Consider the following 52192-nt stretch of genomic DNA (forward strand, 5'->3'; position numbering starts at 1 on the left):
CCATGTCTCCTTCCTATGATCCTTCAACTTTCTTGGTTCGCATGGGCCATCTTCGACAGTTTCTGCTAAACTGTCCCAAAGAGGCAACATCGGCGATTGTTCTCGGTACCAGCCTTCTCACACCTAGTGTTCCTTTGTTCCTCCATTGTTGCTTTCCTCACCATTCTACAGAGTTCTTCTATTCCAAAAAGAGCAAATGGAGTGTTTGGACCCCTGCGTCTCAAAGGCTCAGGTCTTTTCTTTCTTTCAACCCCATATTTTTTGAATAAAAATAGGCTTAAGTTCTCCAAACTCGAAGTGTGGCGTAAATGGTCCAATGAACGTAAGAGTAAGGCATGGAGCTTTATATTTCATCACATATACTCAATTCGGTCATGTCAATTTGATTTCTCACAAATCTAAAGCATTAAATTACTTTAAGAAATTTATGAGCTTGGCAGAAAATCAATTGAACAAGAAAATAAAAATATTAAGATTCAATCGAGGTCGCAGATATTGTGCTGCAGAGAGAAGACATAAGACCATATTAGAAATGGTTAGGTTTATAATAGCACAAGCTAATTTACCAATCATATTTGGGTTGATGCTTTAATAATTGCTACTCATATACTTAACGACGTACCTTCTAAATCAGTTACTTCCACTCCATATAAGTTATGAAGATGTCAAAAGCTTGATTTAAGTTTTCTTAAACCTTGGGATGTGCTAGCCATTTAACAAATATGAAAAATTAGGTTTTAAAGGCAAAAAGATTATTTTCATAAGATACTCAAAGCATTCAAAATGGAATGTTTATAGATGAACAAGAAAGTGGAAGTATCACTAAATTTGAATCATGAGATATCATATTTTTAGAGATTCAATTTCTTAAAAAGGGCGAAAAAGGTGAAAATTATTCTTTATTTGAAACCTTGGATCGTGTAATGAAATTATTGGAATTAATATACCATCATCTTATCCAAGTGGAAGTAATGTGAGAAGTGGAGAATTAAATTTGAACCAATCTCAATTGCACTCACTTGACTTGACAATGGCATCATTATTTAATCCAAGTGGAAGTATAATAAAGCATGATGAATTACCAAATATACAAATCTCCTATACAATGAACAAGTGGAAAAAACTTTCATCGTCAACGTTTTGACATCGAAGAGAAAGCTTTTATAATTGCTCTACAAGAAAATGATAGGCCAAAAAATGTAAATAAGGCTCTAACAAAAATGGATATAAGCAATGGAAGAATCAATGAAATCAAACTAAGTTTGGGAATTGATTGATCTTCTAAAAGGACGCAAAGCCATCGGGAATAAGTAAGTGCCCAAAACAAAGCATAAAGCTAATGGCTCAATTGAAAGATATAATGCTCGCCTTGTGGCGAAATGGTATAACCAACGGGAATGAATTGATTATGAAGAAACTTTTTCCCCTATAGTGAGAATACTGCAATTTGCCTGCAAGTATGGATTTTGAACTACATCAAATGGATGCAAATACCACTTTTCTCAATGGAGAATTAGAAAAAAAAAATTATTAAAAAAAAAAAACCCCGTTGGTGTGTGTCGACTTTTAAAACCAATATATGGCATTAAGAAATCTTCAAGATAATGATATATACGTTTTCATAATACCATAATAGCATATAATTGTGCAATGATTGATGAAAATCATTATGTATATATTAAAATATTCAAAAGTTAATTTGTGATATTATCATTATATGTGAATGATATACTAATTGTCAAGAGTAATATAGAATTTGTTAATACGATTAAAAATTGGTCATCTTCCAATTTTAAAATGAAAGATATGTGTGGAGTTGTATATATTATTGGAGTTAAGATTTCAAGAGATTGTTCAAAGAAATCATTCTCTTTCACAAGAAACATATACAAATAAAATCCTTGCACGATTTCATATGTAGGAATATAAACCCATAGATACTCTTATTGTAAAAGGTGAAGGATTGTACCGTAAAATATGTCCTAAGACTCCATAAGAATAGGAATGCAGGAAACGTGTTCCATATGCTAGTGCCATTTGAAACTTAATATACGCTATGATGTGTACAAAACTTGACTTTTGTTTTGTAGTTGGAATAGTAAGTAAATACTAATCCAATCCAAGTCAAGCACATTAGATTGCTGTCAAAAGAATCTTAAGGTATCTAAAGGATACTACCGATTATTCGCTAAGTTATCAAGGAAGAGATATGCGCCTTGAAGGTTATGTTGTTGTTAATTAGGAAAAAGATTTAGATAAAAGGAAATCTACTTCTAATTTTGTGTTCTTACTAAATAATGGCAACATATCTTGAAGTAGTTGGAAGCAAACACGTATAGCATTATCTATAATGAAAGCCGAATTCGTGACACTATTAGTAGTTGTATAAGAAAGTGTTTGGCTTAAAAAAAATTTGAATCACTTAGGTGTTAATAAAAATGCCGCAAAGTCATTATTGGTTAATTATGATAGTCAAACAACAATAGCTTACACTAAGGATCCCAAATTTCATTGCAAGACCAAACACATAGATACCAAGTAAAATTTTGTTAAAGACATGGTTGCACAAAGAGATGTAAACGTGTATGCATAGAATAATAGTGAATCTTACAATGAAGCCAATTCTTAGAGATGTTTTCCATGGTCATGTAAAATTTCTAGAATTACGTAAAAGTTGATGTACAAGACATTTGTATTTCCATAAAAGTTTATAATTAATGATATTTTCTATCATTATTAATGTCTATGAGTTTGTTTGACATTTATGCATATTGATGCTTAATGGCATTATATTGAGAGAATATGTCGGAAAGATGAGAGATTAGTCCACTCACACGAGTAATTGCCTCTATTTACTGTATAAACTCTATTTACTGTATAATAAATAGAGATGATACAATTTTAAACTTATTATTTTTGTGATAATTAAGAGTTCAAAATTAAAACAAAGATGCCGCATTAACAAAATGTTAAGATGAGATCATAATATTTATTATGTCCGAAGGTGAAATAACCAACATATTTTATACTTGATCTGTCTTTAATACCAAATGTGAGTTCTGATAGATTCATTAAATAGAGTAGATTTGTGAGCTCAAATTAGATATTATGAATGTCTAATCTATCATATGTATGTATTTCATATTACGTACGCATGAAACGATCAATAAGAATTGGCAAAAGTTTTGATCTCAACTTTTTAAGCTGTGTGAGCTTCGAGGATGAGAGTTCCTAAATTAGGTGCCATCACAATTCTTACTTATTCTAAAAAAAAAAAAAAAAATTATTTAGTATTTGCTTTCTTATAATATTGCCAATGATCATGTATAATGCAATCTAATGTGAGATTTCTAGAAAAGCGAAATGAATTGAAATTGAAAGATTTAAGGTAAAAGGAAGATCCTTTTCTTTTTTTTTTGCGTCACAATTTATTTTTGTATATACAGATGAAGCAATTATGATTATTTTGAATTTAATCATAATTATGAATACAATATATATTTATATATAATATACTTAAAGAGATCAAGAAAGATATAAATGTGATTAATTGATCTAAAGTGCTGTATATTAGATCTACTTTAAGTTATTATGTCTAATTTGAACTGCTATATATTCCCAATAAATATATAGCAACAAGCTCTTAATATATGTTGATTGCACAAATTATTTGTTGATATGAACTTTGCAGAAAAGAAAGAGTTATATTTAGCCTCTCATAAGCAAGTGGGAGATGAATGGTTTTATGGGTGAGCCACCCATGCTAGGCTAACCCAACCATAACTCACAAACGTTAGCTGTTTTTATAGATAATGTAAGTGCCTTTGGAAGTTAATGTTCTTAAGAAAAAAAGGAAGAAAAAGATTGCCTCCTCTCAACACATATAACTTCTCTTTCTAACGAAAGCAAAGAAGAACCCTTTCTCACGAGGCTGCAATTAAGGAGGTTAATTTAAGGAAATAAGTTATATTCTGAAGCGTAATATACCCAGTTCAATCAGTGATTCGTGTGTTGGAACATAGAATTTTATTTCCTACAACTATGGATGTATCTCTCAGAAAAATTCGTCTTTAATTTTGCAGATCTGGCCCTTTAAGGATCTGCAAGAGGTCACTCTTTTTATTTCACTCAAACTGCAGGAAGTGTTTCTAGACTAAAATATGAAGAGTTCAATGAGACGCTGCAATACCCAGAGTACAGAAAGCACCCAAATATCACATGGGGTTTAAAAACTATCTCGGTCTAGAGAAATTATAACATATTATCCGGACCATTGAAGATGATAGTCTCTTGTAAACCCAACATGAATCCCATCAAATCTGACGATTTAGTATCAACTTTGTAAATAGACTAACCTCCCTCGAGACCCACTGAACAGCTTGACATGAGGTGGTTTCATCCACCTGAAGATTGGATTAAACTCGAATCTAATGGTAGCTGTGCACGACAAGGCAAGAGCAGGCAGTGTGCTTAAGGACCGCGCAAATCATTTGCAAACTCGATGCCTCCATGGCAATTCAGCTTAAACATGCCAAGCTTCACTCCTCCCTCTCATACAAGATTACAGCAATCCATCCCGACGAGATTGGGAATGAAAGGTTGTAACATTCTCACCATGAGGCCAGTTCTTATGCAGATCTTGCTAGATGGATTGGCTACCGATCTGTTAGCCACTGTGACTCAAGTATCCGATAAATCAGCCCTCAATCTTCTTTGTTGCAAGGAAAGTCGACTAATGTGCTCACAATGTTTCCTCACTCGGGCCCAAATGGTTGCTAAAAATGAAAGACTTAAGATTTACCAGAGCAACATTGCAATTCAAAATGCTTGGTCATCTTACCCGTCATCAGTTCTTCTGAGGTATATGCCATACGGTGCAATCCCTCACGATCATATTCATGAGAAAGTAAATTTCGTACAAACCCTCTAACTTTATATGGTAGGTTATTAGATCCAAGAAAATGAAAGATCGATAGTCTGTCCTTTGTCAGACATAACAGACGGACATCGCATGTCTGAAGTGGGTGCATAAGTACCATGATCACAAAAGGAACATATCGAAAAACAAACGAAAACAAAAACGATGCGACATTGTTTTCCATAATTGAAAAGCTAGGATCAACATATTATCATAAGACTGGATTTAGTTTCTGAAGATAACGAGTCGACAATGATGATGACATCGACGACAACAGCAAGGATGACGACAATGGCGATGATAACAACAACAACACCAATAGTAATTAGAGCCCTACAGCCATTATCCTAGGGGCCTGAATGACTTGATTAAAAAGTAAGGCCATCCCAATGTCTGAATGGAGAAATAAGTCATTCCCAATACAAACACAAGCACAAAGAAAATTGACAACGTGTCAAACAACAATCCTTCCAGAAGAAACATACTAGAAAGAGGAACCACGAAATATAAATAAGAACTTATGCTACAAAGGCTGAAAAGAATAGGAACCTGAATCGGCACCATAAACAAGCCGCAAGAGTATCCACCAGCACTACTAGTGTACATTAACACACCAGCTGCTTTTTTCGCACTCTATACACTGTTATATAGTAGTCAATCTGGCTCCAGTTATTCATCTGTAACGCAACCATTGGCAGCTGACTGTACGCACTTTATGTACTGCAAAAGTAGCAAGAAATAGTTTATCATTAGAGACGTCAATGAGAGTAAACGAACATATTGTGGTTTGATTATTTTCACTACCTTGTAGAGAACTCCCTGTGCCGCCTTAAGTGGAGGGGGATTCCACTTCTTCCTTCTCTCCTCCATCTCCTGATCTGATAGTTGGACATCAATCCTCCTCTTCTCAACATCAATAGTGATGACATCTCCATTTTCAATGAGGCCAATAGGACCACCCTCCTAGAATTGAGATCGCAAATGTGCATCACTTATTATCACTTCACTGACACTCTACTTTGTAAAGATGAAATCACTCAACTTTATATCCAATTTCAATCAGAATCATCATATTAAAAGCATGAATGAAGCTTTGTCAAGCAAATGGAACATACTAAATTGTCCGCAAGATGTGTGATATAGTGGAATCACAACCCAAATACACAATCATTAAGTGATGTCGAGCAGATATTTTAATAAAGTTGGCAAAGCAATAAGTGTAAGAGCATTTCTGTCTGCAGGATTTCCTGCAAAGTCCATGACAAATACTACATATAATTGTTACAGGTAAATACACTGATAAACAAGACAGAACCCAACTTTCCTATGTGGATGGACGAAATAATTCTAGTCAAGACACATAGGTACTATTGGCGGAAATATAGTATGAATTCTCCAAATTAGACCAGCATTGTAAAAAAGATTCATATGTAATGTGGTCATGAAACTCAAGATGCCTATGTCACCATCCATTTTCTCTTGAGTTTGCATGTTAGTGTGCCTATAGCCTATAGCCTACAACATGTATGAGGAAGTAGCTACAGGACACTACATCTCAATGCAAAATTGTCATGTCCATGTCTATGTAACATAGACTGAGGCATAATGTGAACGCTGACATCCAAACTGCGACTACTTGATGTGTTCTATGAAAAGTCGATTAACCTTTTCTGTCCCATCATTAGAGAGAATTCCAAAAACTTCAAGAAACTTCTTGTCCACAGCAACAGAAAAAAGTATTGCTTTTGCTCTGCTATATGCAAGCTAATCTCAAACTATCTTGTAACTCACATAGTCAGATATTTGGCTAACAGGAGTAGATGAAAGAGCATGAATAGTAGACGCACCTGTGCTTCAGGACATACATGGCCAACAACAAAACCATGTGAGCCTCCTGAGAATCTACCATCAGTTAATAATGCAACTTCCTGCAAGGGTGGAAGCAGACATACTCTAAGTTATGAACAATACCAATGCTTTCTCCACTAAATAAACAAGTAGATTTTCACAAGATGAAAAGAACAAATCAACTTCAAAGAAGACACGGAGTGACTAAGAAAAAAAGGATATATTGGATATGTTTCAGTTGAATGAAGGTAATGTCATTAGTGGAAAGCAATTTGTTTAAACATAATCCTCGACAAAAACACACGACTACAAGTAAAGATATAAATCAACACCTAGTTACCTTTCCAAGACCTGCTCCCATTATTGCACTTGTTGGTGTCAACATTTCAGGCATGCCTGGTCCACCTTTAGGCCCCTCCCCTCTGATAACAACCACTTTTCCCTAGAAATATAAAATTTGGAGATCCCGGTCAAACATATAATGTACCAACAGAAAAGCAAAGTTAATTCAGAAGCTTAGAGGAATCATGAGGCACTTATGGCAGAGAACTGCATCTCAGGCACCAATATCCAAGTAATAATGGGAATTGTGATATCAAGTTCACATTAAAAAGCCAAGCAGCAGTACAAGATGATTTTAAGCAAAAGGCAGGATTTTTTAGATGCAAAGATGTAAAGTTTTGTGGCCATGTAGAGAGAATACAAGAACAGCCATCACTGTTGAGAATAGTGCAGCAAAATTTTACAATCCACAAGGTTTACAAAAGAAGGGCTGTGGAAGTCAAGACATTGAAATTGAAAGTAGAACTGATGCTAAGGACAGCTTTTCAGATGCATTTACAGTATGACAGGCATTAAATCACATAGTTGCTGTGTTGTTTTATATCAATTCTGTTTGCAAGTTTGAGTAATATAGCATTATTTGAAGCAGTACTGGTTTGGGAAAAAATAATTACTGGTTTGCTTGGAGATCACTCTTGTAGAACCTTTCTTTAGTTCATGCGTCAGCCTGCAATGAGAATTATTGCATGGAACCCTCCAGTATCAATGGGGCTTCAACAGTGATGGATGGAGTTTAAAACTAAGTGTTGAGTACTAAACCCAGTAATAGTATGCCTATCCAAAACTTACGACATTGAGATGTGAATTGAAGCTGTGAGAAAGTTGTTACTACATCGCTTATGCGACAGCTGCAGATAAGTTGGAGCCTGAGCCATTTCTGGCAATGAGGAATCAATTTACAGTAATCATGGATTCTGATAGTAATAATTTTTTTGAAGAAAAGTAGCAGTGTGCTGTCCTATATGGTCTGCCTTATGAGAGCTTATGGTCTCTTTCTGGAAGAATCAAGAGGTCATCGGTGCCAAAATAAATTAATGATGGACCTGTCTTGAGGTGTTAAAGATACTTCGAATGAAAAGGAAATTTGCAGCTTTAGTAGGTGAGGCAGCTCCAACTAAGGTGCTTAGACATTTTACAAAGAATTTATAGTTATAGTCAGGGGCCGAAGTCGTGTGGACAAATTAGAGGGAAGATCAGGCCACTGTTCGGAAAAGACTGGACAGGGCTATGTCCAATATAGAATGCTTAATCAAACTAATGAGTGCAGGAGCTCTACATATTCAGGTAGCAAACTCTGATCACTATCCACTGCTTCTCAATATCAAATTTGTTGAGAGACAAAAAACTAAACTGAAAGCTTGGTGTAATGCTTAAACATTCTATCACTCCCCCTCATGCTTAGTCTAGTCTTTTTGCCTAGTACTAGAGCATGGGCATATTTAATTGAGGAGGCAAATAGAGGCTTGAAAAGATATTAACTCAAGACCTCCTTATCTGATACTATGTAAGATTTTGTGGGACCATTGCCAACTGTTTTAAAAACTTAATAGTTGGCAGTGATCCCGCCAAAATCTCACAAAATTAGTTGGGGTGAAAACAGCAAAAGCCCTTCAGATTTGAGCTGGATAATCAATCCTGTTTGGGAGTCATTCATGAAGCCCATAGTCGTAACGAAAGAAGATGACTCTACTTTCTAAACAGCAGTCCTCAAACAAACTGAGAACAAATGGAGCACGGATTTTTTTGAAATTGTCCAAAAATAATTCATTCTTACATTTTAACATGCAGTTGAGAAATGGATTTCTGTCCCCCACTTCTGCACACATTTCATAAGATATTTGTCTCCAGATATGCTCATCTTAACCCACAGGTCAGTTAACAAGTGCTGGAATTTCTGCTAGTTTGTTTTCTCCCTCAGAATGCAGTAAAAATCAAATTTCACTGAGAAATAGGAGCCAAAAACACTTGCCCAGCCATGGTCGAAGAAATGAATTGGGGCAGATTTTTAGGGTAGCAGGCAACAACAATCATTTCCCCTGTACAGCGGTCACTACAGAAGCTCTAGGGAGTGCCATCAACCGAGACATGTGGCTGGCAAATAGTGATGATTCAGCCAATAAGTGGCAGATATACACATTCACAAGAGGTGCAAGTCAACTCTTAGTGAGAATGCACGGATGGCAAAAGATTTTGATTCTAAGATCAGCAAATGAGCTTGAAATGAGTTAGCTAGATCAGATCGAATTTTTGAGTCTCATTAAGGTTCTATAGAAAGTGACTATAGAAAGAGGCCAGACAGGAAAATAAAGCCTGAAGCAACACGAAAATGAATTTCTCACAAAAGACAAAGTTTTGCAGAGTACATCCATTACAAAACAACAAAAATTGTAAATCATCAATTACCATTTCCAGAAACAATTAGTTTTGCAATTTGTGATTCACTTGTCCAGAAGAAAAAATAAACAAAATAGCCAAATTGGAAGTTTGCAGAGAAGACAAATAGCTCATGACAAATAATTATGTTTAGAGATGGCAAAAGCAACCCTAGGTTTCATAGACAGTGATAGAAGATTTTGTCCAGCAACCACTTATAAAGAACAACGAGAAACTCAAGTTTGTTCCTTTACCTTTACATTGGTTATATACTGAAAACATATATAAGGTAATACTGCAAAATCAATTGTAAAACACATCATTTACCTTGAAACTCATAGGATTCTCTGAGATAGCTGCAATCATAGACTCTTCACCTTCAAAAACAAGTGCAGGTCCTGCAGGCCATTCACATTGAAGCATTACTTCTTCCATAGCTATAGATAACAAGCACCGCCAGGGCAGCAGGGAGGGGGGGTGGGGGAGGGGAGAGAGAGAGAGATGCACCATACCGGAAAAGTACAGGCCCTCTTTCCCAGTTATTTTGGCCACAGAACCATCAGGAGCAAGATTTCCATATAATGTTTGAATATGTCCAGTTTTCTTTATCGGGTTGTGGAGGGGCCTTATTATATCCTGATACAATGAATGAAATTTTGAAAAAATTAGATACTTGTTTGGTCCAACATGCATATCTCATATATCTAAGAGTAAATGGAGACTGCACCTGTCCTTCAGCCAATGAAGGAGCAGCCTTTGCATTTTCAGCAAGCGTCTTCCCAGTAACTAGAGAGAAATTCATTTAAATTAGTTCCGAAAAAAGACATGCTCAAGGACACTAATTTGTTGTGCAAACTTCTGAAGAACACACCAGTTATACAATCACCATCTAAAAATCCAAGTTCCAAGAGGTAGCGGATAACTGCAGGTGTTCCTCCAATCTGTGAAAACACAAAAGTTTGTCTGGCTAATGACGAAATATCATGATAATGTAACATACTCAACAGGTGTGAAATGCTCATCTGCCATAAGCAACTCTTGGACAGGTAAAATGTGCAGACAATAAGATGGTAGAAGAACCATTCCATCAAACACACACCTTGTGCACATCCTCCATGACATACTTGCCACTGGGCTTAAGATCAGCAAGAAATGGAACCTCATCGCTAACCTTCTGAAAATCATCAAGAGTCAACTTTAAACCCACAGACCTGCCAAGAATGGACCCATGAGTATATTATTTGTGGTACAATTGTCTTCAGCCAGAGAAGACGCCGCCAAAGCATAGTCACCTTGCAATAGCAATTAAGTGTAACACAGCATTGGTGGACCCACCAAGTGCCATCACGACTACCATCGCATTACGCAGTGATTTCTCGGTGATAATGTCCTGTGGCTTCAAATCCATCTTTAATAGTTCCAGGAGATGCCTCCCAGCTAACCGACACTCAACTAACTTCATTGGGTCTTCGGCAGGTGTGGAAGAGCTTTGCATAGGCAAAAACAAAACTTACATGACATCAGGGCTACTGACTACGCAACAAGAAGCGACCAAGGGAAAGAACCTTCTATACCTTCCAGGAAGAGACATTCCCATAGCTTCAATGGCAGAGGCCATAGTATTAGCGGTGTACATGCCACCACATGCCCCTGCACCGGGGCATGAATTATGGACTATGTTTTTCCTTTGCTCATCACTAATTGATCCACCTACATATTCCCCATAACACTAGGAAAAAGAAATTGCAAAAAAGAAAAGAGTCAGTCCCCAACCGGCATGACTTTTCACTATATCTGAAACAAAAACTAATGCACCTTGTAGATAAGATTATGATCAGGAAGAGCTTATATAAAGTTAGTCGAAACAAATGATTTTCAAAGCCAAGCAAACTAATATCATTCCCAGTAGATATACGATAGGAGAAGCAGAAACTTCCCCAAGAGACAACTATTGACATCTGGTGATGGTTATGGTACAAGCCCATGCAAGGTTTATCCGATTCGAAGGAGGTCATTAAAAAATTTATTACCATGGTTGAGCTCCACTTCAAAAGTTAAATCCAGAGGGAACAGGTGAAATCAGTGTCCAGTATTGAAATTTACTATGTTTTGCTGTGTTTTACATAAGTTATCTGTGTCGCCGATACCATAACCAAATACACTGTAGAAGTGCACCTTCATTTTCAAAGCATGTATCCTCTTAAGCTAACAACATATCGAACTACATAACATGACTTTTTGTACTCCACCATAAATAAATTGTTAAGTAGCTGCATTGCATATGATGATACTCGTTGAAAAAGAAGATCTTGTTAGAATGACAATCAGAAGAGCAAACAGTCTATCTATATGGTATATATAACAAACAATCCATCCCTCAAACATTTGGTACAACTAAAACAGACATATTTAATTTCCCACCTGAAAGGCAGATATAATATCATATGTATGGCCTTGAAAATGACCTGGCTGCAAAAAGTTAGCAAATATATCAGTATATTAAATTTCTTCCACTTCAAAAAGCAAAAGTAAAAAAGTAAAGTCTCTAACTAATTGCAACACACAAAGAACTAGCAACATTGGAAGACCTGAAGGGAGGTAGATATAAGACACGCAGAACATTTGAACATCAAATTTTTTACAGAGATATCAAGCAATACAAAATGGAAACAAAGGCATTTCAAATTCTTATGCTGGATTCTTTGAGTGCTCTTTTTGGTTATTTTCCTTGCACTTCTACTGACTAAACCTAAGCCCCATCTAGCAATACAAAATGGAAAACAAAGGCATTTCAAATTCTTATGCTGGATTCTTTGAGTGCTCTTTTTGGTTATTTTCCTTGCTCTTCTACTGACTAAATCTAAGCCCCATCTATCTACTTCCAACAAGGGTTTCGTTTTACCCTGCATGGATAAAGTTCATCCCTTAATACTGCAAATGACACTGCTTAATACAAGACTCTAGATTAGATGCTCAAGACCTTGACACCCATAAGAAGTCATCAATACACCCGTCAGTCAAACAGAGCAATTAAATCAACAAAAGCAACATATAGGAATCTTTTTCACACACAAAATCGGAAAGATGAAAAGAAATGCGTCAAGTACTGGATGAAATGGGTGTGGTGCCTAGAATTTTTATGCATGTATATGGTAGAGAAAAAGCAAGATAAAACAGCAGAACTAAGTCTCTAACCTTGATGGTTCCACCATAAACCATGATGCTTGGTCGGTTGAGGCGTCCCATTGCCATGATTGTACCAGGCATCTGCAACAGTTATAGAAAGTAGGTCAAACGATAGCACTATGGCATCAAAACAGGCAGGAATGAGGAGTAAATATGCCAACAAAGCCAGTTGCAGCTGCTTGCAAAGAAAAAAAAAATCAAAAAGTGAATATTGGAACCACAAACTCTTCAGGAGACTAAAAGATAATTCCAGACAGGGTTAGTTGGATCATGCTATGTGCATATTAATTAACCTTCCTCAAAGTATATACCAAACAACAGTATATTGAAAATTCAAACTCATTAAGATCTGTAAAGGAGAAGAAAGTAGTTTAACGCCTTAAAAATTGAAGATGATGGCCTTCCCACTTATAAGCTTTGAGGCCATGAATTCCATCAATTTGACAGAAGCTTTCTGATTATATGATACCTTTCAACTATAAGCAGCTTTCAGCCTTTTAAATTCTAATTGCCCCTAATTTTCCTGGACGACTTGACTCATCATTCTTTCGGTAATTACAGAGACTAAGCACAATGTAGAGCACAAGTATCATGTAAAGTAAACACTAAAAGAGAACCAAAGACCCAAGTTACCTTTTCTTCATATAGGGAGGTAAATTCAGATCCCACTGAATTTGTTCTTATACTTAAAAAAAGGATAGCCAAATGAAAAGAAATTAAAAGGATGTTTTGGTACTTTGCCTCTTAGTAGCCACAAAGAACAACGGATATCACAGAGAGAGAAGGTAGACAACTCGGGCTGCAAGATTGGATGACCCTGGAACATTGACTAGAAAGAAACTATAATTATTCAGGCCACTGAGAGGAGGAACAAGACATCCAGACGGAACCCCATATTTTTGCTGAACTTAAAGAAGATAAACAAAACGTAATACATTCATCGGCTATCACAAAATAACGTCCGAAACCAAAATGATCGTCAAAACCACATAGCGTGTTCAAGTATGTGACAGAAAGGAAAAGAAAGGCCAGCATTCGGACATCTTGAGTCAAAATGAGAGACCCAATTTACTCTCTCTCGATCAAGAATTGGCTATAAAAAGGACTCAGAGCCTAAACTCCAAGAAAAGACACTTTTTGCCAGTTAGACAACTTCCCCAGGATTCCACATATCTAATTCAGCAATTAAAGAAACTACATTTCACCTGGAACTAGCAAATGAGCACATTGGAGATAAGAAACACAGAGACAACACCCAAATGCCAATAAACGCCCCACTAAGTGCCCAAGGGCAAACAAAATCCTTATCAGCTTCGAACATCAAAATAGACAACTTCAAGCTAAAACCACCAGACAAGCATCATCACTCATGATAAAAGACAACAAAAGAAACGAATTTAGATGGAAATTAGGACCCACATTCTTATCGCAGCCGGGAATGGAGATGTTCCCATCGTACCACTGGGCAGACATGACGGTCTCGATGCTGTCCGCAATCAGGTCCCTGGACTGGAGGCTGAAGCACATCCCCCGCGTGCCCATCGAGATGGCGTCGCTGACGCCGACCGTGTTGAACCGGAACCCGACCATGCCGGCCTCCCTCACGCCCTCCTTCACGGCCTCGGAGAGGCCGAGCAGGTGCATGTTGCAGGTGTTGCCCTCGTACCAGACGGAGGAGATCCCAACCTGGGGCTTCGAGAGGTCGTCGTCGGAGAGGCCGACGCCGTGGAGGATGGCCTGGGAGCCACCCTGAGACTTGGGCTCGGTGATGCGGGAGCTGTACTTGTTGAGCTTGTTGGCCTGGGCGGGCAGCGGGGGCGACGCCACGGTCGAAGAAGAAGGGGAAGCAGAAGACGATGACGAGGAGGAGGCCTTGAGAGTGAAGGGTCTCGGCGGGAGGTGCCGCGGGCGGTGGTGGGGAGGGAGGGAGAAGGGGCGGAGAGGGGCGGCGCGTGGGGAGGCGAGGAGGCTTGCATGGTGGCGCGGTGGCGGTTGGGGATAGAGGGGGCTTTGGGAGGGTTTAGCCTGGATCAGTGTGAAGTTAGGTTTGTTTTGGATCGTTTGGAAGTGAAAATGTGGATTTATACACGTGTTGTGTTTGGGATTGGCCTAAAATGAAAAATTCCAAATTCAAAGAAATCAAATCGAATCTTGAGTTGCATGCAAATGGAGCAGCACGTGACCCCACTTCGCTCGCGGACAAAGCTCAGTTCTCTGCCCTCATCTCGATTGGTGTTTGGTTAAAATATTTAAAAAAAAATTAAAAATTTAAAAATTTAAAAAAAAAAAATTGAAAAAATGGGTAATATGGGTTTCGAAAATTCTTTTTTGATTGGAAAAACAAAAACCGGACGGGTTATATGATGATTCTACCTAATACATACATCTTTTTCACTCGATCACCCTTTAGTTAGAACATGACTTTGGAGTGATTCACAGTTAAAACATGACTTTGGAGTGATTCATAGTGCATGATAATCTTCCACATGATGGATGTCTTTTATACATAAATTATTTAATAGTCAAAATGCAAATTTTCTAGGCAATGTTACGTTGAAAAGAGGTTATAAACATATCCACTAAAGTCAACAAGTATGAAATTGTCATCAAAGTATTGCGTACCAACTTTTTGGGAAGGTTGTCCTTACTAAAACGACTTCTCTGTCTTAGATAGACCCTATGTTCCCCTTAGAAGGCAGATTGACCAAACCCTAAAGCCTCATTCTCAAAGTAGGAATATCAATTGTGTCATAATTTTATACGATACTCATTTTATTATATATATATATATATATATATATATATATATATATATATATATATATAATATCGATATAAGCTCGTTCACTTGAATGTTTATTTCGATAATTCGTCCTATGTGGCATTTTAAATTATACTTTTAACCGATGTGGCTTTAATTAAAGTCGAATTGGAAAATTCTCCGTTTGATATGGCACTAAATAGCCAAACGACAACCTTTTTGGGGAAGTCTCTCTCTCCTTACTATTTGAAATTTATAGATTCCATTAAGGAACTTACGAAGCTTTCTCTTTCTCTCTCCCTCTCTGGCTCACTTTCCTTTGATCTCGCTCTATCTTCTCTTGCTTTGGCTTGGAAGCATAGTATAGTGACTTCGACGACACCAACGGTGCTGCTCCTCTGTCATCCATTGGCGTTCTCTCTTCTGCGTCCCTATGCTTGCTCTTAGAACTTGAGATTCGTTGGTGGAGGAAATAAAGAAATGGCTATGGTATAGAGAGAATCTCTTTATGAGCTAGGGCCTTTACCAACCAGTGGCACAAACATTCTTCCCCTCCTTTGCCTGATTTTAGAATATCAATTTCAGCTTTGATGGATTTTGGCCCAATCTTAGAGTTAGAGTTCTGTTGACACCTAAATTTTAACGGCCCATATAGTCATTTATCAGATTAAAAAATTAGGGGTTTAATTTTATCAAAAAATATATATTAATTACATAGTATATAGATTTAGGTGCATTTTATTTTAATTGGCATTTTATTTATTGGACCGGTGCGGATGGGTTCAAATTAATCGGACTAAGCCCATAAAGACTACAAGTTAGCTCGAGCCCATTTTCTGAAATTGAGATTTGAAATAATAATTTTTGGAATTTAAGAAAATCGGGTTGTGATCTTATCTTTAAAAATCAGTAGAAAATATTTAGGAGATAAGGAGAATATTATGAGATAAAAGGTTTTTGTGATTCGGAGGTTATAGGCAATTTTCGAAATATTCTAAGAAGATCGCATTATGTTTGTTTATAAAATGAGACAGTGTACGGCAGAGAAAGTGGGGGCTTTTCTAGGGTTTTCGTTTGGTCGACCATAGGAAGGACAAAAGCTACAAAGGAAAAGTAAAAGTGTGCAGAGAGAGGTACAGGGAGAAGCGACGTGAGAGAGGAGAGAAAACAGCAAGGAAAAAGAGGAAAACAGGGGGTTCCTGTTCAACTTCTTCACGGGCTCTCTCCATCAGTCGCACCCTACATGTAGACCGACACGCGGACACGTGACGTGTAACGTGACACGTCGACACATCATTTCTTAAAAGTAAAAATTTCGACGCGTTAAAACAGCGTTATATATTAAATATATTTTTATATATAAATACATAAATAAATAATAATAATAAAATAACCTATAATTAATTTACACGAAAAATATTAAATAATATCATTCATTGTTTTAATTTGTTACAATAATACATAAAACTTAGAGGAAAAAAACATTGTTTAAAGAAAAATACTGAAATAATATTTTTAAATTTATTTATTTATCATATATAGCATTTTTTTGGGGTAAAATATTATATATAGTATTTTTATTACTTCTTTCATAGTAAAAGACTTTTAAAAAAACTAAAACAATTTTTAAAAAAAACAAAACTGAAAAAAAAAAAATTGACCCGTGCGTATATATTTATAACAATTTTATTACTTGTTTTATTACTTCTTTTGTGTATATTTATATTTTGACCTCAAATATTAGAAATTTTTAAAATTGACCTCGTGCGTGTCGGAATTCTGGATTTGCGTATCGGAGAAAGTTGATCACGTGTCGGATTTTTCGACACTCGTTAACCGCGTGTCGAAACGTGTCGAACACGTGTCAGAGTGTCGTGTTCACACGAAGGCTTCCGAAGAGTGTCCGTGCTACATAGGTCACACCTCGCTCCATCCGCGACCGCCTGCTGCCGATCGCCGCCTCACCGGGCGCTGCATCGCCGTTCTGCCTGCCTCACCTGCGATCTGCCGTTCGAGACCCTCCTGCTGTCCGTCTCCCGTGTTGATCTTCGCTGAGCCCCCGCTAGAGCAGAACCCGAGCCAGATCTGCAGCTCTCCACCCGTGCTGCAGCGACGCCACCGAACTGCACCGCTCCGAGATCCCATCGCGCCTACCGCCGCCTGCAGAGCCCTCGCGTCGCCGCCACACCAGCACTGCTGCCGCGCCAGATCCGGACGCCCACCCAGCGTCGCACCACCTTGCAGCAGCCTCCATCCCTCGCCGACGCTTGCTGAAGCCGCGCCGATCCTTGCCACCCTACCGCCGGCTGACCCACGATCCCGACGGACAGCCCTCTGCTCTGACGACCCGTGCGACACCGCCACCGTTCCGACAGTCGCTTGAAGCTCGGTCCCACCGATTGCCGTCCGAGAAAGTCCGACGCCTCAGCCCATCCATCCCAGTGAGCCCTCGCTTCAGCACCGCTCCCTCCGCACCTCCGAGCGACCCGCAGGAGCCCGTCCCGTCGCGCTCGCACCTGATCGTCGACGCCGCGCATCCGTCTCTCCCTGTAGCCAAGCCCGAGCACCGCCCGTCGCCCAGCAGCTGCTCCGCCTCCGATCAGTGACCCAGATCAAAGCCAGGCGGACCCGCACCATCTTTGCTCCGCCTTCGAAGCTGCTGCCGTTGCCGATCCAGTTGCCAGTCTTGCTCCGAGTTCCATTCCCGTGCTCCGCCGCCTGCTGCTGCCGGAATCTTCCTTCGCCGGATTGATCGATCCTCTCCCCTTGGAGATCCACGAGCGGTGTCTGGAAAAGAAGAAAAATAGAAAAACAAAAAGAAAAAGAAAATCTGATTAGGTGGTTTTTCTTTTCTTTTATTTTACCTTTTTTTTTATATTCTGTTTTAGTGGAATTGTTCCTTGATATATTATTGATATCCCAATATGAAATAGTCCCTCAAGTAGGGATTGTGGTCCGATTTTCGCGCCCGAAATCCGACTCATGATTCCTTCAAAAATCGACAATCAATTCAAGCCCAGAGATTCGATTCGCGATTTAATTTAAAATTAGCTAACCCGATCTCATGCGCGAATATGGTTCGTCAATTTTGGATATCAATCTTATCTTTTATTTGATTTGTTATCGTCAAGTTGGTTAAGTCAAATCTTATTTTCGTAAAATAAAAAATCAAAAAAATCTTAATTAGGATTAAGTTTGTTTGTTGTCGTCTTGCATATTTAGGATTGCAATCTTATTATGAATTTTTAAATAAAAAAAAATCCAAAAGAGAAAGTGCAATCATTTAGGTTGTTAGTTTTTTATTTGAATTGCATGTTTAATTATGTGTTAGTTTTAATTTCGAATTTCTTAAAGAAAAACACACAAAAATCATTGTGCATATTAGATTAAAATTGCATGTTTCATTTTAAATTTAGATCATCTTTTTTAGATAAATTGCATTTTAGATTTAGATAATGTCTTAGTTTAAATTAGGATTTAATATGACTTAATCCCTAGTTTAAATTAGATAGAATCTTAATCTAAGCTAGATCATTTCAAATTTTATAAAATTTGTCTTAGGATAAATTAGTTGCAATTTCTAGGATAGATTGCATTTTTAAAATAAATAAAAATGTCATATGCACGTCATATAGAATTAAGTCCATGAAATGCACGTCATTTTAGTGATTATTGTTAGGTTCATTTCTAATTAGAAATTGCCCGTCATTAGATTATGTCATTTAATAAATTTCGCGTGACATATACCTCGCATATTAAATTGCATGTTGCATGTCATTTTAGTTGAAATAATTTTATACGTCATTGCATTGTATTGCATTGCACGTCATTAGAATTAAGTCATTTTGGTTAATTTAGATTGCATATTTAATTATTGCATGTTCATTAAGAAATCACAAAAATTCTTATTCATTCATATAATTTATGACATGTTGTCATGCCATATCATTTCGTATTAGATTAAAAGCATTGCTTTGCATATGGATTATAGTCTTGTTTAATAAGTGAAAACAAAAAGAAAGAAATTGTGTGTTAATTAGAAACCATATCTAGGATTGTTGATGTAGATTTTAATTTAACACTGCAGATGCTTTCGTTGCTTTGAGGTAAGTTCTGCATCATTTAATTGCTTTCTTGGGTGTTATATTGGTGGTTTGCGCACCTGCATGAACACCTCACATGTTAGGGAAATGGATTTAAAATTAATCCAAGTTGTTTGCCAAACATTTTTCAAAATAAAAAGAAAATAACATTTTTCAAAATAAAAAAAAAAGGTACTGAAAGGGCGTTAGAGAAATCTAACGTAACCAAGTCCCTGTACCCATATTCTATAATAAAAATAAAATAGAGTTCCATCATATATAACTATAGTGAAGTAATACTCCGGGTTCTCACAAAACAAAAGAAAATCCTTTTTTTCAATACTCATTCCTTATTTTATTAGTTAATGATCTAGTGATTGGATCTCTATGCTTATTCCGATAGAAAATGAAATATTCAAATGATTTTTCATCGAATGACTATTCATCTATTGTATTTTCACGTAAATAGGGGTAAGAAAGTTCTATGGAAAAATGGTGGTTCAATTCGATGTTGTATAAAGGAAAATTAGAATACAGGTGTGGGCTAAGTAAATCAATTGATAGGTTTGGTAATCCTATTGAAAAAACCAGTGTAAGTGAAGATCCGGTTAGAAACGATACGGATAAAAAGATTCATAGTTGGAGTAAAAGTTCTAGTTACAATAATGCTACGCATTTCGTGGGCGTCAGGGACGTTCGTAATTTTATCTCTTATGACACCTTTTTAGTTCGAGATAGTAATAGGAATATTTATTCCATATATTTTGATATTACTAATCAAATTTTTGAGATTGACAATGATCCTTTTTTAGTTATCGGACTTATGCTTATCTGAAGAATGGATCTAAGAATGATGATCCGCCCTGTGATGGTTCCATGTATGATACTAAATACAGTTGGAATAATCACATTACTAGTTGCATTAACTCTTATCTTGGTTCTCAAATCTGTATTGAGAGTTCCATTTTAAGTAGTAGTGACAATTCCAGTGACAGTTACATTTCTAGTTACATTTATGGTGAAAGTAGAAATAGTAATGAAAGGGGGAGCTCCAGTATAAGAACTAGTAGGAATGGTATTGATTTCACTCGAAGAGAAAACCACAGAATTCGATATGTATCCATGAGATCGAGTATGGAATTCTGTTTACTCACTTGAAATTGAGTATCCGTTTCCCTCCCTTTCCTGCTAGGATTGAAAATCCTGTATTTTACATATCCATACGATTGAGTCCTTGGGTTTCCGAAATAGTGTAAAAAAAAAAAAAAAGTGCTTCGAATCATTGCTATTTGACTCGGACCTATTCTAAAAAAGTAATATTTTCTTTGTGCGGCGGTAAAAAAAAATACGCTTTTTTGGAGAGAGATACTATTTCACCAATTGAGTCACAGGTATCTAACATATTCATACCTAACGACTTTCCACAAAGTGGTGACGAAAGGTCTAACTTGTACACTTCCGTTACTTTACTTGAGTTTATAATCGACCCACCAAAAATAGATTAGTGGCGACTCCTAATTAAAAATCAATTGCATGTTAAGAAATTTAAACATAAATCGCGAATTGGTATGGGTTTGGGAGAGCTCGAGTTAAATCTAGGCTTAACAATCCATTAGCCAAACCATAGGTGGTTCACTCCCGAAAAATTGGTCGCGACAAGTTCTTTCCCAATTTTGGTTGAATTTCTTCAAATTGGGTTAGGGTTAATCGAATTTATTTTTAAACGACATTGTTTAGCATCTCAAGTGCTGAGTTTAGCTTATCGACACATCATGTCGGATCGTTTAATTTATTTTAATGACACATTGGATTTTCCGACTAGGTAAATTACTGATAACACTTAAGTGATCGATTTTTTTAAATTTGTGACACAAATAAACGAAAAAAAAAATTATAGCACTCAAATGAGTGCCGTATAAAGGTTATGATACTCATGCTGTTTTTGTTGCTGACAAAGTTCAGGCTTACCGTACCACAACATTACCTACAAGCACGTAAATTTAAAAGGAACATGAGCGAACGAGAAAAAGGCTTACGCACCTCGTGCTTGTCTTAACATCATCTGGCTTATTTGTATACTACTGTGATACTTGGTTCCACTCACTTTCAACTGCTCATCACACAAAATCATTGTGATTAGAGCAACCCATCGTGGGCCTTCCTATGACTCAACTGATTGATCATCTTCATGGAAGTGAAATTTTAGCAACTTAAGAGATGCATAACAACTGCCTATTTCTGTCTCAGAAACAATTTTTCTATTTTAGACCTATTTCTAGGATAGAAATCCGTTTGATAAACTTATTCCATTTTTCTATTTTTGGAATAGATTTCTATTTTAGAAATAGGTTTGGAATAGAAATTAGAAATATAAATTTTTACTTCTCTATTTCTGGAACAAAAATGAAAAATAAAAAAATTTCTCATCGTTCATCAACCGGTCTTTCATCCGTTGCAGTCGACCACCGTCCGTTGGTCACCAGCCCCTCGCCAGTCGCCGCTGCCGGTCGCTAGTCACTGCCGCCGTCCGTCACCACTATCCACCGGTCCACCATCATCCACCGGTCCACCGCCGTCCGAAAGAAATAAATTTTGTGTCGTTATCAAACCTATTTTTAGAGTAGAAGTTTTATGTCGTTATCAAACGGTTATTTTTGCTTAAAAACTCTTCTAGAAATTAAAAAAAAAAAAAAATCTATTTCTGATCCAGAAATTAATTCTGGAATAGAATGGTTGTCATGCGCGCCCTTAAGTGCCAGATAAAGATGGGGGAATTATTTATTTATTTATTTGTGATAGCTTGTGAGAAATCCTAGTCCATTTAACACAGAGTTCTTCGAAGCTGTTGCAGTTGATCGAAGACAAGTCGAAGGCTGATCTAAAGAATTTGACTTGGCTAAGCTACGAAAGGCGTAGCATATTGAGAAGTTGTTTCTTGCTGCTCCTAGGAGTGACAACATCCATCATGTTTAGAAGTTCAAAAAAATGTCCCAATGGAAGTCAGCCTGTTAACGAGATCATATGTTGGAAGACATCATTTTTCAAGTCAAAGTTAGTTATAGTAGGATTATAGATTCGGATAGGACAACTCAATCAGTTCCCCATCTGAGAGGAATAGAAATTGGGAAGCTTGCAAAAGATGATACGTTGTTAGCAGGCTTGGCCTTCATCATCACGCTTCCAGAAAGTCGGTTCAAGTCAGCTAGACATGCAAACTATCTGAGGCAGGCAGAAAATTGGCATCTTTCATATTTTAAGACACAAACAAGCCTTAGAAAGATCTAAATGTACTTGTCTATTAGTGTACTCAAGACAAAGTCTCATCTTCTCCGGCATATGACTGAAGATAAATGAGCTGAAGAAAGTCTCATAGGCCATCTAAAAGGACTCTTGAGATTTAGTTTCGCAATGGAAGAAGTTGTAGGCATCTTTTCATGTCCAAAAAAGTAGGAAAGCAATTATCTGAAATTGTAGATGATCTTCTTCTTACATTTCCAACTTGGTTTGAATTACCATTTCCTACCCTCAAGTCAAGTGATGAGATCATCCCGGCAAGTCAAACTTCCAGTAACTTCACAATAATTCAATAGCAGTAATTACAATCCACAATAGAATTGCTCATAGACGAGGCATGTGTCATGCAACACGATGACATCATAGTAAACTTAAATGTCAAAAAACAATTAAAATCTTCCAGTTCAGTAGATATATATCACACAACTAGACCAGTACAAGGCCACCACCTTCAGCTTCACCTAACATAAAGATCTCACGGGACCCCTTGAAGAAGTCCCCTCACTCGTAGGTCAAGCTCAGAACCCAAGAAAACCTGTCCCGCTGGCAATTTACGGCAGAACATAAATTTTTTTTTCTACGGACCGATTTCGATTCTCCGTTTTTCTGGTTCAGACACCGTCCATTTTTCTGTTTCGACTCTCGGTCCCATTCTTAGGATGAAAACAGAAACTGAGATTTTATGCATTGTCAATCTAAAATCTGGAATGATCCAGGCTGAGTCGATGATTTAGGTCCTGCTATCGCCTATCGTGATGGAATGAATTGAATCATTGCATTAAACTCATATTAACTCAACGTGTAAACCGCACATCATATACTCAACAAAATGCCCAAACAAAAACCATAGATAAGTCCATGATCTCAACTAGGACTTATCGGTTCCCGGTTCAATCACCGGAAACCGGAACAGGAGGACCGATTCCCAAATTCTGAGACTAGGAACTGCACCGACCGGTCCTAGAATTAGGAACCATACTAACCGATTGGTCCAATCCAGTGGAACTAGTAAATTTGTTGTTTTGAGCCAAAAATAAAATGAAAAATGGGAGGAATTAGGGTTTGTTTATTAAGAAATTTAAAAATATAATTATATATATATAATTAACCGGTCCGGTCCAGTTAGTTTGGTTCCCACCTTGGAACTGGGAACCGCACCGACTGGCCACCAGTTCCAATGTTTTCAATTTATCAAATTAAGAAAAAATTTGAAAAATTATATTCATGCGATTTTTTTGCACAAATTTGATCAAATTTTGATTGGGTATAACTTTTCCGTCTAACTTCCAATTAAATCAATTTTTGCACCAATGAAAAACTGTCACCCAATGTTTTCAATCCAGCACATTGGGAAGACTTTTGAAAAATCATGTTCATGTGACTTTTCACAAATTTGGACAAACTTTAACAAAGCATAATTTTTCTGTCCTGCATCTTATTGGCTTGATTTTTGCACCTTCGGAAAGCTCTATAGGGTCACACTATTTCCTAGGCCCGTCCAAATCTCAACATGTGTGCACAAAGAGAAACTAACTCAATAACAGGAAATCGCACGCAAGATACAGGAAATTATAAAAGCAGACTTTTGTTTCTGGAAATCCATCGAACCCTTAAGCTTTATACAATATTCTTTTAAAGTTAGATGTGATGGGCTAATTTTATGGTTAGAAAAAAACGTTCAAATATTAGTGCATGTATACTGTTTGTTGAAATGCCTTGATGAAGTTATAATGCACGTGCTTAAGAAGGAGTTGCTCAAATTTGTGTAGCATAGTGTTCATCACATGTTCAAATCAGAATATGAACCTTCGATTCATACATATCGTTAATGTTTCACGAGATCTGACTCTAAAACCGAGAAAAACACAAGGACTTTTGGCGTTTCTTTGTTCAATGCGATATATTTCCGTGGCGTTCATTGATGGTCACCGGTACACTGCTTCATTCGTCACGTCCCTTTCTCTCTGTATGTTTTGGTTGTGATGCGGTTGTTGCGTGGTACTGGTGGTATTCTGGTGGTCGGTGAGGTGTTGTTTGGTAGAGGTAGGAAATTTACAAAGGGTAGCCGGCGGTTGCCATTAACATGGCGGCGGCCATGTCAATTGACTACTGAAAGGGGGCCGCTCGTTCCTAGGTTGCTGCGAAGGAGACAAGAGAGATGGAGATGGCGTGCAGGGAGGGATTCGACTGAAATGGCCGATTGACATAGTGAGTTGGGCTTAGTCTTTTGAGTGATCTTGACTTTATTGGGCCTATTAAATTGATAGATTGGGCTGGGGATTATGAAAGCAAGGGGGCGTTATTTAATGGGTTTCACTTGCTACTTGTCCTTGGGTAGCCCAAATTCGGTTATTCACATGTGGACTGAACCAGGGAATTTGACCAACGTCCTTAAAGTCCAATCCGACCTTGATGTGGACTCGGGCCAAAGTTAGGCCCGAGCTTTGGATGGAGAGCGTGAAGTCAGCCCATTTTTGGACCGGGTCCTAAAGGCCCAGCCAGAGTCCATATTTTCTGAATAAAAAGTTATTTTAAAAAAATAATTCCAAAATTCCAAAATATGCAAAATAGCTTAGAAATAGGTTTAGACCTAATTGTCGGGCTTTACTAATAAATTTAACCTTGTTTTATTTAGTTAGCACATATCTTAATTATCTTTCTTTAGGGGTCATCTTTAGTGAGTGTCTTAGTAGATTAGTCTTTTAGATTAGAATTTGAACTTGATTTGAATTCAATTTCCTTGCCAAGCTACATGAAACAGATTTCCGGAAGATCATTGTCTCAAAAATATTTTGTGGAACCTCATGAAATGGGATGACCGGAAGAATTTTTATGTATTCTTAGCACCAAGGGATCATGTCTCAAGGCTCATAACAAGACAACATGTATTATTTACCTAACTTGTATCAAGTTCTTGCGTTTCATACTGTTATTTATTAGTTGCTTTTAATACTTGGATATTTACTTATTGAACATTCTTTCAATAAATTGATGTTAATCGCTTTTCTTGAATAGGTTATTTAGCTTAGGAAAGAATGAAAACCTATAAAAACATTTGCATGGTCACCTAGTGGCTTTAATACCTTAGGATCATAATTTGTAATCAAAATTGCATGACCACTTTGACATTCGATTGTCCAAATTAGAGATAGTGAAAGGATGCTAAAAGGCATTAGCATAATGAAGTTCCCAACCCTATAATCTTTAGTTGCATAAGAATCGAGACAACAATCTTGCATCTTTATTGGTTTCTAGCCAATAACAATAGCCTAGTGACGATCCTAGTAATATTTAAGTTGTTAAAAGTTAAAAAATGAAATCCAATGATTGTGAGATATGAGCATAAAAGAGCCTATGCCTAATGAAGGGCCGTCAGCCCATCATTAGGCAATACCCTAAACTCATTTCTTTTTCCCCATAAAAAAGAGATGGTCGTGACAATGAGACTTTGGATAGAAAAGTTATATTTGATCCAAGTTTGGCCAAATATGGGCAAAATACACACACATATATACATACATTATTTTTCTAAAAAAAAATTCAATTAGATGATTTGAAATACTTGAATAAGTAAGGTTTCGAGTTTTCTAATAATCTAGTAGGTTCAATCACCACGATTGGATTTTAAAAGATATATATTATCACAGTCTGTTCAATTGAATTTTTGAAAATTCACAATCTCAACATTTTTTTGTTTTTGAAATTCAACCACATTTTCAAAATAATTGGGTAATGGCTTCTGCAAAAATCAGCTTTGCTTTTATTACATATGAATCGAGGCCTTGCCTATTTAATGTGTTATATGGATCAGACTTCTGCACTATTTATCAGGTTTATGTTTTTGGCCGAGAAGTAATTTTCTTTCAACAAGTTATGTTACGCTTTAAAACTTTTCTAAATCCGTCTTAAGGCATTTACAGGGATGTTTAGATGGGAATTATTATATATGCAGATCACTCCGTGCCTTTCTCCATTCACGGTAAATTGGAAGGAGCAAGGTAAGAAGTAGAGCATGATAGTAAGGAAACTAATAATTTTGCCTTAAATAGGAATCGAAATCTCTAGAGCTTCGAATAGTGTCATCTACTATTCGGATGAACACGATTCCCTGATTCTAGTACCATCACACCATTATAAATATCAAAGGATGAGATCAAAATGAAGGGGTTGACTCAAAGGACTTGGGCTGCGAGAAAGCTTCTTCAAAAGTCTTCCATGCCACCATTTTAGTCTTCTATGGAAACGAGCTCGGGTATCCTTCCATGAGGAAATGAGCTCTGCAAGGGAGCTTGGTGGTTTTCTGCATCTTAGTTATTATGAAGCTTGTAGCAAATACAGGAGAGTCCCTTTGGCCTTCATATATACTGTTGGCATAATTACTGATTTAGTAGTCCCAACTGTCTAGGTAAAGATTACTGAAAAATTTCTTCTGCTCAAGTGAGGATAATTTCTTGGCGTGAAATTTAACTTGTTACAGATAATTTCAGTGAAAACAACATAATTGGACAAGGAGGTCTTGGCAAATTTTTGGAATGTGTTGTCTCAGGTAGTACAAAGGTTGCTGTTAAAAGGCTTATCGATCATAAGAGCCCTGGTGGACAGGCAGCGTTCCTGAGGGAAGTTGAGCTTAGAAACATTGCAGTTCACCGTTACCTTCTTCTTTTGATTGGTTCCTGTCCAAATTCCACGGAGAGGATGTTGGATATATGAATAATATTTTGAAATATTTACAATAATAGATTCGATAAAAGTTATGACCGCATTGAAGACCATCATTATTTTTAACAGTCACATAACGGTTTCTTAACGGTCATATAACGGCTTTTCAATTGTTTTGTAACATTTAATTTATTTCTCAAATAAATCCTCCATTATTTTACAATGGCTCTTTTAACGGCTCTATTTTGTCCGAATATAAAAATAAAATCTCATAAGACAATCTTGAAAAATATACACTGAATGAAAGAGAGAATGCCCTTTCTTTAAAAAATCTTTCCTTTCCTTTTCTTTACTGAGTTATACACAGCATTGTTTTTGTTCCTTCTAATATTGAGTGCGGAATATAGAAGAAGGTTTGTTATATCTTAGGAGGATAGCCGTCAGAAGCTTATCGCACCGAGTTTCACACTCTGAAAGGCGAAATTATCCTTAAGGACAGTGTTTGCGCTTGCACGTCTCAGACAAATTTATTTATTCTCATTAGCTTTTTCCAACAGAGGATACCTATGTATCCTCACGTGAAAAAAATTAGAGTTGCATACCAACTGAGGGGTACTTCTCGTAAGACTTATTCTACTGTCCCTTGAAGTTCTTACGAGATATACTGTTTTGCCAGAATTGGCTCCAATGACCAAACATTTTTCACTTCATTTTTTAAAGGAAGGGAATAGGTTCCGTAACAATTTTAGACAGGAAAACTTCAGGTAGATTAGGGAACCAACATCTTTACTTCAATTAAAACTATATAAACATAAACCATGCTAACATTTAATTGACGATAGGGCTTCGAAAGTACAGCGGTTACAAATGTAAACAAATTCTATCAGAATTGAATCACAGGAATTGGCTCATGTGACTACACCAAAATATCACGATGGAATTTTATCAACGATACGAATATCAAAACTACAGGTAGGGAAATTTAAAGTACCACGCAAGAAAGTCCTTTGGTGGCATGTCAACATTTTGTGATATTATAAATAGACAAATAAAGACCTCATGTGACTTCTGTAATTTCATAGTTACTCAAAGTAAAGGCACAACCACTAATAGTACTCAAAGTATACTAGGCGAGAGGGAGAGAGAGAGAGAGAGAGAGAGAGAGAGAGAGAGAGAGAGAGAGGGAGAGAGGGAGAGAGAGAGAGAATGAAATAAGCAGAAAATATATAATCACAACTGAATAAATCCCCTGTGAATAAAACTCGACTTCTGCACTCAAGCATTGAAAAAGGTCCACACACATAACAAAAATTCACATTGGTTGGAGGCTTTGGGAAGCTCATTTAGGAGTTGCAGCAAGTTCCCTGGGAGTTGCTGTGCGAATGGAGGATGTATGAATGATTCCTTTAAAACTCCAATGATCCTCGGTAGAATAATCATAGCTGAGAGCGCTTTATCACCCGCGTTAAAGTCATGAATTTCGATCATTTCAAGCGAGATAGGGAACACCGAGGCGCAGTCTCAAATATCGCATTTGCGGTGTCGGAATCTTAAGTGCTTTTATTGACGGCCGCACAAATAAAACTCGCCACGTGAAAAATTTAAAGGGCTATGAAATTTTTGTACCTTAAAGAGAAAAGTTAAAAAAAAAAAAAAGGTCCCCGCTGTCTGAAGAAGAGTTCCTTCTTTTAAAATTGAAGGATAAGTGAAGCAGAAACTTATTGCAAAAATGCAATTATATTTTAAAACTCATAAAAAGTGCAATTGAATCCGGTCACTTATCAAGTTAGTGCAATCAAAATCTCGATTATCTTCATCCAAGTTATCTCATGAAAAATACTAAGGTGGCTTCTTTTATTTATATTTCTTTCCTACGTGGCATTAGGCTCAAATGAAGTCCACTTGTGCACAAGCGAGTCCTTTGAGGTTTGCCTCAAATGGATCAAGTTCCGTTCTCTCCTCCGTCCAGTTCGTTGATTACTCCCGCTCTTCATTCGTTTGTCCTCGTTCATGGAGTCTGCTTCTTCTTCATCGAGACCTCCGGTTCTTCGCCCGAGTGTCCTTCTTCTTCTTCGTCAAGCCTCATTGGGAGTTCGTCTGGTGATTCTCGGCATGATTGGCGAGTCAAGGCAGAAGCCCTTTCCACAAGTGCTACGAGATGGAGTTTGAGGAAGCGACCACATAAGGAGGGAGGAGGGCTCCTTGTCGTCAGCGAGCTGGGTGGTCTGTATGAAGACATTTCTGAGGATGTTAAGACCGTACGCATTTGAGAAAATCTCATCTTTTTCATTTTTGAGATAATTGTATGCTGCATGATGTGTAAGAGCTTGAGATTGAGACCACTTCTAGAGGACGCTTGCAATCGGACTGAATTCTTTGAATCACAGTATTGATGGAGATTTCTGAACGGGTAACAACACGTTTGTTGCTTTTTTTCCAGGTTTGGTCCTTTTGAAACAGAGAATATTAATCTTTTGTCCGGATGATAAATGTTTTTTTTTTTTGTCTGACAGATGATAAATGCTAAACGTTGAAAATGTTCACTAAATAATGTTGTGGTTATGTTGTTGTAGTTATGCCATTGCCATCAGACCTCGGCCTGGTGACAATGTTGATGATAATGTTGTAGTTGTACCATTGCCATGTGACAATATTGGTGATAATAATGTTGTAGTTGTACCATTGCCATCAGGCCTCGGCCCGGTGATGCGTGGATTCAATGTGTTAGGAGCTTGTCCTAGGATTGAATCTTAATGAGAGAGAGAAAAATAATATGACGACTGTTACCTATCGGCTGCTGCATGACAGTTTGTTTGTTTCGATAGTATCCAAATTGTCAAGTCCGTGAACTCACCCTGCAAAGATAGCCCCAGCGGCTATTCAATAGACCCCTTTGCATTGCAAATACAGGGGGTTCCTTCGAGGCACTGGGGATCAGAAGGTACAAATGATTGGGGTGCCCGGGCTGTCGTAACCAGGCTTTGGGCCGGTACACCCCTCTCGCATCCTTTCTTATCGCGAGCCTTGACCACTCATCATACCCCGTCAAACCGCCTGAAGGATCATAGCTTAGGCGTTCTTCCATCTTCCTTTTTTATCAAATAAGCTCCTCATGCATTCCCTTCCTCTTGGTCGATGTGGGACTTTCCATCGTTCATAAACGGGGCGACCACCGCCCGCGCCTCGCTCTTTAGCTTAAGCTGCTCGGCTTCTTACTTAGGTTTTACCAAACGAAGTTGAATCAGTACCAAACAACACGCTAGTACCATACGAGAAAAAAACTGAATGGAATATGAACACTCCCCACATTTGCTTTTTCGAGACAACCCAAGCTCTAGCCATCTCCCCATGTAGTTGTAGTACCCTGTTCTCTGTAGAGCAAACAGACAGTCACCATCTATTTTGGGAGATAATCCGCAATCGCTCTGTGACTTTCAGATGTATATGCATTGTCACTTAGACGTAGTGCTAGGAAGGGATCTCTGGCTCGCCGGGAGAAACCCATTTGCATCTTACGACAAGCGCTATTGGTTGGATAAGCCAGGAGAACCGGAGGGAGAGAGAGGGGGGGAGAGAGAGAGATCTGCGTCCATGGTAAACTGAGTTCATCGATTGCTCTCAGTGCATCAATGAAAGCAGTCGTGGTGTAAATCAGCACAACGGAATTGCTTCCGCCGGGCAATCCAATCCAGCTAGCTGTAAAAGGATTTGGAGACAATGCCGATGTAGCAGCAAGCATTAAGGGGCATGCTCGTTGATGCTTCCTCAGCCACCCAAGCGGAAGCCCTAGCTCTCCTTCAAACCCTAGATCTGCTCTCCTCTCGAACAGAACAGTTTCTGCAAGTACAATCAGACTGTCTTCCACTCGTGCAAGCGGTGCTAGATTCGAAGGAGTTAAACTGGGAACTAAAGCCTCTCACGGACCGGGCCCAAAGTAAACTGAAGGAGTTCCACCACATTTCCTTGGCCCACTGCACCAGAAACGCAAACAGGGCCGCGGATTGGCTTGCCAAAGCTTGTCGCTTAAATTATCTTCCCAAGAATTGGTTGTATAATCCCCCGCCTGCTCTACTAGACCTTTTAAGCACTGACGCTTTTGATGTATTCCCTAAACATTTCAAGAAGTAAATCCAATATCGTATTTCAGATCAAAAATAAAAAAAAAAATGCGACAAAGCAAGTACCTAACTGGCCTGATTTCGGTTTCTCTGCGGCTGCTGTGCGACATAACATGGCAGGAGGTAAATACATAGGAATAATGATGCCACGTTATGAGGAGGAACATTTAACATGTTGCTGCGCAATCACGGTGCAATCTCCACCTCCTATGACTTGTGCAACATACGAGGTTTTAGTATTCCTACCATATAAAGTACATCCCCAGTTCAATGTCGAAGATGAAAATGACAAGGAGTCGATTGACATTCCGGAGATCCAGACGAGCACGTAAGACTGGTACAAGTGAGCCCAAAAATTTCCTACACCAATTGTTGTCTCTCCTAGTCCTCTTCGTCAGAGACTTCCCAGTCATTTCTGGCAAATGAATTAACTCGAAACGACTTTGCAGTATTGGCAAAAGAGAGTTTCACGATAACCTCAGATATCGTCATCGTTCGATTATGACACGGATGTCTTTAAGTGTTAGGTATCGATGCCTATAGCTTGATAAAACGTGATGGAGAGCGAGCGAACTCACTCGTAGAACCACCTATGCTGTATCGGATTCATCTCGTAGAGCTGGTCAAGAACTGCCCTTCCAGCTTTATATGTGAAATGGTTGAGAATTCGCTGCAGATAGGAAACACAAAATTCCAGCCAACCCACCTCTAATAAACAAGGCACCCAGACTAGTAAAGAGCATTTATTATGGTTACTGGACTACGGACATTCGCTTAAGAGGGCATACCGATAACGCAATATGTTAATTTATGAATTGATTAAGTTCTGTTTCATAATGTACTGATCATTTTCGTTGGTTTTATATTGAATTTTCAATGTAAAAATATATGATGTCCTCTACTGGTATGAATGAGAATGTGTTTTAGTGTATGTAAGATGCAACATAAGTTCCAGAAAAAATTATACTAGAAATGTCGTAACTTTTGTATGATACTTATTTAAGTGTCAAAATTTTTCGCTGGATTAGTTAAGTATCGCTCACTTAAGTCCCTATTCTAACAAATTGTCGTAGGTGGTTTTTTAAATTAACTTTGATTACAGCATGGGTTTTTCGAAAATTTTCTAAGTCCAAAAAGAGAGGGGCCAAAACAAGTGGTTTTGACCCTTTTGTTCTCCAAATTCATTTGAAATCGAAAACCCTAAATTCTGAAAAGGGAAACGCTCGTGTGACAAGCTTGAGCAGTGGATGGGTTCGGCATGAGATGAGCAGAGAGGAGAGGTTCAAGCTTTATGAGATAAGTCACGAAGCGGAGATCGGTCGAATCGGCTTTTTTTTTTTTTTTTTTTTTTTTCTGTCGGTGGTCGAATCGGCTTTAAGTGTGGTCAAAATGATGACAAGTCTAACAATGCAATGCCGGGAGTTGCGCTTTATTTGGAGGAATCCCAAAGAAATTCGTGCATTTGGGACGTGAATCGCCATGGGCCTTATCGGAATCCTGCAAATGGCAAAGAAATTTAAGGCGACCGACATGGAATGCTGGGGCATTAATGAGAGAGAAATCGCCCGCATCTTCCTTTACCGAGAGAGATCTCTCCTTTTTGGCCATTACTTTGGAGAAAATATTGGGTACTGCTAGGATTTCATGGTGCCAAATTCCTAGTCCAATCATCATCGGAGGCCCTACCTTGCCAGAGCCCTCTAGCACCCTCACCCTCTCGCCTCTCTTCTTTATACTTTATTTTTTCATCTTCTTCCCTCTATTCACGGTCTTCCTCTTTCTCTCTCTCTCTCTCCTCCACCAGCCCCACATTCCCTTCTCCGACCTGCTCGAGCCTGACCTCGGACCTGCCGCTGCTGCCTTCGACACGTCATCTCATCTATGCCTCCATCTTCACCTGCTCCTTCTCTGACCTCCAGCACCCTCTGCATCCATAACTGCATCAACGAATTACATCGCTGCCTCCGCTCGGAGGTCAAGGCCCTACGCCACATCGATGAACCATGTCGCCACCTCATTTGTTGTCTAAATCGACCCTAGTCGACCTCAAACCAACTCAAATTTAATGTCAAGCTAAGCTTTAGATCACAAATCTAGGACTCGCTCAACCATAGGTCCAAAACTTGAGGCCCCAATTCGTCAGCCAAGCTCAAGCTCGACGACAAAGGGCTAAAGCAGTGGCAAAGTGGTCGATTTAAACAACAGTGGGAAGTGGGGGGCTAACTTTGTTGTCGTCCCATCGGAGTGAAAGAAAAGAAGAAGAAAAAATAAAAGAAAAAAGAAGAGACGGAAGAGAGAGGCGAGAGGATTCTGGCACAGTAAAGCTCGGGCAATACATGTCATCTCGTGAGTAAACTAGGATTTTGACATTGTGGAATCCTAGTGGCACCCGATATTTTTTCACTTTCAATTGATTTTTATGAAGTACTTAGTCACGTAATTATTCAATCTATTTGAATAGATTTTTACGAAGTACTCTAGTAGAGATTGCGAAAAAATGATTTTACGCAAAATGATTGTGATAACGGCGAGGACGGACTTTCATTTGAATGAACAAGAACGGTATGATCAGCTCCTATTTATCTTTTCCTTTTTCCTTTTTAAAAAAAATTAAAAAGCTTAAAGATATTAAGACCGACAAAATGCTCCGTTAAAAGTAAATGAAAGTCATTTCTTTTCATAATTTGTTTTAGTAGCTTCATTAACTTATTATTAACAAGTTTTTGGCTCGAAAGATGAACGAAGAAAACCCTTTCTTCGCTCCCCCTCTCTTCGAATTTCGAACATTCATTTTCATAATTTTTCTTTTTTTAATGAAAAAGTTCAGGAGGAGGGGAGGTTACCCATTGCCAAGGTCAGGGCATACTACAAGCATAGAAAGTCTTAAAGGAGATCCCTCAAAATTTCGAACATTCTTTTTCGTAAATCTTTTCGAATAAAAAAAGTTCAGGAGAAGGGGAGGTTACCTCATGCCAAGGTCAGGGCATACCACAAGCATAGAAAGTCCCATAGGAGATCCCCCAGAAATTCGAACGGTCATTTTCGTAAGTCTTTTTTAATTAAAAAAGGTCAAGAGGAGGGGAGATTACCTCATGCCAAGGTGAGGACATACCACGAGCGTAGAAAGTCTTATTTGGTTTTTCGCCATTTTACATTGATATAAAAAAAGTAGCTCGAATTTTGTACTTTTGCTATTAGGTATTAACATAAATAAATGGAGGTTTCTTCAACAAAATCTATCGTGTGGACCAGTGCAGTGGGTAGTTGTTAGGTTTTTCACCAAAATTAGTTAGGCGTTCTTCAAGGATTATATAGCTTTCGCTTAAATATTTTCATAATAGAGGAAAAGCTTCGCTTCCAGTAATTATGGAACTCATTAGGGGTTATCGCAATAATAACGGGAGGTTCCCATCGTCCATACCATATTTATTAATTAATTATTACGAAAAAGAGCGAGAATAGGCAGTCGTAAGGTTTTTAACCAAAATTAAACCCCAAATAATTTCTTTTTTTCTTCTCAGGTTGTACAGCTTTCACTTATACATTTCTTCTAATATTCCAACCAAATATTTTTGTGTAAATCCACGAAATCATAGAGAAAAAACTTGTCATCCACAAGGTGGATAAAGTGATTAATCTAGTCCGACCAAAAAAAAAAAAAAAAGTGATCAATCCAGCCATGGTAATTTCTTATTTGAATCACAACATCTTTGATACTGAAATCACCTTGGAAGGCCATGCCTTAATCGATGCATTAGATTTCGAAAAAAAAAAAAAAAAAACGATGCACATGGACAAGACGGATCGTCGGAAAGCCAAAAGTGATGTCCAATTCGAAGTCCCTTTACATTACCGTGCCGTGCCAAAAGTCAAATGCAGGGGTCACAATCTTTAGGACAATTATTAATCCCATTGCGTCACGTATAGGGGCACACAAATTATCAGCTACAGAAGGAACTACGCAAAGGAAAGCTACAACCCGATTATCTCCGCCGTTCGATCTGCCTAACTCGGTCACCCCCATTCTGGACAGGGATCTCTCCCTAGGGACCTCGTGCGCCTCTACTCGCTTGCTAAGCTATTATTCAAACCAGCCTCTCAAGCGATCCCACCAAACAGGGACATTCCACGTCACCATGTTATCTACGCTTGTGCCTCCACGCGAGACAACATTTTGTTTCCGTAACTGTTTCAGTTGAAAACCCATGCAAATGACAATTCAGTTATTAACCTTTTAATGTTTCCAAATTAGTCCGAAAACATAGTCCTTCATATCAATTTTTACTAAAAAATTGCTAAAGTGACTACATGTCATGTAAAACTACTAGCAATGACTAGATGGCTACATTAGCAATTTCTTGTGAAAATTGAATTGAAATGACTACATGAGAATTTCGTGTATAACTGAATTGACATTCGTACAATAAATTTATGATTGATTGGATAATTTTTCTTAAAAATATATAAGGATGCTATGCGACTCATCGTTCGTCATATTTCACATATTGTTGCTAATCTGACTTGCATGTGGGTGAAAATTTGAAAGTATTCCATGTTATTATGCAGGACATAGATGTTCTTTATATTTATGTGACCACCCTATAGACTCGGCCTCATATGAAGCTTTTTCCTAGCTTGATCAATGAACATAATCAAATTTTGAGGGCCAACAACTAGTTAAGGTGCCATGTTGAAAGACTTCCTAGCTACTTACAGCTTGGTGGGATGCATTCCACATTAAAGGCCGTAAAAAATTATTTTAATAATGGCGAGGACGGACTTACATTTGAGAGAATGTGAACCGAATGATTAACTACGGTTTTTTTTTTTTTTTTTTAGGGGACTTTTACCTAAAGCCAATTTATTTTTTTTGCCATTCCAAAATGATAAGTGTCAATGTTGAACATCAATATACTACTTCTATACATTTCAAAAATCCAACTTCCAATTTCAATTACCATCAATGAATCTAATGAAGGCGGTTAGTAGCAATCGCCTTTTGGTTGGCTCCTTAGAATGAAGGACAATTAGTTAGATGTGGCAAAAAGGGCATTTTTCGATTCAATCAACACAAGAAGTATGCAAAGAGATTATCATACTTGGGCCCATAGAGGTTAGCTTCCTTCTATATCTATACATGGAAATGCCAATGGACAACAAACAAAGATGCCATACTAAGAAAGCAGACTTCCACACTCATGCCATTAGGCTATCAAAATAAATAAAAATAGATAAGTGCTGCAGAAGTCTTAAAACTTGTCATAAAAATGCAATTGAGTTATAAAACTTGCAAAAAGTGCAATTAAATCATAAAACTTGTCAAAATATTTTAATTTAGTCTTAAAATCAACGTTGTCAAATTTCCTAACGGAAAAAGTTGACGTGGCGTGGAAGTGACTTTTTTTAATCGTTACTCTCTCCTACATGGCGAATAGTAAAAAAAAATTCCATTAGGAAATTTGACGACGTCGGTTTTGGGACTCGATTGAAATATTTTGACAAGTTTTAGGACTTAATTGCACTTTTGCAAGTTTTAGGACTTAATTGCATTTTTGTGATAATTTTTAGGATTTCCACAATACTTATCCCTTGGGAAAATGAGACGAATAATCCTTAAACTTTGGCTCAACATATAATGTCATATTTAAATTTTTAATTCGTTCAATATGACAATTAAAATTCCTTAATCTTTGATCTAATCCTTAGACTTACAATTTGTTCAATCTAGTCATTCAACTTTCACAACAAGATCAAATCAATCCTTCAGTACTATTCACACGTTTTTAATATTACACTATTGCCCAGATTTTAGAATATATTTTTTATTTCAATCTATTTCCTAATTAAATAAAAAAAAAATGCTACCTTTTTTTTTTTTTGCATTTTTACATTTTTTGTCTTCTATAAATAGTTCCATTTATGTATGTTTTAACCGATGATATCTTTAATAGTAAAAATATAACCCCATTTAGAGTTTCATCGTGTTTATATTCCTTTAATTTTTAAAATAGTATTATCATAAAAATATCTAATAACAATATTAGTTTATCTATAGATTTCCTGTACTAATACTGATCCAAAACGTGTTCCAGCTTTTTTATACAAAACTTGTGTTTTGAGTTCTATTAATTAAAGTTAGTTAAATAAGTAAATCAGGAAATTAATATAGCAAGAGTATCAACTTTTACAATTTTGAATGAGGTTTTACTTTATCATTCTATGGATCATGAACTAAAACATATTCTAATGGAACTATCGTAATATTTATAAAGACGGGAAACATAAAAAAGTAATGAAAAGATATTTATGTTTTTTTTTTGTTGATTTATGAAATGGATTATAATGAAAAGTTATTATAAAATCTGAGGAATAGTGTAATTATGGAAAACCTCTGATTTTTTTATAATGAAAAATTGAGAGATTAGATTGAACAAATTAAAAGTTTATGGAATAGATTGAACTCTATGAATAGTTCAATAACTACATTGACCGAATTAAAAATTCAAAGATGAATGTCATATATTAGGCCAAAATTTAGGAGACTATTGATGTCATTTTTTATAAGGTTTTTAACCAAAATCAAGACTTGTGTAAGTTTCTCCAATATATGGCGTTTCTCACGGATTATATTGCTTTCGGTCAAATATTTCTTTCCTCTTTTTTCAATTAAATACTTTCGTGTGAATCCATCAGATAATTGAGAAAAGCTTGCCATCCACTAATACGGAATTCATCGGTGGTTATCAAAATATACAATAAATGGAGGTTTCTTCTATGAAATTCGTCAAGTACACCGTATTTATCAATTAATTATTATTAACTGGAGGGCGAACGGTAGTTGTAAGGTCTCCAACCAAACTAAGGACCCATTATAAATTTCTTTTTTCTTCACGGATTATACAGCTTTCGCTTATTCATTAAATATTATCTTCCTCCTTTGCCAGCTAAATATTTTTTAGTAATTCCATGAAATAAATAGAGAAAAGGTTACCATCCAAGGGCTTTGGATTAAAATGAGTACCATCAACGGGTTTCGGATTAGAATGGTAGGTTTGATTATGCAATCTCGTATTCGAATTATAACACGTCGCATTTAGGATAATCTCGGGAGGCCTCGCTTTTTGAAACGAAATCTTATCTAATACATGCGGACAAGAAGGTTTACGCAAATTGACGGAAATCATTCGAGCTAGAAAACCCGGATCGACAAATTACTACTATTAGTAAAGTTATGTCCAATTCAAAAGTCCCTTTTACACTGTGCCGTCTAAAACGGCAATTTCATGGTCACAATCTTTATGACAACATGGGGAAAAAACTTGCAACGCCTCATCTTTCCCCGTTCAATCTGCCTATCTCAGTCGCCACATTTATAGTGGGCAGTTTTTTGGGGACTTCGTGCGTCTCTACTCGCTTGCTAAGCTATTATTCAAACCAGACTCTCAAGCAATTGCACCAAACGGTAAAGCTGTATATATCACAATGTCACATGCTTATGACTCTTTGTAAGTCGAACTCACATTTTTTTTTCTGCCAAATTAAAAATGGTGAATTATATTTTCTCGAATTATACTTTCAACATTATTTTGCCCTTTTCTTCCCTTTCCTTCATTGTGATGCATAGCGGCAATGTGCACGGTTAGTAAGACTTAAAAACGGGGAAAGTTACTAAGTATTCTAGGCTCTGTTTTTTTTTTTATAAAGAATGAATAATTTGGAAAATATATATATTTTAAAATAATCGCTTATACCGCTTGTAGAAATTGATGAACAAAAAGTATTTTTAACATTGATGAAAATATATAGATATAAATTGTTATCGGTAATTAAAATAGTTTTAATTGTCTAAATATTTTAAGCGGGGCAAGTAATCATTTGTAGTAAAATATTTTTCAAATTATCATCGTTCAGAAAACAAACAAAGCCTTTGTTTAGGGAATTTTTTTTAAATAAGTTATACTCCAAACCGTCATTATCTACAAGACTCTACAATTTCAAATACGACCAAGGAAATTAATTTGAGGGAAATTCCAGTAATATGGCCTATTTTGGACAACTAAAATTCGATCAATATATAATGAAAATTAGATAGGATGGTTTATGTACACATGCTAAAATGGGGAAAATTATTATTGCAGTATTCAAATTTTGAGGTGGGGGACCCTGGACGTGGAATTTATACGTTCGAAATTTGGAAAATAAATTATGGAGCAATCTAATATTGGGAAAAATATATCTAAAATAAAGGTCCATATTGGACCAACACACTCTCCTCACTTTGGTTGGTATGGTAAGTAGAGAGGAGCGAGGCGGCATGGCAGAAGATCATGTGGAGCGTTTGATGGACAAGTAACGGAGCAACGCACCATACCAAACACCCCCCAAAGTCACGTGCCGTCTGGCCTCCCAGTCTTGTTGGGTGCGACGCCGCGCACGTGACTCCCCAGCTACCCCTCCCTCCCCCTACCTATCTCCCTCGCCTTGTATAAAGCCCCCGCCTCGACAGTCCAACATTCCACCGCAGCATCGACACACTCCTCTGCCTCTTCCGACTACCGAAACCCTCCTCCACCACAGCTTTCCGGGCCTCCGGCGAAAGAGAAAGAGAGAGAGAGTGGAAGAATGGTGACTGTGGAGGAAGTCCGCCGTGCCCAGCGGGCCGAGGGCCCTGCCACGATCATGGCGATCGGGACGGCCACCCCGCCCAACTGCGTCGACCAGAGCGCGTACCCGGACTACTACTTCCGGATCACCAACAGCGAGCACAAGACCGAGCTGAAGGAGAAGTTCAAGCGCATGTGTAAGCATCGCATACACACATATGCTCTCTCTCTCTCTCTCTCTCTCTCTCTCTCTCCTTGTTTCGACCCTGTGGTTCTTAATCGAAATTTTCATATATTGCTTCTCTTCCAAAGAAAAAGGAGTATTTGCATAAGCATAGAACACTCGAATCCACTGAAAGATTTGTGCGTACTTATTCCGTCGCTGTTATTATCTAGATAAGATGTGATTTCAACGTTTCCTTTTAAGTAGGATCCTCGCTAATTAAAGAGGGACAAAGACGAAGAAGGATATCTGTCATTAATTAGGAAAAGAATGGAAGCATTCCTTCTTGCACATCATAAAGTAATGGAAAGGAAAGAGAGAACAATGAAAATCAACGACTATTAAATGCGTTTAGGCAAATCGGGTCATTGTCTATCCAATCAATCGTCGTTTAGGTGTTCAGGTATAGCTCATCGTTGCAACTGGGGTTGCTGTGACGTATTCGCATGGGTATTTTATGTAGTACACAGAATGAGATACGTACCTTAACCTACGTGTAAGAATCTAAGTAGCGAAAGTCATCTCAATCTTTTTTGACTTCTATGCTTTCATTAAGCTGAGCGTATAATGGTATCTGACCGAGGAATCTTGTCCTAAATCATGCTGATTTTCAGGCGAGAAGTCAATGATCAAGAAGCGGTACATGCACTTGACCGAGGATATCTTGAAAGAGAACCCCAACATCTGCGCCTACATGGCACCCTCGCTGGACGCCAGGCAGGACATGGTGGTGGTGGAAGTCCCGAAGCTCGGCAAGGAGGCGGCCGTCAAGGCCATCAAGGAGTGGGGCCAGCCCAAGTCCAAGGTCACCCACCTGATCTTCTGCACCACCAGCGGCGTCGACATGCCCGGCGCCGACTACCAGCTCACCAAGCTGCTCGGCCTCCGCCCCTCCGTCAAGCGGTACATGATGTACCAGCAGGGCTGCTTCGCCGGCGGCACGGTCCTCCGCCTGGCCAAGGACCTGGCCGAGAACAACAAGGGGGCCCGCGTCCTCGTCGTGTGCTCCGAGATCACTGCCGTCACCTTCCGCGGCCCCACCGACACCCACCTCGACAGCCTCGTGGGGCAGGCCCTGTTCGGGGACGGCGCGGCGGCCGTCATCGTGGGGGCCGACCCGGTGCCCGGCGTCGAAAAGCCGATGTTCGAGCTCGTCTCGACGGCCCAGACCATACTCCCGGACAGCGACGGGGCCATCGACGGGCACCTCCGGGAGGTGGGGCTCACGTTCCACCTCCTCAAGGACGTCCCCGGGCTCATCTCGAAGAACATCGAGAAGAGCCTGGTGGAGGCCTTCCAGCCGCTCGGCATCTCGGACTGGAACTCCCTCTTCTGGATCGCGCATCCCGGCGGGCCGGCCATCCTGGACCAGGTCGAGGAGAAGCTGAAGCTCAAGGCCGAGAAGCTGCGCGCGACGCGCCACGTGCTGAGCGAGTATGGCAACATGTCGAGCGCCTGCGTGCTGTTCATCCTGGACGAGATGAGGAAGAAGTCGACCGAGGACGGGCTGAAGACCACCGGCGAGGGGCTCGAGTGGGGCGTGTTGTTCGGGTTCGGCCCCGGGCTCACCGTCGAGACCGTGGTCCTCCACAGCCTCGCGGCGCAGGCTTAAGCAACGCTCTCCCTCTCTCCACCTTTGTCATTGATTTGGTTTGTCATCAATTTCCCTGAATTTTCTTTCCATCTTCTCTTCTTTTTCTTTCTCTTTTTTTTTTTTCTTTACTTTGAGTCATCAATGTGCGCATTTTCAGTGTCGGAAAAGGGGTTGGGGTTGCAATGGCTGAACATGGTCGCCTTTGGGCTGCATCGAAATAAATGGTGTGGGGAGCATGTGTAACAAAAGATTTCCCCAGTAATATTTCATATGCAATATAAATTCAATGTGGTCGGATCGATATTTAGTAGTTTCAATTCCTGTCTAATCGCTCCATTGTTTGCTGCCGCCTTGATCTTGTTACCTCAAGATGAGAAAGATGGAAAATGTGGCATTCAAGCTCGACCACAGTATCTTAAAAGCACATTTTAAAAAGCAAGTACGAAGGGGTGTACGAGGATCAATTTTCAGGAGAAATTACTAATTTTTATCATAAACCTATTATGTGAATGGTGCATTGGTGATATCGAGCGGCAATTGGTTGGAAGACAACATTGAAATCACATAAAGTTTAGAACTACATTAGCAAAATTGGAAAGTTCAAAATTTGATTAACATTCGTACAAAAAGTTTAGTATTAATTTGATTATCATCCCTGATTTACAAAGGTGAATGTTATTTTGCAACATGAATTATATATATAAATGACTAAAAGTTGTAGAAAAAATTAAAGCTACAAAATTAGGCACACTACCGCTTAGAGTTGTAATTTGCAACTAAATGTCAAATTCTTAAGGACTAATCACACTTTTCTATTTCTAGAAGTTCTCTCTCTATCTCTCGATGACATAGTTGCTTTTGATAGAAGAAAAGAGTATTGTAAGACTTGTGAATCATTAACAAAATTTTGGTCTTGTGAATAGATATCAATTTTTTAGAGACTAATTCTAGCTCCAAAAGTTCTCTCTCTATCTCTTAACGACAGAGTTGCTTTCGACAAAAGAAAAGAGTATTGTATGACTTATCAATTATATAAACAAAATTTTGGTCTTGTGAATAGATATCAATTTTTTAGAGACTAATCTCTATCTCTTAACGACAGGGTTGCTTTCGACAAAAGAAAAGAGTATTGTGTGACGTAACAATCATATAAACAAACTTTTGCTCTTGTAAATAGATATCAAGTTCTTAGGGACTAATCAAACTTTTTTAACTATACAAGTCTTCTCTCTATCTTGATGACTAAGCTATTTTTGACGGACAAAAATATGCGTATGATTTATGGATTGTACAAATCAAATCCGGCTCCACCTTTGATAACGCGAATCGCACAATAAACTCATAATGATTGAAATAGTATCGATCAACGGGGTTTATAAATGATGCAATAATTTTCGTGATAATAGACTACCTAGTCCTGTCACGAGGCTGCAGCAACCTCAAATGTCTCGTTCAATACATGAGCTCATCAAGCAATGGCTTAATTCCTTATAGACGAAGCAAAACGAAACTTCAACCCCCTCCACTTTCAAACAGTCACGTGACAACAGATGGTCAACCACCAAAGCCACTTGCCGCGCAGCTTCTCCATCACGTGACTCCCAGCTACCCCATGGCGCTCCAGCTCTTTACCCACGTCTTAAAAGACGCCGCTCGATGCTCTCCCATTGCCCCACCGATACCTTTTTCAGTACCACTCCCACTCTTAACTCGTTCCATTCGCCGCCGCCGCCGCCGCCGCCACCGCCACCACCTACACTTGCTTTGGGGCGAAACAATGGTCACCATGAGGAACTCCGCTGCGTGCAACAGGCTGACGGTCCCGCCACGATCATGGCCATTGGGCCGGTGAACCGGCCGAACCGCATCGACCAGAGCACTTACCCGGATCGTTACTTCCGGTTCGCGAACAACGAGCACATGACGGAGTTGAAGGAGAAGTTTAAGCGAATGTGGAGGCATGTGGAAGCTTTCCTTTGTGTTCCTCAGTCGAATAAACCTAGTCATTGGTCCACGTGTTGCGTGGACTTGAGCAAGTACGCTGATCCTGAGCAGCGCATGATGCATTCTTATAGGGATCCAACGTCTTGTTGTATGAATTGAAAAAGAAAATGCGTAGACTCATTATATTGCTCATAATATGTAGAAAGCAAATCACTGTACTTAGGAAACGTGTGATGACTATGTTTATTGAAGTATCGTCCTACATCGCTTGATAATAAGTCTCAAATATTCTTTATATTCATAAGATCTCACTCCACCAATTCATGTGATTGGACTTTCTAACAACGTTGCTTAAGTAGTGTTTAGCGTGGACTTATTAATAATGCATAAAAAGCCAAATAGAGAAAGTTAAATGAAAATGTCTCAAGTTAATAAGTTGAAGAAGTTTTGGGGAAAAAATGATAATAAGATTAATTTTACGTACGCGGGCGGTGTAATCCTTTTCTCCACAACCTATATTTATCCCCACTTATCTAGATAATTAGTCAACTTTTTGAATTATAAATACCCACATCAAGGGTGACGGAAAATCCTAAATAACGAGAGAAAGAGTAAAACTTTTTTTAATTTTTCATAGATCTTGAAATTAAAGAGAAGAAAATAATGCACGTACCACATCATATGGCGAGGAAAAGGAATAGAGAGGTGATGGGAGAAATTGAAAGTAGTAAATATTTAATGAAGTGTTATTTTAAAGGTGAAATGAAATTTAACAGATTTAACGGTTCAAATGCGGTGGCAGTCAATATATCTTTAGATGCATATAACGGGACAAGGATCTCAGACAATATAATAGACTTCTTTGATGGGGAAAACCATCTAGACACGTCTGTGAATAACTTGTCGATAATGGGATCAAGAAAATCTTGTCTTGAATCGAGGATCCACACATTTTCAGGTGAAAAGTCAATGATCAAGAAGCACCACACGTAACTGACCGAGGAGACGTTGAAAGAGAATCCTTAAACTTGTGACTACATGGAACCCTCATGGGACGCTAGGAATGACATGATGGCGGTCGAAGTCCCAAAGCTTGGCAAGGAAGCGGCCACAAAGGCCACCAAAGATTGGGGCCAACCCAAGTCCAAGGTCACCCACTTGGTCTTTTGCACCACCTGCGGGGGTCGACATGCCGGGTGTGGCCTCGGCCCGATGGTGAAGCATTACATGATGTACCCGCGACGCAGTGGTGCGGGGGGGAACGGTCCTCCGACTGGCCAAGGACCTGTCGGAGAACAACTGGGGGGGCCCGTGTTCTAGGTTTGGTTTTTGGAATCATTTTGCAAAAATACAAATACCTTTTAGGTGAAATAGAGTTTTCCAAAATATAAATAACATTTGTAAAATTTTCATTGAGAAATAACTTTGGCCAAAATACGATTTGATAAAATTTGCATTTGTAAATGACTTTTTATTAAATTAAAAAAAAAATTGCATTTTTTTTTAAAGTCCGCCCACCTGGACCATCGAGATATGGCGGTCGGACGGTTCGGGGTCGTGCGACCCGGCGACCATCGCCTGGCCACGGGATTTAGGCCATCACGCCCTGGGTCGCACGACCGGGTATCACCTAAGGTTTGGCGATGGTCGCCGGGGTCGAGCGACCCTTAAGTGGCGGCCGCCGGCGTGCACGACCCCATTGGCCTTCAATTGACTTCTCCACCGAAGAAGATGAACAGTAACTAGAACTTGCATTCCAAAAATGCAATTCCCAAAAGACCGCTAGACCTACTTTGGACTAAGGGCCCTTAGAGTCATATGGAGATGCAATTGCATCTTGCTAAAGTCGTCCAAAAAATCAAACCAAACGCGTTTGCATTTGGCCAAGAGACTTTAGAGTCCGAAAGCCTATTCCCAAAGCCAAACCAAATGGGGCCCTAGTGGTGTGCTCCAAGATTAGCGCCATCACCTTCCACGGGCCGAGTAAGGCCCACCTGGATAGTCTTGTGGGCGAGGCCTTATTCGGGGACGGCGCCGATGCCGGAGCTGGTCTTCACACCCCAAACAATACTCCCAGACAGCGTCGGGGCTATTAACGGCCATCTCCGTGAAGCCGGGCTCGTTTTCCACCTCCTCAAGGATGTTTCTAGGCTCATCTCGGAGAACATCGAGGAGGGGCCTCGCGGAGGCTTTTCGACCTCTGGGCATCTTGGACTGGAACTCACTCTTCTGTATCGCCCAACCCGGTGGGCCCATGATCTTGGATCGGGTAGAGGCGAAATTGGGCCTAAGCCCGAGAAGTTGCGCGCAACACGGCATGTGACGAGGGAAGATGGGAATATGTCAAGCCCATCCGTCTTGTTTATTTTGGATGATATGAGGAAGAAGTCCGCTGAAGATGCGCTCAAGACCACCAGGGAGGGGCTCGAGCCTCGAATGGGGTGTGCTGGTTGCTTTTGGGCCTGGGCTCCACTATTGAGACGGTGGTTCTCCATAGCCTGAGTCTCCCTTGGAGTTTTAAAGCTTACCGAGCTTGTATTTCTTTTCAATAATTGTTAACTCATTCACGTGCCATCTTGAGTGTCCACAGTGGTGCTAGGGCTTCTCTGAGGAAAAAAGAGTTCATCCTATTTCCGACGTTACTTCTACTTGGCACTAACCCTTTCGCAAGACAGGAGAGTTTCAGGTGCGAACCTCCTCAATGGAGTAATATCAATGGAATAATGTTGATATAATGTCGATATTCTTTCCTTTTTTAGAGTTTCTCTCTCGAGTTGGGTCAATAAAGCAAAAAAGAGTTCATCCTATTTTCGGTGTTACTTCTACTTGATACTAACCCTTTTGTAAGACAACAAGAGTATTAGGTGCCACTCTCCTCAATGGAGTAATTAATATCAATGAAGTAATGTTGATATTCTTTCCTTTTTAGGGTTTCTCTCTCGAATTGGGTCAATCAAGAAAAAAGAGTTTATCCTTCTACTTGATACTAAACCTTTCGCAATACAAAAGAGTTTTGGGTGTAAACCTCCTCAATAGAGTAATATCAATGGAATAATGTTGATATTCTTTCTTTTTTAACGAAATTTGGTCTACTTCTCTGGTGATGTTTCAACATAAGTTCACTCGTTATTTATTAGATTTTGAAAACACAAACACTTTTAATTTGTTGATAATCTATCATAGATCAATGCTTAACTCCTTATCGGATAGTAATAAATAATTTTTTTTCTCTTAATTGGTTACTTATATCGACACGGGTATAAGTAACCAATTTCGATCTTGCAACTACATAGAGGTATTGCCAATCTATGAAAAGAACAATGAAGGAACAAACTTTGAATGATATCAAAATAAGTGGACTCCATATATATTTAGAGATTGGCTTGTCCAAACACTAAAACGATTTTTGCCCAATCTTTTAAACAAAAGGAGAATTTTTTTTATATTCCTGCCAACATTGAAAATATTATTATCTTGAAGAAAATTATGAAAAAATTATATGTGAATTTACGTGCCAATAGTTGAGTGTTGAAAAGTTCCAGGGGTTCCAAATTTTAAAAAGAAAAATATCAAAATTCATGAGTGATGAAATCTAGAGCAAGTAAAATGCCAAAAAAAAAAAAAATCAATTCACATGGGCTGAAATGGTTAGTACCTCTACCATTACTCTTTTATCAAAATGAAATAGTTCTAGAATTTCGGTCTAATATGCAACGTCACTTCTGGATTTTTAATTTGTGCAATGTGGTCCATATACTTTATAGTTCAATATGCAATATCGTTCCTAAATTATTAATTTGTACAATGTAAAATGCAAAAAAAAAATCAATTTAGATGGGCTGAAATGGTTAGTATCTCTACCATTACTCTTTTATTGAAATGAAATAGTTCTAGAATTTTGGTCTAATATGCAATGTCGGTTTTGGACTTTTTAATTTATGTAATATGGTCCCTATACTTTATAGTTCAATTTATAATATCGTCCTTAAATTTTTAATTTGTTCAATATAATTCTTAAAATGTATAAAAATGTTACATTGAACAAATTAATAATTTAAGGGTGACATTGCATATTGAGTTAAAATATAGAAACCGCATTACATATCAAACCAAAGTTCAAGAATTATAATGAGTAAATTAAAATTTTAAGGATGGTATTATAAATTGGATTAAAGTTTATAAATCATTTATTATTTTCTCTTTATTTATAAATAATGCCAAAATATCAAAAGGGAAAATGAAAAGGAAATGATAGTGGAGATTAAAGTAACTGGTGATCGTTGGGAACCACAAGCTACCCCCTAGTCCCTAGCCCTAGCAACGAACCCCCCCACAAAGCATGGAAAACAGTGAACGCAAGACCAAAATCTCATTGGGCATCGCAAGTCTTGAGCAGCAACATCGGACGCCATCAACGACATCTCGAGATCTGCAAGGTTCATTCAACTGGATGACCACTCTTTGAGATCCGTGAGGTTGAACTGGATCTCTCTCTCTCTCTCTCTCTCTCTCCCTCTGATGTTCAAGTGGATCACTCCCTCTCTCCCTCCCTTCCCCTCTCTCTCTCTCTCTCTCTCTCTCTCTCTCTCTCTGTGGGCCAAAAGTACATGCTGTCACCCAAATACCAGCAAGGCATGCATCATCAATGCCCATGCAGATTTTGCAGAAGGACTTCGGCCGTCAATCCCACTTCCCGTCCAAGAGGATATGTTGGCCCATACCCTGCATCTAAAAATTGAAACAAAAAGAAAAAAAAAAGATTTATCCAATGGAGTTTACAAAATATTTGTTTGATTAAATCATGGTAACAATCGAGTAGCTTTACATCTTTGTTTTGTCCTTCACTATGTCGATATAAGGTCCATCGTCCTTGAAAGGACAATTTTCCAAATTGTTGCCCTAGCTTCTTAGCATCACCCTTCACTTCCCTCATTTTGATTTTGGCTTTTTTCATAATTTTACGTTGCTTGCAATCCTTTACTTGAAAAAGATCTGATCATGAATTTTACAACTTACGAGCCATCCAGCCAACTCCTCACCATACGTGCCCAAAAACATCTTTGGAAGGATCTGGACATGGCTGTATTAATTAGAAAGTCAAGCACGATCCAGCCAAGCGATGGAGCTATTCCGAATCTTAAAACATTCCACCATCAATGATTGGGGTGTGTTGGTCGAGTTTGGGATTCATGTGTTCCTCTGTGTTTGCCCATGCATTCCCCATTTGTGATCCTCATGATCAGCCCCTTGGACTATACCATGTCGTCCAGGTTCGTACCACGTAAGTTCTAATAATGGATGAGAAAGAGGCAAGAGGGCATTGCCATCCGCTGCTTTTGCCCTTGTTGTTCATTTTTATATTTTATTTTAATTTGTTTGTTAAACATATTATATTAGACTCATATTCACTAAAAAAATTAAGTTAATAAGTTATGAGTTAACTAGAATATATTAATAGTCTTACACCATATCAATTTTCCGATATGAAATTTTCTAACCATGAATAGACCTAGGCTTAGAATCAGGGAAGACGGTGTTAGTTTCCCACAGGTATGCCTTCAACCTCCCCTGTTCAAGCCTTTTAAGGATAGCATTTTAGGGTCTCTGTTTGGCTGCACATTGTTTCTGTTCCCAGGAATGTAAATTTCTGTTTCTTTGTTCTAGGAACAAAAAGGAACAGCAAACGCGTTTGACGCGTTTGTTCCTTTTTGTTCTTTGTTCCGAGGAACAAAAAAAGAAGCGAAACAAGAAACACAAATTTTGTGTTTCTTGTTTAAAACACAAATGAGAAATACTTTTTTTTTCTTTTTCTCTTATTTTCTTATTATTTTTCCTTTTGGTCGCCGGCCTCGGCCATGGCCGGCGACCGTCCGACGAGGGCTTGCGGCCTCGCCCAAGCTGGCGAGGCTCGCCGCCCCGGCGAGGCCGAAGCTCGCCGTCCGGCGAGGCCGAGGCTCGCCGTAGCGGGGGCGGCCGGCGAGCCTCGGCCTCGCGGATCCTGGCGAGCTCGAGCTCGCCCGCCATGGCGAGGCCGACCTCGCGCGGCCCGGGCGAGCTCGATCTCGCCCAGATCGGGCGAGGCCGAGCTCGCCCGGCCGGCCGGTGAGCCTCGGCCTCGCCGAGCCACCGCCGTGCGACGCCGACTGGCGGTGAATCGGCGAGGCCGAGGCTCGCCGGGCCGGGCGAGCTCGGCCTCGCCGGATCGGGGGCGAGCTCGAGCTCGCCCGGCCATGGCGACGTCGGCCTCGCCGCCCGGGCGAGCTCGATCTCGCCCGGATCCGGCGAGGCCGAGCTCGCCCGGCCGGCCGGGCGAGGCCGCCCGCCGCCGGGCGAGCTCGGCCTCGCCAGATCAAGGCGAGGCCGACCCTCGCCGGCCGGTCGCCGGCCAAGGCCTTGGCCGGCGACCGCCAAAAGAAGAAAAAAATGAAAAAAAAAAAAGAAAAAAAGGAAAAAAAAAAAAAAAATAGAAAAATAAAAGAAATAAAAAAATTATCCAAATTTACCAAACATGTTTCGTTTATTTTTTATTCCCGGAACAAGTTTACCAAACGCGTTGTTTTGTTCAAAATTGTTCTAGGAACAAACACTTTTTTCTATTTCGTTTTCCTAACAATTTTTAAACGTAAACACAACCAAACGCGCCTTAGCAGAAACTACTCAAACATTTAGTTTAGAGCCTAAAGACACCCAGATATGCTAGAATAGTAACATTTCTAACTATCTAAGTTGTATTTCTCAGAGAATCCTACCAAGCTGGAGAAGAAGAGGAGTTCAGAAAGTCATAGAGAGTTTTACACAAAACACTTACTTTATCTCAAGGGACTCTACCCAATGAACATCTCAAATAACAGCTTTCAATTATTCGGCATTTCTTAGGCTACAAATGTGACGTCAGGCAATGATGCTAGAAGTCTTTTTAATAAACGATTTTATTTTGTTCCAATTTTATTTATTTTCCCCAAGTAGGAAGTCACCTTTTTCATTTCTTGATTAGTACCTCCCAACAAGATTGATTTGTTCGGATCTAGGTCCATAGTAGCCTTTTTTATTGATTTGGATAATTGGATCTCTCTACCAACAGTAAAGGGGTGCTTCAAATCGAGAGTAATTGATATTGATGGGGCAAAAAATCATTGTAAGGACAAAGGAAAGAGCCGATTTTATGTTAAGTCAATTAATTTGTCATGTTCAAAAAGAAAAACAGTACATGAACAGTACTTGAGCTTTGGATCAATGTCCCCAAAAGCATTACAAATCCTTGTTATTTAGCTTTGCACTAGGAGCTGTCTAATCAAAAGAAATAAGTGCAGCATTTAGCTATATTCTAAGGTTATGTTTGGTTATCTAGATTTCTAATTATGATAAAATATGAAATTAAGGAATTTTACTATATCCCATTTATTGTTTGATGATTGCAATAATAGAGTTGAATATATAGACATTATATCATGAACAATGTTTAGTATAAAAAGCATAATAGTATAAATGAACCAAAAATTTTTGAAACGGAGATACTAAAAATCTCTAACGACACTCTTGTCTACTTTATTTTTATGTACTTTTTTATTTTATTTTTGTATATCTTTTGATTAATTTCTTATTTATTTATTTCTTCTCATTCTATCATTTTCTAATTAAATTTTATTAAATAGTAAATTGTACTAATATACCTAAAATATGTAATAAATATAAATAAATATTTATATTTACATATTGAATCTATATTATAAAATAGAATTAAATTAGAATGTATAAATAAAAATAAGATTAAATTAAAATAACTAAATTTTTATTTTTTGTGATTATGAATTTCTTATATTAGAATTCAAAAATTATTTATATATAAATATATTTTCAATTTTGTTAATATAAGGAGTTTGCATTCAAGAAAATAACTTTTCTGTTATGGATATTAGAAATCCTATCCACATTTATCTCACCTCGTCATGAGATAATTTTATTTGATCTATATCCCTTTTATACTCGACTTTATCCTGTCTTGAGCATGCATCAAATATAGGATATGATAAATTTTACCTATTTTGAATTTTATCCCAACTACCAAACACAGCCTAAATGAGTTTTGTTCTCCTCAGATAATAATTGGGGGTTGTTACGATAAAGCGATAGTCGTTAGAATAGCAAGTTTGACTGTGACTCATTAGTCAATAATTGAATATGATGGATCTTGTTTTATCGTTGATGAAAGATTTCTCTGAAAAATACGAATCACAATTTCAACAAAGG

At 38.5% G+C, this 52192-nt stretch overlaps 2 protein-coding genes, 1 non-coding gene and 1 pseudogene across 3 annotated transcripts; 2 read left to right on the plus strand and 2 right to left on the minus strand.

Annotated features, from left to right (window-relative positions):
* Nucleotides 1-5104: 5104 nt before the first annotated feature.
* LOC104417142 (dihydroxy-acid dehydratase, chloroplastic) lies at nucleotides 5105-30548 on the minus strand. The gene is made up of 17 exons (XM_039299935.1): nucleotides 30318-30548; nucleotides 17945-18215; nucleotides 17394-17851; nucleotides 14087-14776; nucleotides 12677-12748; nucleotides 11903-11950; nucleotides 11056-11210; nucleotides 10774-10968; nucleotides 10581-10692; nucleotides 10353-10422; nucleotides 10209-10267; nucleotides 9994-10117; nucleotides 9809-9879; nucleotides 7107-7208; nucleotides 6766-6846; nucleotides 5723-5881; nucleotides 5105-5638 (listed from the first exon to the last, which is right to left on the minus strand). Exons 1-17 carry the CDS (start codon nucleotides 30546-30548, stop codon nucleotides 5588-5590), a joined length of 2949 nt encoding a protein of 982 aa, XP_039155869.1. The 3' UTR covers nucleotides 5105-5587.
* Nucleotides 30394-30507, minus strand: LOC120287951. The gene has a single exon (XR_005546204.1). It is a non-coding gene; the product is annotated as a small nucleolar RNA Z279/snoR105/snoR108 (small nucleolar RNA).
* Nucleotides 30549-40094: 9546 nt separating the features above from the next.
* On the plus strand, nucleotides 40095-42318 carry LOC104414362 (chalcone synthase 1). The gene is made up of 2 exons (XM_010025436.3): nucleotides 40095-40381; nucleotides 41022-42318. Exons 1-2 carry the CDS (start codon nucleotides 40204-40206, stop codon nucleotides 42017-42019), a joined length of 1176 nt encoding a protein of 391 aa, XP_010023738.1. The 5' UTR covers nucleotides 40095-40203; the 3' UTR covers nucleotides 42020-42318.
* A 1339-nt stretch (nucleotides 42319-43657) lies between these two features.
* LOC104417143 lies at nucleotides 43658-46497 on the plus strand (annotated as a pseudogene).
* Nucleotides 46498-52192: the final 5695 nt, after the last annotated feature.

Source organism: Eucalyptus grandis, chromosome 8, assembly GCF_016545825.1.
Source record: "Eucalyptus grandis isolate ANBG69807.140 chromosome 8, ASM1654582v1, whole genome shotgun sequence".
In the NCBI taxonomy this organism is placed as follows: domain Eukaryota; kingdom Viridiplantae; phylum Streptophyta; class Magnoliopsida; order Myrtales; family Myrtaceae; genus Eucalyptus; species Eucalyptus grandis.

What these genes read in the sequence shown, in the direction of transcription:
- LOC104414362 (XM_010025436.3), top strand. Translation starts at nt 40,204, where the DNA reads ATGGTGACTGTGGAGGAAGTCCGCCGTGCCCAGCGGGCCGAGGGCCCT. An exon ending in GGAGAAGTTCAAGCGCATGT is followed by an intron (nt 40,382 to 41,021) that starts GTAAGCATCGCA and finishes GCTGATTTTCAG; the next exon opens with GCGAGAAGTCAATGATCAAG.
- LOC104417142 (XM_039299935.1), bottom strand. Translation starts at nt 30,548, where the DNA reads ATGGAAGAACGCCTAAGCTATGATCCTTCAGGCGGTTTGACGGGGTAT. An exon ending in AGAGGGCCTGTACTTTTCCG is followed by an intron (nt 9,880 to 9,993) that starts GTATGGTGCATC and finishes AATGGCCTGCAG; the next exon opens with GACCTGCACTTGTTTTTGAA. An exon ending in TGGGAGCAGGTCTTGGAAAG is followed by an intron (nt 6,847 to 7,106) that starts GTAACTAGGTGT and finishes CCACCCTTGCAG; the next exon opens with GAAGTTGCATTATTAACTGA.